Source organism: Heteronotia binoei, chromosome 3 (genome assembly GCF_032191835.1).
Source record: "Heteronotia binoei isolate CCM8104 ecotype False Entrance Well chromosome 3, APGP_CSIRO_Hbin_v1, whole genome shotgun sequence".
NCBI classification, from domain to species: Eukaryota; Metazoa; Chordata; class Lepidosauria; order Squamata; family Gekkonidae; genus Heteronotia; species Heteronotia binoei.
In genome coordinates, this window is record NC_083225.1 from 182,232,074 (window position 1) to 182,303,003 (window position 70,930).

The 70,930-nt window shown below is 46.2% G+C and overlaps 3 protein-coding genes across 10 annotated transcripts in view; 2 read left to right on the plus strand and 1 right to left on the minus strand.

Moving 5' to 3' along the window:
• Positions 1 to 4,300: 4,300 nt before the first annotated feature.
• On the plus strand, positions 4,301 to 8,467 carry CREBZF (CREB/ATF bZIP transcription factor). Its single transcript, XM_060235332.1, has 2 exons — positions 4,301 to 5,847; positions 7,112 to 8,467. Exon 1 carries the CDS (start codon positions 4,301 to 4,303, stop codon positions 5,114 to 5,116), a length of 816 nt encoding a protein of 271 aa, XP_060091315.1. The 3' UTR covers positions 5,117 to 5,847; positions 7,112 to 8,467.
• A 10,941-nt stretch (positions 8,468 to 19,408) lies between these two features.
• LOC132568820 (transmembrane protein 126A-like) lies at positions 19,409 to 31,182 on the minus strand. The gene is made up of 5 exons (XM_060234999.1): positions 30,984 to 31,182; positions 24,414 to 24,535; positions 21,759 to 21,952; positions 20,591 to 20,705; positions 19,409 to 19,633 (listed from the first exon to the last, which is right to left on the minus strand). Exons 2-5 carry the CDS (start codon positions 24,518 to 24,520, stop codon positions 19,429 to 19,431), a joined length of 621 nt encoding a protein of 206 aa, XP_060090982.1. The 5' UTR covers positions 24,521 to 24,535; positions 30,984 to 31,182; the 3' UTR covers positions 19,409 to 19,428.
• An 11,518-nt stretch (positions 31,183 to 42,700) lies between these two features.
• Positions 42,701 to 70,930, plus strand: part of DLG2 (discs large MAGUK scaffold protein 2) — a 1,647,444-nt gene continuing 1,619,214 nt past the window's right edge. For 4 of the 8 annotated variants that reach the window (XM_060234983.1, XM_060234984.1, XM_060234985.1 and 1 more), the window contains exons 1-2: positions 42,703 to 42,829; positions 62,145 to 62,276. In XM_060234983.1, the coding sequence (XP_060090966.1) occupies positions 42,811 to 42,829; positions 62,145 to 62,276 (151 nt within the window). In that variant the 5' untranslated portion in view covers positions 42,703 to 42,810. Of the gene's footprint in view, positions 42,830 to 62,144; positions 62,277 to 70,930 lie in introns of all 8 variants that reach the window. The other 4 variants (XM_060234987.1, XM_060234988.1, XM_060234989.1 and 1 more) reach the window with 2 other exon arrangements.

Genomic DNA, 70,930 nt, shown 5'->3' on the forward strand with positions numbered 1-70,930 from the left:
AACATAAACTTCTGTGATATCGAATTGCCCAGTGGAGGGAGCAAAACATGAACAGGCGCCTCAAGAAACAGGAACTTCAGGTAAGGAAAATGATAATGTGGAAAAGCCCTAAGTTAGGGAATACTTCTCCACTATGAAATCTCATCCCCAACCGCTGGGGAGAGAAGTCCATAAGTTATGAGTACTAGTGATGCCAAGGCTGTAAGCTCCAAGTTGGGAAATTTGTGGGGATTTTGGGGTGGAGCCTAGAGAGTGTGGGGTTGGGGACAAAACAGTAGACAAGTGCACCTTTAAGACCAACTAAGTTTTATGTAAGCCTGCTCTAGCATTTTACAAACCTCTATTGTAGAGCCACAAAAATTTGTAAATGTTAGACTAGAGCATCTGAAGACGAAGCTTCTGGTTTTTAACAGAACTAGGGTTGCCAAGTCCAATTCAAGAAATATCTAGGGACTTTGGGGGTGGAGCCAGGAGACGTTGGGGGTGGAGCCAAGATCAAGGCTGTGACAAGCATAATTGAACTCCAAAGGGAGTTCTGGCCATCACATTTAAAGGGACAGCACACCTTTTCAATCCCTTCCTTCCATAGGAAATAATGGATAGGAGCACCTTCTTTGGGGGCTCATAGAAATGGACCCCCTGGTCCAATCTTTTTGAAACTTGGGGGGTATTTTGGGGAGAGGCACTAGATGCTATACTGAAAATTTGGTGCATCTACACCAAAAAACAGCCCCCCCCCCAGAGCCCCAGATACCCGCGGATCAATTCTCCATGATTTTCTATGGGAATAAATCTCCACAGGGAATAACAGAGTTCCCAGCAGACATTTCCCTCCCCTCTCCCCCCACTCTTTCTGATTACCCTGAAGCGGGGGGAGGGCCTCCAAACCGGGGGATCCCCTGCCCCCACCTGGGGATTGGCAACCCTAAACAGAACTGATGTCAAGGGCCTGCCACCAAATTCCTCCTGGGGGTTGCCAGCTGTAGTATGTCTCTAACCCATTATGTTTTACTACCCAGAGAATAATCTTTAAGTGCTCTTCCATGAACCCCCCTGAGATCCTAAAGAAAATTTATCTCACCACAGAAGGAGATATTCATGTGCAATATAAATATACTGCAGCGGTACCTTAGCTGTAGAAACAATTTAATTGTAGATTGTTTCCTGTGAAATTAATGAAAGTTAATGATTGCTGTCTAATGGCTTAAGTCCCAAAGACATCGTTTTTGTTGTTTGGAATGTGTTTTTAAAACAATAAAAAACCCCAAACTATAGCTTTGTAAAAGAACCATACTGGTGTGAGTTATTCAATGTGCAACAGTGCAGTGGAGAATCTAGTAAAAGAAACAAGTTCCCCTCACCTCTGGATTTTTTAGTACTGTGACATAACCTCCCACTCAGTAAAACTAATAGGGCTCCCAGATGTTCTCTTTGAAGAAGACAAGGCCTCTTTTTTATCCTCTTTTGGGCTCATTAAAAAAAAAAAAACCTGATTAAAATGTCCTCTTTTGAGGTTAGGAATATTCCTAGTTAGTAGCAATGGCCACAGCTTAAACAGTAGGTCTCTTTCAAAGGAGATTTGTCATAATGATCACTTGCTTGAAGCAGTTGGGAAATGTGCCCTCTATTTTGCTTTTCAAAAATAAATGGTATAACCCTATAATGATGATTCAGGTTGGCAGCTGTCTTGGCCTTAAACTTTGTCCTATAACAATTAGACATTTTTACCACTAGGTCGGGGTGGGGAACCTCCATCCCGAGGGCCGTATGCGGCCCTCGAGGTCTCTTGGTGTGGGCCCTTGGGGATTGCTGGGCTGAACTGAGCCATGTGGCAGCCTCCCTGGGGCCTGGCTGGCCAGCAAGGATCGTGGGGCCCAGCTGCGCTGTGCAGCAGCCTCCCCAGGGCCAGGCAGGGATCACAGGGCCCAAATGTACTGTGCGGCAGCCTCCCTGGGGCCTGGCTGGCCGGTCAGAATTGCTGCGGGGCCTGGAAAAGTTACTGTCACAGTTCAGTTTGCACTTGATTATCCCAGATGGAGTGGCCTAATATGCTAATATTAGGGGATGTGGTCTAATATGCTACTGAGTCCTGCTGGGCTTTTTCTACAAAAAAGCCCTGGACCTAGGCATTTGCCTACGCAGCGGGCTGGGTGTGTATGTGTATATATATATGTGTGTGTGCGTGTGTGTATACACACACACACATATTGGCCACTGTGTGACACAGAGTGTTGGACTGGATGGGCCACTGGCCTGATCTAACATGGCTTCTCTTATGTTCTTATGTGACACAGAGTGTTGGACTGGATGGGCCACTGGCCTGATCCAACATGGCTTCTCTTATGTTATGTGACACAGAGTGTTGGACTGGATGGGCTATTGGCCTGATCCAACATGGCTTCTCTTATGTTCTTATGTGACACAGAGTGTTGGACCGGATGGGCCACTGGCCTGATCCAACATGGCTTCTCTTATGTTCTTATGTGACACAGAGTGTTGGACTGGATGGGCCATTGGCCTGATCCAACATGGCTTCTCTTATGTTCTTATGTGACACAGAGTGTCGGACCGGATGGGCCACTGGCCTGATCCAACATGGCTTCTCTTATGTTCTTATGTGACACAGAGTGTGGGACTGGATGGGCTATTGGCCTGATCCAACATGGCTTCTCTTATGTTCTTATGTGACACAGAGTGTCGGACCGGATGGGCCACTGGCCTGATCCAACATGGCTTCTCTTATGTTCTTATGTGACACAGAGTGTTGGACTGGATGGGCCATTGGCCTGATCCAACATGGCTTCTCTTATGTTCTTATGTGACACAGAGTGTTGGACTGGATGGGCCATTGGCCTGATCCAACATGGCTTCTCTTATGTTCTTACGTGTGCCAGATTAGGCTTTCCCCGCATGACTTCAAACAGAAAAACAATTATTTGCATTAATTTTGCTGGCGTGAATCGTTCTCTCTCGGCGGAGCGCTGTTTTTAGAGCTGATAATTTTTTCATGGCCCGGGGAATGATGTTATAACTATCCATATGGCCCTTGGCAGAAAAAAGGTTCCCTACCCCTGCACTAGCTAAATATTTGAAAAAATACTTAATAAGTAAGAGGTGTAGGTTTCCCCCAAGCTGGTTGCAGGGGGACAACATGCCCTTAAATTAGGCTTCCCAACCCTCCTGCTCTGGCGGGAGTCTCCTGGGTTTGCAGCCTCATCTCCCGGTCTTCAAGAAGTGGGAAGCGGGGTGGGGTGGGGGGAGGGGGGGGAGAACATACCTGTAGGCTTCATTATAGAGCTCCTGAGCCGTTTGTAAAATGTCTGCTCCTTTAAGGCTGGGCAGGGAGCAGGAAGGGCTTGGGAGAACAGCCCCGCCCTTTCTTTTGCTTTCGCTTTCACAAGAGTTCTCCGGAAGAAGATCTGGTAAGTGTGTGTGTGTGTGTGTGTGAGAGAGAGGGGGCAGGGGATTCCCTGGTTTGGAGGCCCTCCCCCCTTTTAGAAAGCGTGGGGGGGGGAGGGAAATGTCTACTGGGCATTCTATTATTCTCTATGGAGAACGATTCCCATAGGGAATAATAGGGAATTCATCCGTTGGTATTGGGGGCTCTGGGGGGGCTATTTTTTGAGGTAGAGGCACAAAATTTTTAGTATAACATCTAGTGCCTCTCCCCAAAATACCCCCCCAAGTTTCAAAACGATTGGACCAGAGGGTCCAATTCTATGAGCCCCAAAAGATGGTGCCCCTATACTTCATTATTTCCTATGGAAGAAAGGAATTTTAAAAGGTGTGCTGTCCCTTTAAATGTGATGGCCAGAACTCCCTTGGAGTTCAATTATGCTTGTCACATCCTTGTTCTTGGCTCCACCCCCAATGTCTCCTGGCTCTACCCCCAAAGTCTCCTGGCTCCGCCCCCAAAGTCCCCAGATTTTTCTTTAATTGGACTTGGCAACCCTACCTTAAATCCTTTATTTTGGTTCTACTCCCCCCCCCCCCCCTTTGAGGTAAAGCGCGCCAAACTTTGGCGCCATCTCTCCTGAGGGGAGCCACCAGCGTTCTTTCCCGCCCGCCTCCATTCCGTTCCCTCAGGGCGGCCCCAGTCCGAACGCGCAGGCGCAGTAGGCCAGGCTGGGCGCGTCCGCCATTAACCGCTCGGGGGCCTGGCCGCGCCGGCATCTCCCCCGCCATCTTCTTCTCCTTCTCCTTCAGGCGGAGGGGACGGGCCTGCCGGCAACCGGACGGCGGCTCTGTCCGCCCTTGCGGGACGCTGGCCCGGGCTAGGCCCAGCCGCCCCTCGGCCGCCATGCGCCACAGCCTCACCCAGCTGCTGGCGGCCTCGCCGGGCCCAGGTTGCTCCCGGGAGCCGGCCGCGGCCTTCTCCCTCCCCCGCGAGGGAAGCGGCGGCAGCTCGGCGGAGACGGGCGACGAGGCGGAGCGGCTGCCGATGGACGACGAGGCCGAGCTGCTCTTCCCGGGCTTGGAGCTGGACGCGTGGCTGGAGGAGGCGTGGGCCGAGCCGCGGAGCCCGGAGGTGGCCGAGCCGCCTTCGGGCCGAGCGGGGAGCAGCGGCAGCCGCCTGAAAGCGGCCGAGGCGGCGCGCCTGAACCGCCAGCGGAAGAAGCAGTACGTGCAAGGCCTGGAGAGCCGCCTGCAAGGCCTGGCCGCCGAGAACCGCCAGCTGCGCGACCGCAACCGGGGCCTGTGCCGCCGCCTGCGCCACCTCGAGCGGGAGACCGGCTACCTGCGCGCCGTGCTGGCCAACCAGAGCGCCCTGGGACGCCTCTTGAGCCGCCTGGCCGGCCACGGCAGGGTCGGCCTGAGGGTCGCCAGCGGCCTCTGGGGGGAAGACGAGGCGGAAGACGCCGATCTGCAGTGGGGCCAGCCCTGCGGGGAAAGCGGCGGCGGCGACCACGACTACGCCCTGCCGGTGCCGCGGGAAGAAGGAGAAGACGACGCCCGCCCGCCCCGCCGCGATGGGGCGGCCTCCTCCCCCAGCCCCGCGGGCCTCTGCCTCCACGTGGACCGCGACCAGGTGTCGGTGGAGTTCTGCTCCGTTTGCTCCAGGAGGGCGGCCGCCGCTGCCCCTGCCCCTTCCCCTTCCTTCGCCGCCAAAATGTAGGGTCAAGTATTCCGCCTTTCCTTCCTAGCCTGCGGAGAACGGATTCTGTGGGGTGCCGGCCAGAGGATCGTCCCAGGGGGGTGTGCTTTAGTGGAGGAGGCAGTCAGAGGATGAAGAGAGAAAGAAAGAAAAAAGAGACAGAAACGGGGGGAAAAAAAAAAGAGGGGCAGGGTGTGGGGGAGAGAAGAGCAGAGGAAACTGGCATGTCTCCTAGCCAAAGAGGGAATGAATGAAATCAGCAGACCCTTTGTGTGTTGCATGCGATCAGACGTCCATCCTCTGGGTGCCATTGGGGATTTTGGCATAGGGTGTACAAAACGTGGTGTAACCGAGGACCTGCGATCTGGCAGGCATCAGAGCATCTCCCGTGTTGACATGAAGATTGACCTATTTGGAGACTGCTAGGGTTTCTTTAAAATGTGGTCTGACTGGTTTTATAATGTCGGTTGCCAGTTTAAAAAAAAGAAAGAAAAAGGTCTAGCAGATAATACCGTAGGCTTATTTCGTGGGAAGTTTGAGAATGTATAATCGTCGACTACTTCGCTGGACAGACATTAATAGTCGTACCACTCAATGCAGTTAAGGAAAAAAAAAGTGCATGTGAAAATTGTAACGCATCTGTTATACATTACTATTAAACCTCTCTTGACAGTTTCTTTTTTAGGTGCTTGCCCTGCCAGGCCCCGTTGTGTAGGGGTTAAAAGAACAGTCGTTTTCCACCTCGCAACCTGGTAAGGATCTGAATATTCCCATAATGTGGTATCAGACAGCTTTGCCGTGATGGGTTTATCAGTTAGTGCAGACAAGCCCCTCAGAAGTTTGCAGAAGCTCAGACATGTGTAGAATCCACGTGTCAGTTCATCCTGACAGGGCAGGTTGCAAGTAATGGTTAGTCTATCATGGCCTTTCCCTGTCGTTTTAAAAATTCCTGCCATGTATTTAGTCGTTAGTGACTGAAAGCTTGAGATCTGAAGCATTACTTCTACCTGATGGGAGAAGTTGAAAAACATCTGTTGCTCTGTGTATACCTATTAGTAGTGGATAAATATGAACAAAAGGGGATCAGAATAAATGTGAGAAGATGAGATGTATTTAGAAGCCCTTTCCCATCCAAAAACATTTAAAACTTGGATTTTCCAGTGGTATAAAATTATTGTATTTCTGGTTTTAATTAACACACACACCCCGGTCCAGCCCCATGTTAGGACTTGAGGAAGGACATATTCCAGACTCGTATGCCAAGTTCTTGGCCTCAAGTTAGGTTCTTCCTGTTTTAATAAAGAGTGTTAAGTCTCCATCTATATTGATCAATAAGTCTCCATCTCTATTGATGACGCAACTGTGGAATAAAGCAACACTCACTGCATAGCTGTGTAGTAGTGTATGCAAATGATTAATCTTAGTTCCTTGCTTTTAAAAAAAAAGTCTAGTTATATAGCTCCATGAAATCTGTTTTCACAGATGTCTCATGTTAGACATCTCTTTAAGTACAGACATTTGCTTCAGTAAGCTATAGTAAGAGGAAATCAAAATGTCAGTCTTCTTGCTTCCTACTTTAATGAAAATAATTGTAGGTGAACCAGTGTTCATCATAATAATCATGCAACATCTGTGATTGATGTTGAGGAAACGTTTCTGTTAGAACTCTTGGGGTTTTGACCAGCACAGTGTTTGCCCCACCCCTCAAAGCGTTTTCTGTTGTATTATAAACTTTTATAATTTAAATGTCTGTAAATTGGGGGAAATAAGGGTTGTGAAAATAAATGTAAAGTGAGGTTTCACAAAGACCGATCTGGGAAAAATGGTTTTTCTCCCTAAAGGTGCTGCCTTTAGGAACTCTTTATATTGAATTAGAGGCAAATAAGGAGTTTTCCTCTTCCAAAGATAATCCACTCGCAGAACTGATTGGCATTCCCATGCAACAGTCCTTGTGAAACCTCACTGCTTAACAAAGTATATGTGTATTTAGCATCCTTGTTTTTCTTTATGCTGAAGTGGATACAGCTGTCTTGGGGGCAGAAGAAACGGGACCAGCTGCTGGCCACACTTCCTGCTTTATTTTAAAAGGTAGTATGAGAGAGAGAAAAAGGGAAAGGTAAAACAGGGCATTTGCTATCTTTCACTTAAAGAAAACAGACTAATGTGAATGTTTTGAGTAACTTAAATCGCACTTACCCACAGAAAGTTGATAACAGTATTCATGCGAAAAGTGGTAGTGTAAAAATGCACAGGAGTATTCATGATATCTAATTGGCTAAATCGCTTGACTCATTCATTGTGAAGACACAACAGCACTATACCTGCTCTTGAGTACAGTCACACTGGTTTCAGTGTGGCTTACCTCTCAAGTATATATCTTTAGAACTACAGCTGGAAGGAGATCTTAAATCTGTCCGTCTCCTCCGTGACATGGGCCTTCCTTGACATTTGTGTCTGTTGTGGAATTGTGCTAATTTTCTGTCTCAAAACTCACTGTCCTTTGTAAAGGGCACCTAGTATTCTTTTTCTGGTTGAAGAGTTTGCAACACTACATACAGGAATTTGCTGGTTCGTGTTTGTCTAGCGCAAACTCTGCTTGCTGTCGGCGATCTTTTTAGAAGTCCTGTAGGTGGTCATACTCCTGCTTGGAGAATCTGAATGGAGTGAAAATAAATACCAAGGAAGTCTTAATTTTTGCTTTACTTGGTATTCAGTTAAATGTGGTTGCACGGTGCAATAAACTGCAGTTGACAATATGCAGTCCCTCTTGGCAATGCTCCTGCGTCTTCGCATAGTTTTATTTGTTAGCCGACGGCTATAAGCCCTGGCTCGTGCATGCCATAATTTGCTACACCCATGCTGTACCGAACAGGGCTTCAGAAGATGATGCATTTTTACAGTCACTTTTCGCATGGATGTTTGCCTAGTGTAATATTACTGTGAAAGTGGAAATCCACTTCTCTCTCCTTTTGTATGACTAAAAGTGTATTGCTGAGCAAAAATATTCTGGGACTTAATACTGTCCTCCACTTAGCATGTGTGTCATTGCCCCTTGAAAAATACATGTTTGCATCCGAATACTTGCTGATTCTGCAGCATGGCAAGTGACACATTTACCTAAGAGGAAAACGCCCAGAAGTATGACTGCAGGGATTTTTAGTGCCTCTTGAAGCATGTTTGAACCAGACAAACTGCAGAAATTTTTTTTTCCCCTCCCAGCCCTTGCTTACTGGTTGGTGTAATGTTGTTAAAACATTTGTTCAACAAGTGAACCATATTTGGAAAAAAATGTGTGAATGTTGCTTTGTAAATAGTTCTGCCACACTAATGAGAACACAGCGTCCTAATAAAACAAGGTGTGTTTATCTTCTGGTTACAGGCTCGAAAGATTTTCTTCCTTTTTTATCTCAGTGGTCACTAATTTTGATAGAATTATATTATTGGAAGTTGTCGACTGGGGTGGCTTATTTGGAAAACTGCATCCTTGCAATACTGTGGTTGGAATTGCATCATACATGGGAGAAAGATGATGGAGGTACTAATGCCATGCTTGAAAGGAATTTTGTGCAACTGGGGATTGTTCGGTCTATGCTGGGGTTTATTGATTGGAGGGTCATTATCCAGAATTTCCAAGTGGCATCAGTTTAGGTGATTACTTGCCATGAGTTCCAGTCACATCCTCTTGCTCAGGATGGCTTATTATGGGCATTGAGTGCTTTACTAGGTGAGATAGTGACTGTAATGCAGTATCTCCAGAGCAGCCGTGCCTGTTCAGCTGAGTGGTCCATCTAGTCCAGCATCCCAGTTCCAGCAATTGTCAATTATATGCCACAGTGAAGCACACAGTCATAGGCAGCAGCCCTTGGGTGATAAATGCTCTCCAGCATCCAACAGTTTGAGGGATTCTTCCTCTAATCTTGGAGGTGGCACTCGGCTACCATGACTTAATAGTCAACAATAAAGAATATTCTCTATGAATTTTACCTTACACCCCTCCCTTCCTGGGTTGGCAATGAATTACATGATCTTTGAATATTCTGCCAATTAGATTAACCCTAGTACTACTGTAGCTTAGCCACAAGGCTGTTCTGCTAGAGGCGTTATTGTTCAGCTCATTTCAGTCTTAAATACATAACATAAATGACAAAGATAAAATTGCAGCAGCAGAGGAAAGAGTTAATAGTTTTAATTGTAAGCTGCCTTGAGGAGGCCTCTGAAGAGGCAGCAATAGAAATATCTTAATAAGAAAAGTAACAAAAACAGCTGGTTCTCTTCAACTAGTTATTGTTTAGGCATTTGATATTGCTGTGATCTTCACAATGAGAACATCTGACGTTGACAAAATTTATCTTACTCCATAGCTGTGCTTGGAGGAGAAACACAGTCTTTACAACTGCCGGGCCTTTCAGAATGTAGGATTTCAAGCGCCTTGGTATGCTTTATATTGGTGGACAAACACTTGTCAGATACTTTAGGCTGATCTTGCATTGAGCAGGAGGTTGGGCTAGATGGCCTGTATGGTCCCTTCCATGATTCCATTACATGTTTTCACAGTTCATGATTGCTTAAGTGATGGTACAATTATAATTCTTGCAAGCACAAGAATGAATAACTTGCCTCCTAAAAGGAATAATTATATAAAAACCCCTTTGCCAAGCATAACTGGAAGCTGTGCTTTTTGCTGAAAAGTCAATACTGTCATGTACTATACTAGTACAAACTTCATTTAGATACCTGTCTCTGCAGGACAAAAGTTACACATTTCTTAATAAGGAAATGCCTTGCTTTGGCTAGTACTAAGTAACAGAAAGTGTACATCAGTCTACAGTGCTAGGGGTCAGTACACTGTAATATTGCTAAGATTTCAGAGACATAAACTTCTTGTCCCGTGATTATTTTTTTTTTGTGACTGCCTAAGCCTTCATTATGGTACCAAGTCAAGAAGAGAGGACTTTGCTCATTAAAAAATGTGTAAATTTGTGTGCATCTTCTAATACTGCAAATTAACTTGCTTTTTTTTCTTCTTTTAAACAGCTTAGTAGTATCGAGGTGGGGGAATCACTTTTTCTATGTTCTGTTACTCCTTGGAGAGAAGTCAACAAAGTAGTTGTGGCCAGCCATGTCTCAAACTGGCGCCCAACAAAATGGATTTTGTTCTGAGTTACATTTAGTCTGTTGCTATTTAGCCAGCATTAGAAATCTTACAGTTGACAGGGTTTTCTTGGACTGGTTTTGAAGTACAGCATAAAAAGGTCAAATCATATTTTTGTACTTAAAGAGCCAAGTGACATGGAAATTCAGAACAAGAGAGCAACTGAGGGCCGCTATAAGCCTATTTGCATAACTCAGAATATAAAACTTTACATGACTAACAATTGTTATGTTGCTTAATTATCTGTAAAAATTTCTGCAGCCCACCCCCTTGTTGTAAGTTTTTTGTTAGGAAGCGGCACACGCAAGATCTCGCAATAAGTAATAAATACACACAGAAGCATGGTGTACATGGTTTGCACTTGGATTACTGGCAGGTGTTCAATTCTGTCATTGCTCCAACTGTAAAGAATCTGCAAGAAGTCCTTTAGTCATATAAAATATTTGCCAGCCATTCATTTATTACACTGGTTGTTCTGGCATCCTGTCTGTCTCCCATGTGCCTTATTAAAGATTCATTTTCTGGTCATATTTGATTCTGTACCATGCCGTAGATTGCAGACCTTGCTCTATGTAAGACATGTCTGATTCTCAGAATTTAACGAAGCTCTGCTGCTTTTGTTTTCCTGCATTCCTAAAAGGGCTCTACTTATGCTTATGTAAATACTTTCTGTTCAGAAACCCACCTTAAGCTAATGAAAAGAGACGGTACTGACAGCTGATCATTATGAAAAAAAGGAATAGGCAATAAGAAGGGACTCCTCAGGTGTATTCCTTTTGATATGATTAAGCAGGGCCATAAGTTTTTTTGTTGTTGTAGAAGTGAAATATCCCCCTCTGCTAGTGGGTGCTTCCTCATCACTGCTCAGCTGGCCAACGAGGGGGAGGGTGGAATGGCAGGAAACTGGTTGGGGGGGGGGGCAGATCAACAGCTTTCTGATATGCTGCCATCACTCCCTTGCGTGCTTGGAAGTGCCGCTTCCACTATTGATGCATCATCAGGGACACTCTTGTATTTGAACAGTACTCTATGGTTAAACCATAGAGTTTTGATCGAATGCCAGAGTGCCTGTGGCAACATGCTGACGTCACTTCTGAACTCACGGCTGACATCGTTACATTGCTGGCAAGGCCCCACCCCCAACAAGGAAAGTCTCCCATTGGTTGCTGGTGGAGGGGCACCTGCCAACCCTGGTTCAGATGCTGCAGTTAGGTGGCTGAAATACTCAGGGGAAAACATAATCAAGGGAAGACTTAACTGAGAGGTGTGCAAACTGTTGTAGAGCATCTGTTGAGCTGAAGTCAACAGGTGAAATTCTCAGTAGCTTCCATGCTAAAGCTTTCCCTGTGTTCTGATTGGCTGTTGCATTCTCTATGTGAATTACAAATTGCACAAATTTTTACAAGCTGGATTCAGACTGCTTATGTCTACGAAGTTTGTGGAAGTAACGACAGTTGAGAAGGGCAGATGCGTTTGTTAAATCTGAGCCAAGATCTGCTCCGTTAGATGTGAACTGTTCAGGCAGCTTTTATAAGTAATTATCATTGTAGAATGTTTATTATTTTGTGGATGTGTTGTGCGTTAAAGTGAAAGCAAACAAGGAAGTATTCCTTGGTTTGACTTAACTGATTTGCAAAACTGAGCATGCTTTTATAAATGAAAATCTTTTTTGAGTTTTCAAATCAAATCTTTATACGTATTTCTGAACCACTGTAATTTTCAGAAAGGCAGGTTATAAATGTGTGTAAAATTAGAACAGATTTGTTGAGAGGGTACTATTTTGAACCATAGGAGTTTTCCTTTTCCCAAGAGGCAATTGGTCCACTGAGATACTCTGACCTGAAGCAGCACTGTGGGTGCTATGACAGCACAAGTCCTTTTCCAGCACCTGCTGCTTTGACCTGGCCCCTTCCATGAGTAGGCAGTGTTATTTTTTTTTATTCTGAAAATATTCTCCGTCCAAGAACAGAGAAGGGTTGTTTCAGTCCTTGCACCTATCTTCTGTGAAGCTCACGTGATAGGCTGAATATCCCACCCCCCTCCCCTGCAGGGAGTTGAGGAAGAGTGTAGGATTTAACTCTTGTTGGTCTGGATCAAAATGTTTCTGTATAGTCTGTCCCCATCTAGCAGGTTTACTGCCTCTTGATTTGGAGGTTCCCTTCAGTCATAATAATGGTCACTGCTGAATTTCTCATCCCTGAATCTGTCAGATGCATAACAAAGTGGGTCTGATTTTGTTAATATAATCCACTGAACAGAGTTCAGTTTATTGGGGGGGGGGGTTGTTTGCTTTTTTTTAAATTAAGAAAATGGGTTTTTGTCAGCTACTTTTAGACATTGGTCTCAGTGACCCAACTAGTGGGAATTTTGCTTCAATTTTGTTTTAGCTCTGTCTCCACAGGTGCTCTTGGTAAATACATGCCTTCTCTCCTTCCCATTCATTTCTTGCAGCCTCCTGTCTGCTTTAAGACAGATCATATCGCTGCAACCCTTGGACAGGGAAAGCTGGAAGATAATTCTAGATTTAGACTATTCATAAAAATGGTACAAGAACCAACATTTTTACATTGTTTACTGTAGGTGTCTCTTCAGTGCGACTAAAAATGTGTGTGTGAAGCATCATTTATAGTGCTGAGTTTATATTTAGTTAGAGATAATATAGCAAGCTAGCATAATTGATTTCTTGCTATGTAGCCTTATTACTGTAAGTTTTGTTATTGCTGGTTTGTATCCTTAAAAGTGAGTAAGGTGACACTAATTTATTTCTCGAAGATTTATTATAAGGTTTCCATTTTATAATCAAAGAGTTATTTTATTTTCTTACTGTGTTGAGACTTAAATCCACTGGTTTATGGTCTACAGCCATGGCCAAACTGTGACTCAGGAGCCACATGTGGGTCTTTCATGTATGATTACCTTGGCAGCAGTAAGCAGCATGAAGGGACGGTGGCTCAGTGGTAGAGCATCTGCTTGGGAAGCAGAAGGTCCCAGGTTCCATCCCTGGCATCTCCAAAAAAGGGTCCAGGCAAATAGGTGTGAAAAACCTCAGCTTGAGACCCTGGAGAGCCGCTGCCAGTCTGAGAAGACAATACTGACTTTGATGGACCAAGGGTCTGATTCAGTATAAGGCAGCTTCATATGTTCATATGTTCAACTCATTAGTACATTGAGTTCCTGCTGGCCTTCCTTAAATAATGTATGAGGTTAGCAGATCGGTTAGAACAGGGGTGTTGAACTCATTTGTTATGAGGGCTGGATTTGACATAAATGAGACCTTGTCAGGCTGGGCCATGTGTGTCATAAAATAATCCCAGGTAGCAGAGAGATAAACTTTATAAAGGGCAGAGACAAACACAATTTTTTTTTACTTAAAACATGCTTAAAATATTAGCACACTTGCAGTATTTTAAGTCTCTGAATTATTGCATCAAAAACTGGAGACAATGTCTGTGCTGTAGCAATCTTGAGTATGCTGTCCATAGTGTTGTTCAGGTGTGCCTCTGTAAGTTGCAAACCTACTTTTGATTTATTGACATTTGTTACAGAAATCTCATGGGCAATGTTTTGAGCCTGAGACCCAGAGGAAAACATGAAATGGCTGGGCATTGTGAGCTTTTGTACATAAATTGCTTCATGTACCGGTCAAAGAACATGTGAAAGCACCATGGCACAGACAGAGGGCTATGTGTTTGTCTACAAAACTATATTATCCACCAGAAAAATAACTACAACTCCTATGTGACAGTACAAGAATACAGTACAGCCATGTATAGTGGTCAGTATCAGCCTACTATCAGGGAATTCTTAACTTCAAATCCCCAAAGGAAAATGTGAAAGAAAAATCAGAGGAAATGTGCTGGGTGAACTTGGTCTGGACAATCTCTCAGCCTTATCCTGGTTGTTGATCTTCTGGATCATGAAGGCATGAATACAGTTGCACCCAGGAGAGGCCCTGACATAATGAGCCAACAAAACATACTGTGGATGTAGCAAGGCAAGAATCTCGTACCTTGAATAAAACGTTCTAGGTCTTAAAAGTGCTTTCGTGTATCTCCCATGCGATTGATGGGAGGTAACTGGATAAAGGAAACTCTCCCTCCCCCCCCCGATAGGAGGAGGGGGAGGAGCCTCAGCCTTCAGAAGGAAGAGAGGCTTGTCTCAGTAGCTCTGCAGTATGATTGAAAGAGCCTGGCACCCTAAGCTATCAATCACATGGCAGAGCTACAGAGCCAAGCTCCTTCATTGGTTTATCCCCCTCCTTGGAAAGAACAAAAGAGTGCTTTGCTCGGCTGCCTCATCACAGGAGAAAAAGGTAGCCAAAGGAAGCAGGTGATGGCCAGTTGCTGGTGGGCCTGATTAGAGCCGTCTGGGAGCTAAATTAGGCCTGCGGGTTGGACGTTTGACACTCCTGGGTTAGAACATAGCTGTTTTCATTGTTTCCAGAATCCTTTTCTTGGAAATTTTAATTAAAAGAGTAATAATGCCCAACAGGTGTTGGTGAAAGGGCTTATACATGTTGCCTCTAGCAGATAGGTTCTAAGAGTGTGTATTTAACTCTTTAAAAGCCATCAGTGAACCTGGTAAACCTGCAAGAACTCTACCTTTAAACACAGAATCTGCTGTGTGCAGAAGTTCCTTGATAAATGAAGCGGTGAGTTTCCTATTAGTAGAAATGACAGTGGTGGGACAATCAGCTGTAAAGGCTGTGCATTTGCAAAACTAAGATTTTAATCACTGACTACAGCCCCTGTTCATTTATTTATAATACCTACTTAAATTGTTTCAATCAAGTATAGTGTTGTCTACATGCTGATCGATGCCTAGGACTGAAGTTTCTCACATTCCTTACCCACAGTCATTCCACCTGCCCCATAATTGACATAGGACTCTTGTGGAGAAACAGCTGTGTGAGCAGGAGACATGCTAGAGGGAGATAGAAAGGAAAGTCATCTTGCTCGCTATTCAGCAGGTACAGCTGTTCTGAAGGAGGGGGACAGTTTCCTCCCTCTTCTCCCCCAGTTCCATGTCCTTACCTACGGGGCAACACCCCTCCCCCCAAAAAAACCCAACCCCAAACAAACCCCAAACTGAATAGTAGTAAAGAGCTTTACAGCCCCCTAAAATTTTTACTTACTGTTTCCTGCTACTTTCACAGGAGACAGGGCTGAAGAGTAGGACAGACAGTGAACTGGAACTTACTTGGGATTTGAAATCTAGCCACCTAGTTATGCATGTAGCACCTTCAACCAACTGTAGTGTTGGTCCTTAACTCATGGCTCCAGTTTTGATCTTAAAATATCTCAGAGTGCTCAAGCTTATGGATGTTTATTTACCGTTCAGAAACGTGTTCATATTATAGGACAGTGTGTGTCAGTCAAGGTGAGGGAGTGTATGGTCTTAAGTGGCTGTTTCTCAGTGGTTTCTTAGTACCCCGAGTCCTAAAACCAAGACTGTCCAGTTTTTGATGGGTGCAGTGGATCACTCTACTTAGAGTCAAAGGTCGGCAAGGACAGTGTGCACAGCTTGAGTCTAAAGGAATTGGGAAGAATCAGCATCTAAATTGCTATATTCCCTTTAAGCAGCATTTCTGAGATTAAAAACTTCTTACCCATCCTCTAAAACTAGGTCACATTGCCCTTATAAGGTATCCTGCCAGGCCCCATGCAGGTTACAGCTTTAATTGTGGTCTCCTGGGTCTCTTATTCAACAGTACCCTTTTAATTTTCCATCGAAACTAGCAAATCCCTGCAACAGTTTGGAGGAAAACTGACTGAATTTTGTTGGAGCAGCCTCTCTTGTCCGGGTGACAGCTCCGCTTTACATTTCCACTGTGCTTGGTACAACATCAGGGCAGGGCTGGATTCCAAAACAGGACTTGAGTGTGGGGGGGTGGTACTTCTACAGAAAACGCTGTGGGGCCCCACTGTCTGTCTTGCAGACACCCCTTACATCTGATGAGTCATATATCTTCAGATATATTAAACTGAGATAGTTGGAAGAAACAAAACTATGCCCAACGGCCCTTATATCTGCTCCCCAGCATCCTTAGGTCTCGAATGTTTTTTGTGGCAAAATGCCCCATTATCTATCACACAACTATTCCTAGTCATCGCAGGGCATTTAATATTTGCTAGACAAAATGCATTTCCCTCCAAAGTTTTGCAGGGGAGATACCATCGAGTCCCTTGATGCGATAGACTCTGTTCCTGTGGAGCAAATATTCCCGACTCAATTCAGCATATATTGCTTGATTGTTCTATATATCATAATCTCCGTAAAGATCTATTTTGCAAACTTTCCTTCTCCCCAGATCTGTCTATTCTGCCACCCTGTCATTTACTGAATGGGAGGTTAGGGAGGCTGTGGCAAAATGTTTGGCTGACATTCAGTCAGTCAGTTTATTTACGGTCACAGACCAAGTAAAACATAAGAATTTAAAAGCTTCAACGCAGAAGAGAAAATCTGTGCTATAATAAGTAGTTAGAAAAGACAATTTCTTAATATGTTCAATATAAAAGTTACGTCAAAGTGCAAGTTAAAACAACATCTCACAGCTAAGAAGCAGTAAGATGAGTCAGATACTATAGCAGGCAGCACAGAACTTCTTAACAGCTTCGGAAATGAGCTGGTTTTCATCTGAAAGCATGAGATTTAGACATTCTGATTCCAGCAACCCAGAATTTGCCCTTAATATAGGCTCTATATCGTGGGTGTCAAACTCGTATATTATGAGGGCCGGATCTGACAAATGAGACCTTGAGGGGCCAGGCCATCTGTGTACCTACTTAAGATTTGGTAGCAGAGATATAAATTTTATAAAGAACACAAACACAAATATATATATTTTTAAAACTTAAAACATGCTTAAAACGGTAGCACTCATTGGACTTAAGGGTGCTTTCTTTGTATTTCTTACACGGGATCCAGGGAACTGGGCAAAGGCAGCTCTGGTTCTTTCCTTCCTTCCCCAGAAACTGGGCTGGGTGGGAAGCCTCAGCCAATAGAAGGAAGAGGTTTGTCTCAGTAACTCTGCTGTGCTATTGAGCAAGCCTGGCAAAACAAGCTGTTATGTGGAAGGAAGCAAGAGAGAGGGAGGAAGCAGATCGGGGGCCTGATAGCTCTCCAGGGGCCTGATTCGGCCCGCAAACTGCATGTTTCACACCCCTGTTCTATGTTTCGCATGAACCTCTTTATACCAGGAACACCTAAGAATTATATGCATAGTGGATTCAACTTCCCCTAAACCACAGTGGCAAAGCCTTTGTGCAAAAGGGATCCCCTTGTACCTGGTCTCAAGAACTCCTGAGGGAAGCGCTGAGCAACTGGCCAGAGTAAAAAGCTTTTCTGAATTTATGGACATCTAGGTGGAGATAGTTTAGGTAACCAACCTGATATCTAATCTGCTCTGGTGATCTAAAGGCTTGGGCATTTGGCAAGGCTGACATTCTTAAATTTAAATCTGATCCTGTATGAAGGCATTTGTAATCTTGGTTTCTTTTTGATTTTATCTCCCAATGTTTAACGTTTTTATATTTGGTGCATTTTCATTCGCAACTGTTATGCCAATAAAGGTTTGGTGTGAGGAGAAAATGCTGTAGGGCCCCGCTGCCTGTTTTAAGAACATAAGAGAAGCCATGTTAGATCAGGCCAATGGCCCATCCAGTCCAACACTCTGTGTCACATAAGAGAAGCCATGTTGGATCAGGCCAGTGGCCCCTCCAGTCCAACACTCGGTGTCACACAGTGGCCAGAACATATATACACACTGTGGCTAATAGCCACTGATGGACCTCTTTTTATCTAACCCCCTCTTGAAGGTGGCTATGCTTGTGGCCGCCACCACCTCCTGTGGCAGTGAGTTCCATATGTTAATCATCCTTTGGGTGAAGAAGTACTTCCTTTTATCCGTTTTAACCTGTCTGCTCAGCAATTTCATCAAATGCCCACGAGTTCTTGTATTGTGAGAAAGGGAGAAAAGGACTTATTTCTCTACCTTCTCCATCCCATGCATTGTCTTGTAAACCTCTATCATGTCACCCCGCAGTCGACGTTTCTCCAAGCTAAAGAGCCCCAAACGTTTCAACCTTTCTTCATAGGGAAAGTGTTCTAGCCCTTTAATCATTCTAGTTGCCCTTTTCTGGACTTTCTCCAATGCTATAATATTCTTTTTGAGGTGCAGCGACCAGAACTGCACAGTCCTCCAAATGAGACCGCACCATCGATTTATACAGGGGCATTATGATACTGGCTGATTTGTTTTCAATTCCCTTCCTAATAATTCCCAGCATGGTGTTGGCCTTTTTATTGCAAACGCACACTGTCTTGACATTTTCAGTGAGTTATCTACCGTGACCCCAAGATCTCTCTCTTGGTCAGTCTCTGCCAGTTCACACCTCATCAACTTGTATTTGTAGCTGGGATTCTTGGCCCCAATGTGCATTACTTTACACTTGGCCACATTGAACTGCATCTGCCACGTTGACGCCCACTCACCCAGCCTCAACAGATCCCTTTGGAGTGCCTCACAATCCTCTCTGGTTCTCACCACCCTGAACAATTTAGTGTCATCCACAAACTTGGCCACTTCACTGCTCACTCCCAACTCTAAATCATTTATGAACAAGTTAAAGAGCATGGGACCCAGTACCGAGCCCTGCGGCACCCCACTGCTTACCGTCCTCCACTGCGAAGACTGCCCATTTATACTCACTCTCTGCTTCCTATTACGCAGCCAGTTTTTGATCCACAAGAGGACCTGTCCTTTTACTCCATGACTCTCAAGCTTTCTAAGGAGCCTTTGATGAGGAACTTTATCAAAAGCTTTCTGGAAGTCAAGGTAAACAATTTCTATCGGGTCTCCTTTGTTCACCCCCTCAAAGAAATGTAACAGGATAGTGAGGCAAGATCTTCCCTTACAGAACCCATGCTGAGTCTTCCTCAATAACCCGTGTTCATCAGTGTGCCTACTCATTCTGTCCTTGATAATGGTTTTGCGGACACCCCTCCCCCAAAGTACCTTTGTGGATCTGGCGCAAGAAATGCTGAGCTTGTGGCATTTACAGGAGGGTTGATATTGCCAGGTCCAGCACTTGTTTTTAAAGACAGTCTTTTAATGCAGATGTTATATTCACGAAGAGGGGGGGAAAGATCAAGCACATCAGTAGCTGTAAAAATTCTCATTTTAATCACTGAGTTCTTCAGAATCCCTCCCAGCTTCAGGCAACTGAAGCATTTTGATATATATATCATAATACTTTGAGCCCAAGTAGGTTCCCAGCGCAGCTTGCAAGATTGCCGCAAATCTCAGTTTTCTGTAAGCCGGATTGCAGACTCTCATCCAGTACCGGAACGTGTTCTCATTACCTGGCAAAGGAGCTGTGGAATACCTAGAAAAACAGAACATTTTCCTTCAGTGACGACGAAACCAAATATTCTAGCATCAAAAGTGGGGGGGGGGGTGCAACTGTGGTAAAGCTGTTGCATAAAAAGCAGCTTATTCTACTTTAAAATAAAAATAGATGCCAAGCCCAACTACAGTTTTTCAGGATATAGAATACCTGCTGAAAAGAGGGAGTTACGGGTTACATGAAAGCGTATTATGGTTCATGTACCCCCCCCCCCCAAGTGGATACTATTAAACCCAACTAGCTGTCTGAGAGAATAAACAAGTTGCTAGTGTCATTGCATTGGAGGATGTGTTAATGCCAATATAACTATGAAGAATGAAGGGACTAATTTGAACAGTGACTGGGAGAGAAGCATGTGTCGAAACAGTATGCCCTTCAGCTCAAACACCTGCAGTAGAGGAATTCTACATCAGACAGATGCTCAAAAATACCACAGGTTATTTGTTATATTAGTGCCACAGTCCAAGGAAAGAAACAGACACTGTTTTTGCAGGAGCACAGCTGAGACAGGCCAGTGTTGCATAATGAAGCTGGTAGCTGTGTCAGGCTGCAGCGGAAGAGCGGGGTCTGAGTAGTCACTCCTTAAAAGGCCAACAAGATTTCTGGATATGCTTTCAAGAGTCTGATGAAGGAGATTTGACTCTTCCAAAGCTTATACCCTGGCATTCTTTAAGGTGGTCTTTAAAGTGCAGTTTCTCTCCCTCGAACGATCAACATTGACAGCATTTATTTGCGCCTTCATTCAAGTGGTTATCCTAGAAAACTGACATGGGACAGTTTTTGAAACAAGTTATCCCAGCGTAGGACGTTACCGCAGTTTTGAACGTTTGCTTGGTTGTCAAGGATTGCAGTACATCTCCCAACTGTGACAATGCTCTTGGATGGCGGGCTAGTCCCATTTTGCAGGTGTGGTTTCGATGCAAATTACAAATATACCTAGTCGCGAGACCTCCATTGAGCGGAATAGCCATGAGTGCAGGATACAGACAGCCCATAAAGGCTCCAATTAATCCTCCTCTGACTGAGGCACAAGCTGCACAATTCAGATCACCTGGAAGGGAGGGAAAATAAAGCCACAAACTGGATGAAACCGTTCACATGTACCCCTTTAAAAATTACATCAGGTATGTACAGCATTACGGGCATCCCTTGATGTATGGACAACTCTCCTTTTTCAGTCTTCTAAAAAACCCGTATTTCCTAATTAGCGAGATGCTGCCAGACAGTAAGAAGCCGCTCAGAAATTACAGTAAATCGGAAAAGCTTTATTACTGCCCATCCTTTACTACAGCTGTGTAAACGTCTTGTCGTGGAAATTAAAACGACAGCATCAGACACATACATCTTGCTTTTGCCCTTTGGAGAGAGGAAGCACCCTGCACCCTCCCTTCCCACTGGTATAAGGCAGTGTCCATCGCCCAGGCAGGGGAAAAGGCAACACAGTAAGCCCATAACCTCTGCCACTGATGTGCACACATTACCAGGGTCTACAGTGGGTCCCCACTGCCTGAGGGCGCCTCGGTGTCCAGTAAGTGTTTTTAGAAAGTGGGTGGAGCTGGGTTGTCCCCCCCCCCCCTGCCCAAGCAAGGGTTCTGATTGGCTGATGTAGATATGATTGGTTGTGTAGATTTTTCAAAACATTGCTTTGGCAGCTGCTGCCACAACACGAGCATCTTTGCTGTGTGACTGAAAGTAAGCAGCGGCAGCCATCTTGTGCTGTGTCCACCACACAGTCTCAGAATTCCCAACGTGCCTAGAGGCTCAAAAAGCTTGGCGACCCTGGCCTAGAAAGCATAGCCCGGGGAAAGGGAAATGGGGCAGCCCTGTAAGCTCCTGGAGGATTGGCTACATCAGGGGTGTGTGGCCTAATATGCAAAGGAGCTCCTACAAAAAAAGCCCTGGGAACCCCTGTGCTATATAAGAAAAGGTGTGTGTGGAGGGGGGGGGTGAGCTTGGCCTGTCTTTTGCCTTGTCAGGTAGTTCTCATGCCCCTTGCTAGCAAAGCCACCCAACAGCATGTCTTGCAAATTTCCCCACTGTCTGCACAATGCGAGATGCCACGGTACATTTGAAAGGTTTAATTTTGGAAGTTTGAGCATTGTACCTTGCATTAAAGGTTGGGAAATGGCAGCTTCATAAACAGCCACAGTAGAGACAAATGGCAGGAACGCCATGGGCAGGGCGGATGCAACCCGAGCTTGGGTTATGTTCAGGGCTCTCCTCAGATAGTTGTTTGCTATTAAGCCGCACAAGCTTGAGTTTAACCCAAGGACGACGGATCCTGTTCGAAATAAACTCCTGTGGAAGAGCCAGGAGGGGGAAAAGGTATGTTAGAACTGCTGTGCAGAGCTATTAAACAATAATTACCTATGAATATGGTGTATTGTCTAGACCTTCCCTCTCATTCGTAACACAAACAACCCTATTTCTAGAACCTTATGGATATGGTATGTGCACCCAGTAAGCTGGGTGCTCATTTTACCGACCTCGGAAGGATGGAAGGCTGAGTCAACCTCGCGCTGACTACCTGAAAACCCAGCTTCCACTGGGGATTGAACTCAGGTCGTGAGCAGAGCTTAGGACTGCAGTACTGCAGCTTTAACACTGCTTGAGAACTCCTTAAATATCATCAGCAATGCTTGATCATGTGACATTAAAGCAGAACAACCATAATTGTTAAAAGCAGGGGTAAGAACTCGTTAGCTATGAGGGCCCTCACAACAGGTACCTGTGAGGTAGGTGAGACTGAGAGAGCTCTCCCATGAAGCTGCCCTTTCAAGGACAACCTCTGCAATAGCTATGGCTGACCCAAGGCCATTCCAGCAGCTGCAAGTGGAGGAGTGGGGAATCAAACCTGGTTCTCCCAGATAAGAGTCTGTGCACTTAACCACTACACCAAACTGGCTCTAGATACCTCATGAGAGGACAGGCCTAGATTCTGGTTGGATATCTGACAAGCTTAGGAAATTGTGTGGCAAACTGCTAGATCCTGGGGGAGGGGGATTACACAAGAATAAAGATTTCTCCTTCAATCCAACTGGCTGGCAGCACTGGGTTCCAACCTCCAGGTGGGACCTGGAGACCTCCCAGGATTATAACATCTCCAGGCAACAGAGATGAGTTCCCTGGAGAAAACGGCCACTTAGGAAGGTGGACTCTGCGGCCTCGTATCCCAATGAAGTCCCTCCCAGCACCAAACCCTACCTTTTTGGGCCCCACCCCCCAAAATCTCCAGATATTTTCCAACCCAGAGCTGGCAAACTGTTCCAGCTGACCAAACCTTATGTACCTCCATGAAGTTAAGGTGCAGAGGAGTGGAGCTGCCACAGCCTGGCCACAGGTCCACATTTCTTTATGATCCACCTTACTCAATGGGACTTTTAAGTCAGGTTACACAGAGTGAATGAATACAATCAAAAGGACGGGATCAGTAAACAGTGCAATAGGATTTTGGTTGTAGAACCAACCAGAAATATAAAAACAGGGCTGAAGCAAGGCAAATTGTAGGGATGCCAGGTCCAGTTCAAGAAATACCTGGGGACTTGGAGGCAAAGCAAGGGCGTTCTGGTCATCACATTCAAAGGGACCGCACACTTTTTAAATGCCTTCCCTCCATTTTCTTTTGAGGCTCACAAAATTGGACCCCCTGGTCCAATCTTTTTTAAACTTGGAGGTTGATTTGAGGAGAGGTACCAGATGCTATGCTACAAATTTGGTTCCTCTACCTAAAAAACAGCCCCCCCCCCCCCGAGCCCCAGATACCCGTGGATCAATTTTCCATTGTACCCTATGAAAACTGGTCTCCATAGGGAATGGAGTGCCCAGCAGACCCCCCCCCCCTCCCCACTTTCTGATGACCCGGAAGGGGGGTCATCCAAACTGGAGGATCCCCTGCCCCCACCTGGGGATTGACAACCCTAGCAAATTGTCAGCATCACAACATTAAACAAAGCAAAATTACACAGCAGGATCCAACTTCTAGCAAACTATCCACAATACTACAGATCAGTCCCTAATAATTCATCCAAGTAATTAGGAATCATTGTGTGCAGTGCTACCCTATTATCTGTGTAGAAAACCCCTCTCGAATCATTCAATTTTTCAGTTTGTGGGAAGGCAGGAGAATGGTTACGTTCATGCTGGCGATAGCCAAGGAAGTTCTCAGACAGATGGACAACAGCAATTCTCCACAGTCCGTGTGACCCCAGCATGCACTATTCCTCTGTCACTAAAGTTTATGCTATGCCCACAGTTCAGCGCTATAATAGTCAACACACGCATCCCAACTCCATCTTAATCTTTTCAGCAAGGTCATGAATCCTTGCATGTTCAAAAATGAGGGACAAAGGAAAGCAGAGATTGAGACCTAGGACCAAGTTCAATAGTTTCCACTGAAGAAAACAACGACTGCAGATTTATACCCCGCCCTTCTCTGAATCGGACTCAGAGTGGCTTGCAATCTCCTTTATCTCCTTCCCCCACAACATACAACCTGTGAGGTGGGTGGGGCTGAGAGGGCTCTCCCAGCAGCTGCCCTTTCAAGGACAACCCTTGCCAGAGCTCTGGCTGACCCAAGGCCATTCCAGCAGCTGTAAGTGGAGGAGTGGGGAATCAAACCCGGTTCTCTCAGATAAGAGTCCGCACAGTGGCCCACCATGGTGTTGTATATTTTGCCAAGCAAACCAAGACCGTTTACTTGGGGTCAGCGTAACCATTAGTGGTGTAAGACAGTTCAAAAGGCCTAGGGGCTGTCACTCACTGGTCGTTTGCTGGAAGCCGCTCAAACCGTTCTCGCAGAATCTCCGACCGGTCTTGTGCCAGGAGTCTCTGTGTTCTCGAGAAAGGATCGAGAGCCTCACTCGCCATCTTCGTTGCAGCAAGCTGGGGGAAACAAATCCAACCCGCGTCACGGCTCGTTCCCAGAGAAAGAACACCAGCAAACGAAATGGAAATGCAGCATCTCCAACTGAGTTCTGCGAAGCTGTTCTCAAAAGCCAGCTGCCCGGCTTCTATGCGACTGGTTATATCGGGGGTCTCCAACTTTGTTGAGCCTGCAGGCAAGGCAGGCGCAGCAATAAAATGGCTGCTGCGGGAGGTACAGCGAGCCACAAAGTTATCACTGCAGCTTAATTTCAGGAACACGGTGTGCCCGGGGATGTAGAATTCATTTGTTATAAGGGCCGGATCTGACATAAATGAGACTTTGTTGGGCCAGGCCATGTGTGTATCTGTTTAAGATTAGGTAGCAGAGATATAAACATCATAAAGGGACACACACAAACACAATTTTTTGATTCGTTCAAAAATAACTGAGAAGCTATGGCGTAAAATGGATGAAGATATGTTAAAATGGAATAAACTTAATTTGTCATTGCTGGGTAGAATAGCTGCAATTAAAACGAATATCCTACCAAGAATAATGTATTTGTTTCAAACTATTCCTATTGTGAACGATTTGCTAAATGGCGAAGAAAAATTTCAGAATTTGTGTGGGCTGGGAAGAAACCAAGGATCAAAATGAAAATTTTGACAGATGCAAAAGAGAGAGGTGGATTTCAATTACCGAATTTAAAATTATATCAAGAAGCAGTTTGTTTAGTGTGGATAAAGGAATGGATACTGTTGTTAAATAAAAAAACTCTTAGTGTTGGAAGGTCATGGAAATAAATTTGGCTGGCACGCGTATTTGTATTATGGAAAAAAGAAGATGGACGGTTTTTTCTCTCACCATTATATAAGAAATAATTTGTTAAATACATGGATGAAATATAAGAAATATGGAGATGAGAGAAGACCGCTATAGATAGTGCCAGCTGTAGTAATAAAAATAACGGCTGAGATAGGTGAAGAAAAGTGGTTGTCATATAATCAGTTATTAAAAATACAAAATGGCAAAACAGAATTGAAAACTGCTGAAGAGCTGAATAATAAATATGATTGGTTTCAAATGCAACAAATAAAAAGTTTGGTGGATAATGATATCAAAACTGAAGGAATAAGAAAAGAACAAACAGAAATGGAAAAAGTTCTGCTTGGAGACAATGAAAAATTAATTTCAAAAATATATAAATTACTTTTAAAATGGTCTACGGAGGATGAAGTAGTGAAATCTCAAATGATTAAATGGGCAATTAATGTAAATAAAGAAATACAGATGGAAACTTGGGAATACTTGTGGAAGAACTCTATGAAGCTTTTGACGTGTCATAGTATTAAAGAGAACTGTTTTAAAATGATGTATAGATGGTATATGACTCCTAAAAAATTGGCAAAGATGAACAACAAGATGCCAGATAGATGTTGGAAATGTAAAAAACATGAAGTTTCTTTCTACCATATGTGGTGGACTTGTGAAAGAGCAAAAAAGTATTGGCAGATGATTCAACAAGAAATTTCTAAGATCTTGGGATATGAATTTAAGAAAGTTGCAGAGACTTTTCTGTTGGGATTTCAAATGGAAAAATTTCCAAAAGAAGATAGAACTATAATTTGGTACTTGCTTTCAGCTGCTAGGACATTATATGCGCAGTTGTGGAAGCAAGAAAAAACAGCAGAGAAATGGGATTGGATTGTAAAAGTTATGATGTGGAGTGAAATGGACAAATTAACAAGAATTTTAAGATACTATGATTTAGAAGTTTTTAAGATGGAGTGGAAAAAGTTCAGAAGATATGTAGAAAAAAGAGTGGAAAGTAAAAGGACACTGGACAATTTTTGATAACAATTAAGTCTTCGAAAAAAGGAGAATATCAATTTTGGTTTTTATTAGTTAAGGGTACCTTTACATATTAAATAACACCGGCGGGGGTCAAGTAACGGGGGGAGGGGTGGGTAGAAAGTAATATATGGGATAGATAAAAGAAGTTATTAATGATGCAAGAAATATAATTTGTTACCATATGTTACCAAATAAAATTGTTTTAAAGGAAACAAACACAATTTAAAAAACAAACAAACTTAAAAACATTAGCACGTCTCAGTTTTGCCCTTCCTGGAAACACCCTCCTCACCCTCTACCTGCATGTAATGGTTGGTGACTTCTGTATCAGTGTACCTGAAGAAGTGTGCTTGCACACAAATGCTTATACCTAGAATTAACTTTGTTGGTCTTAAAGGTGCCACTGGACTCAAAACTTTGTACTGCTTCTTCAGTCCAACACAGAAGGTGTGAGAATGTTCACGTGCAGAAAGCCAGCTGCATCATCCTGCAACGTTACTATGAGCAAACAAGCAAAAGAAACCTGCCGAACCCCCATGAACAAGCTGACAAACGACCAATCCCACTGATGAAAAATTAGATCTCTCTTCGCAACTGGTGAACAAGACATGAACCGAACCAGCAGGTCTTCAAGCATCCCTGACTACGGTTAACATGATACTAAACCTGATACATGAGGCTTCAGTTGCTGCGGTTTTGTAGAAAACGACTGGTGCTTGCACAGGGGACTACTTTTACCTTTACCTTTTTTAGTCCCCTGTGCAAGCAGCAGTCATTTCTGACTCTAGGGTGATGTCGCATCACGACGTTTTCATGGCAGACTTTACAGGTGGTTTGCCACTGCCTTCCCCAGTCATCTACACTTTCTCTCCAGCAAGCTGGGTACTCATTTTACTGACCTTGGAAGGATGGAAGGCTGGGTCAACCTTGAGCCGGCTATCTGAACCCAGCTTCCGCTGGGATCGAACACAGGTCGTGAGCAGAGAGCTTGGAGTGCAGTACTGCAGCTTTACCACTCTGTGTCACAGGGCTCTTTGTTCCACTAGCATGTAGCAAATTATAACCCATTTACTTTATTCTATAAAACATAATGGGAGCAACTGAGACAGCCCCTACTGAGACGTGCCCTACTCCAGGGCATTCCACAAGCATTTGGCCCTTCATAATAACTGACATTTTGCTAGCAATAGGGAGAATAATAAAAACACTCAGAGGTAAATGCATGGCTGATGGCTTTTCCATCAGGAGAGATCCCAGATTTTCTTAACCACAGGTCCCGGTGATTCGAAAGGTCACAGAGTTCCTGTTTTAAAAGCCATTATCTGCTAAGAGACTGATCTCTGCCTCACATCCCACAAGATCAAAACTTCACATAACGTAACTTGATTTCACCCAACACTATTTGCTTATAGCATCTCTTATTTTCAGGATGCCAAAACTAGCCTCAGTGGAAAACTTAGGCCAAACTTTAACATCCTTCTGAAATGAAATGCAACTTACAGTCACTTAGGGTTTTTTTGTTGAACCTGAAACAAAACACAAATGCATATAAAGAACGGACATTACCAGGTGAACATGCAAGCTTCATTTTTTTTTTTAAAATGTAACAGTGGAATGCTGTAGCCACCAAGAATCATAAGCACAAAGCCAGTAAGTGGGAGAGTTTTAACATGTACTGAGCTTGACCACTCTTTATATTACTATCTTTATAGGCCACTTTTTCCCTATGGGGACCCAAAGTAGCATACAACGTTCTCCTTTTCATTGTATCTTCACAACCCAGTAAGGTAGGTTAGGCTGACTGTGCGACTGGCCACCTAGCAAGCTTGCATGGCACAGTGGGGATTAAAACCCAGGTTTCCCGCATCCTAGTCCAACACTAACCCAGGGGTGCCAAACTCGAGGGCTGAATCTGACATAAATGAGACCTTGTCGGGCCGGGCCATGTTGGGTTGGAGTGGGCCACGTGTGTACCTAACTATGATTAGGTAGCAGAGATATAAGCTTTATAAAGGAAGCAGATAAGCACAAAGATTTTTTTAAAAACCTTAAAACATCCTTAAAATATTAGCACATGGTCTTAAAGGCGCTTTCTTTGTATTTCTCCCATGGGGTCCAGGGAACCAGCCAAAGGAAGCTCTGGCTCTTTCCTTCCTCAGGGGACCAGGAGGGGGAGGAGCCTCAGCCAATAGAAGGAAGAGAGGCTTCGCTCCGAAGCTCTGCTGTATGATTGAGACAGCCTGGCAAAGCAAGCTCTCCCTTCCCCGCCAAGAGAGGTGCCTTAACAAATGGAGAAAATACAGGTTTTGCTCTGAAGCTTCTGCGGTATTGAGCACACCTGGCAAAGCAAGCTGTGATTCAGAAGGAAGCAAGAGAGAGGGAGAAGGAAGCAGCTGACAGCCAGTTGCTCAGGGGCCTGATACCCCCGCTCTAACCATTACAGCATGCCAGCTTTTCTTTTTATGAGTTCTGCATTCAGCTCTCTTAAAGTGCTAGAAAGTCTGCATTTTTGAAGCTGAACTTTGCAATAGCAAACAGAGAAGCAGCCTAGAGAATAAATAGGTCAATGCATTTCCTTGTACTGCAGCTACAGTTGCCAACCCTTCAACTGGCCACTGTAGTTACCATTTTAACAGCAGACTGGCACTATCAAGTGGAAAAGGTTTATATTGGGCAAAAACTTCAATTATTTATTTACATTGTTTATAATTTGCCTCTCTTGAAGGGACACAACTCAGATTACAAAGAGCGTCAACAAAATGGAAAATTCAATAAACAATGCATTGTAAAAATCAGGAAACAACCAAAAAGAACTGAAGTATAGCAAAGTCATTAACATGACACATTAAGTGGTGCAAACCCCTCACTACATAACAGGAACCTGCTTACAATAAACTACACACAGCAGCATAGAGCACAGTCCTTAAACATTTTCCCAAGTAAGTTTGAGAACTATTTTGTACAGTGCAACCCTATTTCATGTGCAAAAAAAAGCCCTCTTGAATAATTCAATTTTGCATAGTTTGTAGAAAGCCAGGACTGCTGGAGCCTTCCTAACATCAGGCAGGCAATTCTGTCAAATGGGATCCACAATGGAGAAAGCACATGTATGGCAAGTTGTTGATTTTGCCCATTCAAAGGCTAGCACCCAACTGACATGAGTGAGGCTGTGGTGGCAGCACACACGGAAGATACAGTTCCATGAATAAGAGGGATGGGCAAATTTTTGCACAAACTACTGTTAAAGGGAAAAATAACACGGTAGCTTTTCTTCCCACAGTTCCAATTGCAGAATGCCAGAGGACACAACAGCCATTCTCTGTAATAGTTACAGTTTTTCTTTCTAACTTAAAGGTCATCTTATACATCACTGTTGATTAAAAAACAGAGGCTGCCTCCGTGACAAACAAAGCTGTAATGTCCACGTTGCATCAATTAATATTCAAGATCAATTTGAATAATTTTGCTCCCACTATATTTCAACTCCACATGATTCCTCCTTTATGGGAGGCAGCTATAGGGTGAGAGTTAATACTTTCTACCCTGCTTTAACCTATTTATATTTTAAAGACTAACAACATTTGTGGCAAGGTGTGAGCTTTCATGAGTCACTTCTCACTTCTTCAGGTACAGGTAGAAAAAGAAGTAAGCAGTGACTCACGAAAGTTTGTACCCTGCCACAAATTTTGGTAGTCTTTACGGTGCTACTGGACTCTTGCTCTTTTTCTGCTGCCATAGACAAATGTGGCTACCCATCTTGAACTATTTGCATTTGATACTACTTTCTGTGGTTTTGCTGTTACCGAAAATGCCAAATACAAATATAATTGATAAAAAAAATCACTTCTATATTTTCAACTTTGCAGTTTACATTGCTTAATCACACATGAAGAGGAGCTTTAAGAGGGGATTGAATAAACATATGGAGCAGAGGTCCATCAGTGGCCATTCAGGAGAAGGGAACTTTGGCTCTCCAGATATTTTTTGCCTACAACTCCCATCAGCCCCAGCCATTGGCCATGCTGGCTGGGGCTGATGGGAGTTGTAGGCAAAAAACATCTGGAGAGCCAACGTTCCCTACCTCTGGTATAGATGGAACTCTCGGGCGGTGATGCTCTGTATTCTTTGTGCTTGGGAGAGGCAACAGTGGGAGGGCCTCCTGGCCCCACTGATGGACCTCCTCATGGCACCTGGGTTTTTTTGGCCTCTGTGTGACACAGAGTGCTGGACTGGATGGGCCATTGGCCTGATCCAACAGGGCTTCTCTTACGTTCTTATTACTTTATTGCCAAGGGCGGTAGAAGAGAGAATGACAAGGGTTCAGACATATACATGACACACCTACCTGAAAGCCAGCCCAATTGAAACAAACTGATTCTACTTCTAAATCAGCATGCGCAGGATTGCTGCCAGATCCCGGTTAGGGAAGGATACATAACACCACCCACGCCGTGTGCGCTGAAACCGGCCATGCCAAGCCGTTTGCCGCCCCACCCCCCACCCCCAAATCACAAAACCTCTCAGGCTGCAAGCACCACTACCGCCCCGTCACCAGGCTGAAATGACCTTGAGTTTGCCCAACCGAACCCAAGTCGCCGTCCTTCTACTCACCTAGCGCTCCCTTCCTCCTCCCCAAAAGCCGATCCCTACACGAATTCCTCAAAACGCCACTAAGAAAATTCGCCTCCGCCCCGATAAGCAGGCGCAAAGCAAACGCTCGTTTCACAGCGTGAGCACCATGCACGCCCTCCCCGCGGGGGCCGCCATCTTGGTGAGTCACATGACTCCCGCGCCGCTTCCCCTCGAATCCGGCTCGGATTGGCCAGTCACCCCGCTTCTTCAGCACGCCGGCTTCCGATTGGCTGAGGCGCCGCGGGCGGGGCGGTGGGCGTCCGCCCGTCAGTCAATCCATCAGGCCGGGGCTGGGCCGGGCCGCGTTGCTAAGGGAGGCGGCGACCGCTGTGCCATGGAGACGGCCCTGAGGCGCCCGCAGGCCGCTGCCGAGTGACTGGCTGGGACGGCCGGAGCTCCCCCTCCGCGGAGCGCTCGATGGGGGCGCAACAGCCCGCGAGGTGAGCCCGGGAGGGGAGGTGGAGGGGCGGACGGAGCTGGGAGCCTGGCCTCGCCCTCCCAACCCTCGTGTCCGTCAACCCGCCTTTTCACACGTGCAAGATGCGCGTTTCTTGAAATCACTTCGCCAAGCCGGCTGGCAGCTTGGAGAATGCATTTGAGGTTAAAGTTGCTTTCTTTCCACCTCTCCCTCCTCCTTCCCCACCTTCCTTCCTTCCTCTCTCGCTCCTTCCCTCCCTTCTTCTCTCCCGTCTTTCCTTCCTTCCTTTCTCAAAGCCGGGGTCTCCAGGGAGCGCCTCAGGAGGACCTTTCCAGGGCTGTCGTCGGGGGGCGGGGAGACAGACGCCCTCCCTGCAGTGCTGGTCTTGCACCCCCCCCCCCCCTTTTCCGTTCAGCTCGCCTATTCGTTAGCATCGTCTCACCTGCTTGCATTGACTCACCGATGTTCCCTCTAAGCTGCAGAGTCTTGTGAGCAAGAATTCTACTTTGTGAGCTACTGGCATTAAAGTTGTGAGCTGCTGCATCAATCAGTGTGCTCTGGGGTCATCCTTCCTGAGCTAAGACAAAAAATGTGTGAGCTGGAAGCTACAGATCTGTGAGCTAGCTCACGCTAACTCAGCCTAGAGGGAACACTGACTCTTACCTGTCTTTGTTATATTTGTCGATTTAATTATTTGCAGTGTCTGTCTGTATTGGTCGTAGGAGTTGGCCATGTTAATCTGTTGCTGCAAAATAGTAAAGAGACCTGGAGGACCTTTAAAACTGGGGGTGGCCAAACTGTGGCTCTTTCACACATATTGTGTGGCTCTCAAAGCCCCCACCAACCCATTGGCCAGGTTGGAGGCATTTCTCTCTTTAAATCACTTCTCCAAGCCAGCTGGCAGCTTGGAGAATGCATTTAAAGTTAAAGTTGCTTTCTTTCCACATCTCCCTCCTCCATCCCCCATCTTCCTTCCTCCATCTGTCTCCTTCCTTCCAGCTCTCAAACACCTGGCAATTATTCCCTGTGGCTCTTACGTTAAGCAAGTCTGGCCATCCCTGTTTTAAGACTAATTTTACTGTAGCATAAGCTTTCTAGAAACACAGCTCTCTTCTGCCTCTGACAGAGAGAGCTGTGTTTCCCAAAAGCTTAAGCTTCTTCTTTAAAGGTGCTGCTGGACTCTCACTATTTGGCTACATCTGGTGTGACTTACCTGTTTGCATGCATTGGTCTGGTCTGGTTGATCTAGGTCTGTTTGTGGTCTCTTGTTTCCAGCTGAGCCTTCCCTACATTGAACTCCAGGAGGCATGCATGGTTCTTCCATTTCCCCATTTTATCATCACAACAACCCTTTGAGGAAGACTATGGCCCATGGTCACCCATGGGGAATGGTCACCCATGGGGAGGGGGGAATTCGAACCTGCTTTTCTCCGAATCAAGCTCTCATCTTTCTGTCATGGTCTTGGCTCTTTGACCCGGATTTGCTGCTCCCTTTGGGATTTTTCTTTCCTTCCTGGACCTTTTTTCTGCCCTCGCTCTCCCTGACTCCAGTCTACCTGGTTCAGAGTCGCGTGCTAGCCCCGGCTCTTGCTTTCTGCCAGCCTTCATGGCCCCCCTCCATCCACCCACTGATGCTTACTGCCTTGCTGATCTTTCCTCAGCCCAAAGTACCTCTTCTGCCCACCATACACCCCTCTGTCTGTCAGCCTCCTGACCCTACACTGTTGCATTGTGAGCCTGCCCCTCCTCCTCAGTATAGAAGAAATGATAAGTATTTAAAGAAAAGATAGAGGTTTACAAGATTATGCATGGGATAGAGGGTAGAGAAAGAAGTACTTTCTCACAATACAAGAACTTTCTCACAATACAAGAACTTATGGACACTCAATGAAATTGCTGAGCAGTCAGGTTAGAACTGATAAAAGGAAGTACTCTCTTCACGCAAAGGGTGATTAACACATGGAATTCACTGCCACAACAGGTGGCGGCTGCAAGCATAGACAGCTTCAAGAGGGAATTGGATAAGCATATGGAGTAGAGGTCCATCAGTGGCTATTAGCCACAGCTTATTGTTGGACCTCTCTATCTGGGGCAGTGATGCTCTGTATTCTTGGTGCTTGTGTGGGGGCACAGTGGGAGGGCTTCTAGTGTCCTGGCCCCACTGGTGGACCTCCTGATGGCACTTGGGGGGGGGGGGGTTGGCCACTGTGTGACAGTGTTGGACTGGATGGGCCATTGGCCTGATCCAACATGGCTTCTCATGTTCTTATAACGGTACATTGAGTAAAATGATATTTTATTATATTCCACTCAAAGTTGCCTAAGCTGTTCATGCACTGCTTTGTCAGGAGATCTGACGGAATTTTTGGGGGGTTCCCAAAAAGGAGTTCAAAATGGAGACATTGGTCTTCAGCAGAAAAGAATTTAAGTAGTTCAAACTACAAAGAGAGATCCTATCCAGAAACTGGCAATAGGTTCTCCAAAATTCTAACAGACGCACGATGCATTGTATAGTATCATCTTTCATCTTGTTGCCCTGTGACCTATTCACTATGTTTTCATTAATGTTTACTAAGTTTACCAATTACCAGGGGTGGAATTCTAGCAGGAGCTCCTTTGCATATTAGGCCACACACCCCTGATGTAGCCAATCCTCCAAGAGCTTACAAGGCTCTTTTTTGTAAGCTCTTGGAGGATTGGCTACATCAGGGAGTGTGGCCTAATATGCAAAGGAGCTCCTGTTAGAATTGCACCCCTGCCAATTACGTTTTTTTAACATACATTCTAGCAGTTGGTTACTAAGACATCCTAGCCCTTCAGGTAACAGGCATTTACTCATGGCAGGTGACTATTTTTGGTTTATGTCTTCGTCTTCTAACTTCCATATCTTATCTGTGAGGCTAGGTTGAGAATAGCGTCACCAGGCACTTCTTTATTTTATTGAGTACAGAACGAGATCTGCTTGAAGCAGGCATGCAGATTTTTAACATAACATCTCCTAAATGATGTTAGTATCATTTAACAGGGGTGTCAAACTCATTTCTTACAAGGGCCAGATCTGACATAAATGAGACCTTGTTGGGCCAGGCCATGTGTGTACTTCTTTAAGATTAGATAGCAGAGATATAAACTTTTAAAAGGACACTGACAAACAGGGTTTTTTTTTTTAACTTTAAATAAAACATGCTTAAAACATTAGCCCTTGTTGGTCTTAAAGGTGCATTCTTTGTATTTCTCCCATGGGATCCAGGGAACTGGGCAAAGGAAGCTCTGGCTCTTTCCCTCCCTCCCCAGGGGACCAGGAGGGGGAGGAGCCTCAACCAATAGAGAAATTGAGGTTTTGCTCCGTAGCTCCTGTGCGATTGAGCAAGTCTTGAGATGCAGAAGGAAGCGAGAGAGAGAGAGAAGGAAGCAGTAGACAGCCAGTTGCTCAGGGGCCTGATAGGACTCCTCTGAGGGCCTGAATTGACCCCGGGCCACATGTTTGACACCACTGATGTCTCTTCTCTCTCTTACCTGGGCTTGGAGCTGTAGCAAGTTAACCTTTGGAAGTTAACCTGTTCACAAGAAGTTAAATGTACCTACATGAATATGTTATGTAAGATGCGCTTCTGCTTTAGCAAGTAACATTTATTTCTGTTGTTACCAGTGGAGTCAGACCATCTTTGTAATTTGTTTGAACAGGATTTTCTCTTAAATGAGAAATGTGGAAGATCGGGGATACTGTGAAAAGCAGGGGTGTCAAACTCAATCGCTATGAGGGCTGGATCTGATATAAACGAGACTTTGTCGGGCCAGCCCATGTGTGCCATAAAATGTAATGCCCGGTAGTGGAGATACACACTTTATAAAGGACACTGACAAACACAATTAAAGATTTTTTAAAGAAACTTAAAGCATGTTTAAGAGATTTAGCACTCTTGCAATATTTTGTTTATTTAACAGCCTCTGAGAACTGACACCTCTTGCTCTGAGGAGCCCCAGCCAACAGAAGGAAGAGAGGTGGCTCAGTAGCTCTGCTGTGTGATTGAAGGAGCCTGGCAAAGCAAGCTCTCTCTCTCCCCCCCCTTCCTCTCCAAGGGAGGAGCCTCAGCCAGTGGAGAAAATAAGAGGCTTTGCTCCATAGCTTCTGCGTGATTGAACAAGACTGGCAAAGCAAGCTGTGATGCAGAAAGAAGCGAGGGAGAAGGAAGCAGATGATAGCTAATTGCACGGGGGCCTGATAGGATCCCTCCAGGGGCCTGATTTGACCCTCGGGACACATGTTTGACATCCCTGATTTATGACGTTAGCAGAATTCAGGCAGAGGTCAGGAAGCTGCAACATGCAAAAGTTTTGTTTCAAGTTGCAACAAATGGAGTCGTTTTTGCTTCATTGCTCCATCAAACTTAAAACATTAAAATATTATTTTTAAAATAGCTAACGTAGATTTAAACACTGAAGACAAACAACTCAGGGTAAACTGAACATAGTAAAAGTATTTTTCAGGAGCTGCGTTACATTCTGTATTGCTTAGGCCAGGGGTGGCCAAACTTGCTTAACATAAGAGCCACACAGAATAAACATCAGATGTTTCAGAGCCACAAGACATGAATGTCAGATGTTTGAGAGCTGCAGGGAGGGAGGCAGGATGGCAGATAGATGTGGGGAGGAAGAGGTGGAAAGAAAGCAACTTTAAATGCATTCTCCAAGCTGCTGGCTCGGCTTGGGGAAGTGGTTTAAAGAAACAAATGCCTTCTCCGTGCTGGCCGATGGGGCAGTGGGGGCTTTGAGAGCCACACAATAGCTGTGAAAGAGCCACATGTGGTTCCCGAGCCACAGTTTGTCCACGCCTGGCTTAGGCACTGACCTTCCCTCGCCAACTTCTGTGTAAACTTCCTTCCTTGTCCCTGGTTCTCTATCCTGTGTAGTTACTTGGCTCATCTTCTCCCACTCCTATTCAGCCCTACTAATTTTACTCCAGCAGCAATTCATAGAATCATTGATTCATAGAGTTGGAGGGGACCTCCAGGGTCATCTAGTCCAACCCCCTGTACAATGCAGGAAACTCACAAAGACCTCCCCCTAAATCCACAGGATCTGCATTGCTGTCAGATGGCCGTCTAGCCTCTGTTTAAAAACCTCCAAGGAAGGAGAGCCCAACACCACCTCCCGTGGAAGCCTGTTCCACTGAGGAACTGCTCTAACGGTCAGGAAGTTCTTTCTAATGTTTGGCCGGAAACTCTTTTGATTTAATTTCAATCCATTGGTTCTGGTGCTACCTTCTGGGGCCACAGAAAACAATTCCACCCCAATCTCTATAGCCCTTCATGTACTTGAAGATGGTGGTCATATCACCTTTCAGTCACCTCCTCTCCAGGCTAAACATCCCCAGCTCCTTCAGCCTTTCTTCATAGGACTTGGTCTCCAGACCCCTCACCATCTTCGTTGCCCTCCTCTGGACCCATTCCAGCTTGTCTATATCCTTCTTAAAATGCGGTGCCCCAGACTGAACACAGGACTCCAGGTGAGGTCTTATCAGAGCAGAGTAAAGCGATACCATCACTTCACGTGATCTGGACACTATGCATCTGGTGTGTGTGTGGGATCTAACCCTGTTTCCCACCCACCCCCAGCTTGCCAGCAAGTCCTGTCTCCTCCGCATCTTTTTTGTACTCTTCTTTCCCCGCCCGATTGGCAGCCGAAGAGGGCAGATGGCTTCGTTCGGGGGGCGGGGGGGGGGCAGGGCATTGCCCAAGGGCCAGCAGCCGCAGACTCCTACCATCCACCTACTCTCTTTCCCTTTCAGACGCTCACAGCTGACTCCCGCTTCAAATAACTCCGGCTGCCTTCTGTGAACCTTCCCTGTCTCTGCCTCACCCTCCTCTCTGGCTCTGTTGCCGCATCTCCCTCCCACGCGCAGGTATCGCAGCTTGCTCCCTGTCCCCCGTTTTACAAACGCTAAATTCTGCCACACGGTCTCTTGTTGTCAGTCTGACTCAGGCGTGATGTCTCTGTCAATGCTCCCTCCCCCCCCCCACCCGCCCTCCCTGTTGCCATGTCCCTGCCATCAGGTCACCCCTTGCTTTCGTGTAACGGTCTGATTCGTGACCCAGCCTCCCTCTCTGACCCGTTCACATTCCCATTTTGCAGATGCACATTTTTGCTTTAAGTAGCCCCCTGACTGGTCCCGTTTTTGCCATCTGGCCCTCCCTGAACTTCAGCGTTTTCTGCTTTCGCAGCCCTTTGTATGTGTACGTCGGGGCCTCCTTCCTTTTCACAGATCTCCAGCTTGGGCCTCCATCTGGGCCTCTTTCTTCCTTTTCACGGATCTCCAGGCAGTTTGGTGTAGTGGTTAAGTGCGTGGACTTGTATCTGGGAGAACCGGGTTTGATCCCCCACTCCTCCACTTGCAGCTGCTGGAATGGCCTTGGGTCAGCCATAGCTCTCGTAGGAGTTGTCCTTGAAAGGGCAGCTGCTGTGAGAGCTCTCTCAGCTCCACCCACCTCACAGGGTGTCTGTTGTGGGGGAAGGAGATAAAGGAGATTGTAAGCTGTTCCGAGACTCTGATTCAGACAGAAGAGTGGGGTATAAATCTGCAGTCTCCTCCCTCTCTTCCTCCCTCCCTCCCTCCTCTGCTCCCTCTCCATTCTTTCTAGTTATTCTCAGATTGTTTACCATTCTCAGTTCCTTATATTCTCTTAAATGTGCCTTTAAATCCCAGAACATCAGTCCCCTCTTCCTCTTGCGCAGAATCCTCACCTTTGAAAGCATGCCGCCTATCCCTAAAGATGATAATACATAACAATAACAGCAACACTTTCCCCATGAAGGTTTGGAACACTTTCCCTATGAAGAAAGGTTAAAACGCTTGGGGCTCTTTAGCTTGGAGAAACGTCGACTGCGGGGTGACACGATAGAGGTTGACAAGATTATGCATGGGATGGAGAAGGTAGAGAAAGAAGTACTTTTCTCCCTTTCTCACAATACAAGAACTCGTGGGCATTCAATGAAATTGCTGAGCAGTTGGGTTAGAATGGATAAAAGGAGGTACTTCTTCACCCAAAGGGTGATTAACATGTGGAATTCACTGCCACAGGAGGTGGTGGTGGCTACAAGCATAGCCAGCTTCAAGAGGGGGTTAGATAAAAATATGGAGCAGAGGTCCATCAGTGGCTATTAGCCACAGTGTGTGTGTGTGTGTGTATATATATATGTATATATATATATATATATATATATATATATATATATATATATCAATTTTTGGCCACTGTGTGATACAGAGTGTTGGACTGGATGGGCCATTGGCCTGATCCAACATGGCTTCTCTTATGTTCTTAACAATAATAATTAATAATAATAATTGCTATCAAGTCACCACTGATTTATGGTGACTCCCATGAAGTCACTGTAAGTTCCACCTCATGGGGGGGTTTTAAGGCAAGGAATGAGTAGAGGGGGTTATCACTGTTGCCTGGAGGTCAATCATAATTCCAGGAGATCTCAAGGCCCCACCTGGAGGATGGCAACCCTAAACCTGATGTCACTGGCAGTGAGGCAGATGTCCTTTGAAGGCTGCCCTCGACCCAGTGAAGGTCTAGTGAAGAAGAAGAATTGCAGATTTATACCCCACCCTTCTCCCTGAATCAGAGACTCAGAGCGGCTTACAATCTCCTATGTCTTTTCCCCCCACAACAGACACCCTGTGAGGTGGGTGGGGCTGAGAGGGCTCTCACAGCAGCTGCCCTTTCAAGGACAACCTCTGCCAGAGCTATGGCTGACCCAAGGCCATGCTAGCAGGTGCAAGTGGAGGAGTGGGGAATCAAACCGGGTTCTCCCAGATAAGAGTCCGCACACTTAACCACTACACCAAACTGGCTCTAGCAGCCCCGTCTCCTGCCCACGTACCGATGAGGGATGACCCTGCTGAGCTTCCATGCTCTGGTAAGCTCAAACTAGTCTAGACTGTACAAGCCACTGTCCATCCTAGATATTCCCTCTCACCAGGGGAGGAATTCTAGTAGGAGCTCCTTTGCATATTAGGCCACACACCCCTGATATAGCAGTCCTTCAAGAGCTTACAAAAAAGAGCCTTGTAAGCTCTTGGAGGATTGGTTACAATCTTCCAAGTCTATGATTCTATGGAAGTTTAATCTTCAGGCTATCTCTGCCCGGCATACCATATTACCTGGGTTGGTGTGGGGGGGAACCAAGGTTCTTTAATATGAAGGGAGAAAAAAAGGAGAGCAGCAAGCCCTCCCCCCACCCCCATAAAAGATTGCCATTGCAACGTAGAATTATGTATAACCAGGGGTGGAATTCTACCAGGAGTTACTCTGCATATTAGGCCACACCCCCTGATGTAGCCAATCCTCCAAGAGCTTACAAAAAAGAGCCTTGTAAGCTCTTGGAGGATTGGCTACATCAGGGGGTGTGGCCTAATATGCAAAGGAGCTGCTGCTACAATTCCACCCCTGTGCATAACTGTGTTTTAATTGCACCTTTAATACCAACAAAGTATAATTCTGGGTTTGAGCTTTTGGGTTTATGCACGCTTAAAGGTGCAACTGGACTCAAACTTTGTTCTGTCGCTTCAGAGCAGGGGTGGCCAAACTTGCTTAACGTAAGTGCCACCTAGAATAAACATGAGATGTTGGAGAGTCGCAAGGCAAGAGCATCGGATTTTTGAGAGCCACAAGACATGAACGTCAGATGTTTGACAGCTGGGAGGAAGGCAAATAGATGGGGGGAGGGAGAGGTGGTAAGAAAGCAGCTTTACCTTTAAATGCATTTCCCACGCTGTTGGCTGGCTTGTCTTAAAGAAGCGATTCAAAGAGAAATGCCTTCTGCAAGCCAGCCGAAGGGCAGTGGGGACTTTGAGAGCCACACGATAGGTGTGAAAGATAGAGTTGCCAATCCACAGGTGGGGGCAGGGGATCCCCCGGTTTGGAGGCCCTCCCCCCACTTCAGGGTGATCAGAAAGCGGGTGTGTGTATGTGTGTGTGTGTGTAGGAAAATGTCTGCAGGGCACTCCATTATTCCCTATGGAGACCAGTTTCCATAGGTTATAATGGTGAATTGAACTGCAGGGATCTAGGGCTCTGGGGGGCTGTTTTTTTTAAGGTAGAGGTATCATATTTTCAGCATAGCATCTGGTGCCGCTCTTCAAAACACTCTCCAAGTTTCAAAAAGATTGGACCAGGGGGTCCGATTCTATGAGTCCCCAAAGAAGGTACTCCTATCCTTCATTATTTCCAATGGAGGGAAGGCATTTAAAAGGAGTGTTGTCGCTTTAAATGTAATAGCCAGAACGCCCTTTGGAGTTCAATGATGCTTGTTACAAGCTTGCTCCTGGCTCCACCCCCAATGTCTCTTGGCTCCACCCCCAAAGTCCCCAGATAGTTCTTGAATTGGATTTGGCAACCCTGGTGGAAGAGCCAAATGTGGCTCCCGAACCACAGTTTGGCCACCCCTGCTTCAGACCAACGCGTCTACCTGCCTCAATCTGCCTTTTAATGTCTTCCCTTCCTTGCTGACCCTAGTGAGCACAGAGAAGCGGGATATAAATTTTGTAAAATAGGAATCAATAAGTAACTTGTACCTTGACTTCACGTGCGGCAGCTAAAAAGGCAAATGCAATTTTGGGCTGTATCAACAGAAGTATACCATCACTTGATGTGATGGTATTGCTTTACTCTGCTCTGGTAAGACCTCACCTGGAGTCTTGTGTTCAGTTTTGGGCACCACATTTTAAGAAGGATATAGGCAAGCTGGAATGGGTCCAGAGGAGGGGCAACGAAGATAGTGAGAGGTCTGGATACAAAGTCCTATGAGGAAAGGTTGAAAGAGCTGGGCATGTTTAGCCTGGAGAGGAGGCGGCTGAGAGGTGATAGGATCACCAGCTTCAAGTACTTGAAGGGCTGTCATCTAGAGGATGGTGTGGAATTGTTTTCTGTGGCCCCAGAAGGTAGTACCACAACCAATGGGTTGAAATTAAATCAAAGGAGTTTCCGGCTGAACATTAGGAAGAACTTCCTGACTGCTAGAGCGATTCCTCAGTGGAACAGGCTTCCTCGGGAGGTGGTGGGCTCTCCTTCCTTGGAGGTTTTTAAACAGAGCCCAGATGGCCATCCGACAGCAATGCAGATCCTGTGAATTTAGGGGGACGTCTTTGTGAGTTTCCTGCATTGTTCAAGGGGTTGGACTAGATGACCCTGGAGGTCCCTTCCAGCTCTATGATTCTAGGAGAGAAGACTGAAAGGTGCTCTGATCTCTTGTTTTCAGCATTATAGATGAGAAAGATCTGTCTCTCTCCCCCTCCCCTTCCCTCTCCCTGCAGAAAAAAAGGGGGACCATGTGAGGTTACAGTGAGGCCGCCCAGCCGCCCTGGCAAGCGGGGGGAACTCTGGACTGACTTCGTGGCTCGCTCAATGCTCCTTTCATATCCCAGCTTCTCTGCAGACTAACGTTTGGGGGAAGCTCTCTCCGGAACAGACTCCGCTCTTCTTTCACGAGGCAGCTGCTGCTCGGCAGAACGGAGCACGAGGGAGCAAGAAGGCGGGTGACTTCAACCAACGAACAACGACGGCCTGCCTCGCCAGCCTGCACCGTCCCTTTAATAATTCTCTGTCAAGGGAATTGCTTTCAATCCTCTTGGGCTTAATACAACTGAGGATCAGAGAGACATTAAAGGCCATAAGGCTGGGTGGATGGAATAAAAATGAAAGTGACGGCTGTTTGGGTGACCACGTGAGCCTTGGAAACTGTCTCCCCCCCACCCCCCTTTTCTCTAGTTCACAGAAGACCTTCGCGTGTGTCCGGGCTGTATCGAACTGGCAAAAGTCACCTGCAGTCGTAGCAAGGAAGTCCCCCGCGGAACGTTTTTTTTTTTGTCTTGCTCCGAAATTTTCTTGGATTGGTTGGGAACCGGTTTTCAGGTCAGACGCTGTCGGTATGCATAGAAGCGGATTATTAGAACTGCCAAGAGTTGGACTGTGCCTTACTTGTATTTCCTAAAGTCACTTCACTTCTCAAAAATAAAGCCCTTTGCTGCCGCGAGAGGGATTCTTATACAAATTTGTAGGCTGTTGAATGTTTTCTCTTGTATATTTTTATAGATCGGGAAATATTTTACAGATCTTTTGACAACCGCTCCTGCAAAAATTCTAAAATTTTCTTCTCCTCCTCTTCTTAATGTTCCACGAGTGTTGTTGGAAAGTTGTTTTTTTTTCACTGGGCAAGACGGGGAAAATGAAGACACAGAGAGCTCTCTTTCTAAGCTGAACTGTGGAAGGGTGTTGAGTCGGATGACAGATTTCCTGACCTCGCAAAGCAGTCCCAGCGGGGGGTTGTGTTGATACCCGGTCAATAAGCGCTTTGCGTCCTACGCCTGAAACAACAGCAGGAATGCCGGTCAAGAAGAAAGGTGGGCTACAACGCTTCCTCTTCTGTTGTTGTTTCGGTTCTGTCTTTCTCATTAAACTGGATTTCCATACATGCAATTTTATATTAAAAGCGTTTCAAATGAGAGAATGATATTGTCGGCTTGTTTTTCGTGGAGAGAAGAGAGAAAAAAGCTGAACGTGTTGCCAGTTTGCTTGTGAAAAGAAACGTGCCTTTCAGTTGACATTGCCTGAGCATGTGGCGGTTCACACGTTTTGTCTCAAATGTTGGGTTCTCCGGAAGTTGTCTCTTGAGATAAAAATGGAGGCTGGGGGGTGGAGAGGAGAGTTGTGGTTTTCTTTATACCTACAATAATTCTGACGTTAAAAAAAAAAAAGAAAAAAGTTCAGTCTTCGCAGTATTCCAGTGTTGGCATCTTGAAAGTAAGACTCAGTTCTTTTTTTTAAAAAAATATTTAAAATCAGCATTCAGTTGTCAAAGTCAATAGGTTACAACAAACGTCTTAAGAAATAAAGCTTTTCAGAGTTGTTAATTCGCTGTTCTCTTAGGTACGTTTCTTTAAAAAGTGTGCTATTCTGTCCTCAGATAGTGGTCTTTTGGCTACCTAAATAAATGGAAACTGTGTTTCAAGGGTTCCCCCCCCCTCCAACACCCTGCTTAATAAAACTGCTTACAAAAGCAATGCAGATCTAAATAACCTCTTTTCATTTCCTCTGGAGTTGGGGAATCTTATCTAGGAGAAATTTATTTTTTTTTAAAAAATCAGTTTTCTCCTCTGTGTTAATGTAGAGGGGGAATGTGTATGTTAGCGAAATGCTACTTGATCAGATGGGAGGGTGTCACTGAGAAAAGACTCGCGATGTTGCAGTGGACCAGAGTGGGGGTTTGGAAAAACATCTGTCCCCAGGTAGATTGTAGCCCCTCCCCTGAATCCCTGGTATAAAAGACCAGGGCACCCCTCAAAGCATAGGTCAGGTTTTTGCTGTCCGCACGATAGCATCCCCAGTGCATTACTTTTTTTTCCTTGCAGAAACGAACAGCAGCCGCTCACTTGCGTGGGAGCCGTTGAAGGGTGTCCCAGGAACAACGCTGGGATTGGGTTTGCGTGTAGATCTGTATCTCCCTCCTCTTCCCCGTGACCGCCCCCCCGTCATTGAAAATCAATCCTGATCTTAGTGGCCTTGCTCCGAGTTCTTTTTATTGGTCGTACTGCAGTGACATCTTTGTGTGTGTTTGGTTAACTTCTTTTGGGGTTCTGCTTTCAGGAAAGGTAGCTAGCGTTCGTTAAGGAGCAACACTGTGGAGGAAGCAGGGGCACTGATGCTATTGCTTACCAGTAGCTGTGATCAATGTTCCCTCTAAGCCAGGGGTGTCGAACTCATTTTGTTATGAGGGCCGAATCGGAGATAAAAAAGACCTTGTTGGGCCAGGCCATGTCGGGCTGGGCCGCGTGTGTTCCTATTTAAAATTAGGTAGCAGAGACAGAACTTTATAAAAGACACAGACAAACACAATTAAAGATTTTTGAAAAACAAACTTAAAACTTGTTTACAACATTAGCACTCATTGGTCTTAAAGGTGTTTTTTTTGTATTTCTCCCATGGGATCCAGGGAACTGGGCAAAGGAGGCTTTCCTTCCTTTCCCAGGGGACCAGCAGAGAGAGGAGCCTCAGCCGATAGAAGGAAGAGAAGCTTGGCTCAGTTCTGCTGTGCGACTGAGACAGCCTGGCAAAGCAAGCTATCCCTCCCCCCTTCCTCCCCAAGGGAGGAGCCTCATCCAATGGAAAAAATGGAGGTTTTGCTCTGTGCAATTGAGCAAGCCTTGAAAAGGCTTGAGCTCCTGTGCAATGGAGCAAGCCTTGAAAAGCAAGCTGTGATGCGGAAGGAAGCAAAAGAGAGGGAGAAGGAAGCAGATGACAGTCAGTTGCTCGGGGGCCTGATAGGAGCCCCCCCGGGGGGCCTGATTTGGCCCCCAGGCTGCATGTTTGACACCTCTGCTCTAAGCTAATAAGTTTAAAATGTTTTTTTATTGTATTTTATTGTTTTATCGTATGCTGTACTCCGCCCTGAGCTCTACAGGGAATGGGCGGAACAGAAATATACTAAAAGAAAATAAAATAAGCTGCAGAATCTTGTGAGCAAAAATTCTACTTTGTGAGCTACTGGCATTAAAGTTGTGAGCTGCTGCATCAATTACATAAAATCAGGACCGCCTTTCCCCACACGAGCCCCCGGAGAGCACTACGATCAAGCGCGTTAAATCTGATAAAGATCCCCGAGCTAAAGGAAGCCCGTTTGACCACCACAAGGGCGAGAGCCTTTTCCGTGGCTGCCCCTGCCCTCTAAAATGCCCTCCCCGAGGAGACCGGGCCCTGCGGGATTTATCACAATTCCACAGGGCCTGTAAGACATATGTGTTCAGGCAGGCTTTTAATAACTAGATGGAGGTGCTTTAACACCTACGGGGGTGTGTTCTATCTACCCCACAGGATCATCACAAATTAATCCAAAACAGACAACGCCATCTGAACTGTATTCAAACTTTTAATATTTTAATGTCTTAATAGTGTTTTATTGTTATAATGTGAATCTGTCATCGAATTGTGACTGTTGTTAGCCGCCCTGAGCCCGTCTGGAGAGGACAGGACATAAGTGCAATAAGTAAAATAAATAAATAAATACCGTGCTCTGAGAGCCAGTTTGGTGTACTGGTTAAGTGTGCGGATGCTTACCTGAGAGAACCGGGTTTGATTCCCCACTCCTCCACTTGCACCCGCTAGCATGGCCTTGGGTCAGCCATAGCTCTGGCAGAGGTTGTCCTTGAAAGGACAGCTTCTGTGAGAGCTCTCTCAGCTCCACCCACCTCACAGGGTGTCTGTTGTGGGGGAGGAAGATAAAGGAGATTGTGAGCCGCTCTGAGACTCTTCAGAGTGGAGGGCGGGATATAAATCCAATATCTTCTTCATCTTCTCTGGGATCATCCTTCCTGAGCTAAGACAAAAATGTGTGAGCTGGAGGCTAAAAATCTGTGAGCTAGCTCATGCTAACTCAGCTTAGAGGGAACACTGGCTGTGATGAAATATCAATTGCCATCATACACACACCACTTTCACTAACGGTATTTATCTTTCCAGAAGAGTGAATTCAAAATCAGGTGAATTAGAAGCACTAGGCTAAGTTGCAGGGAGGACCGTAGCTCAACAGTAGACTGCAGATTGTATGAAAAGGGTCCCGAGTTTAACCTCTGACACCAGGGTAAGCTGCAGTACTGCAGTCCAAGCTCTGTTCACTACCTGAGTTCAATCTCGGCGGAAGCTGGGTTCAGGTAGCCGGCTCAAGGTTGACTCCGCCTTCCATCCTTCCGAGGTCGGTAAAATGAGTTCCCAGCTTGCTGGGGGTCAAGTGTAGAGGACTGGGGAAAGCAATGGCAAACTACCCCACGACGTCAACCCAGAGTCAGAAACGAATGGTGCTTGCACAGAGGGGGGACTACCTTTACCTTTCTAACTCCCAATAGTTATACAAGTTTAAAACTCCCTAAGTTTCCCAAGGCATTTATTGCATATGCCTGCCTGCATTAGGACATTTTGTGCCTGCCTGCATTAGGACTGGTTCATATTAATCACCTTTACAGACTTATTCAAGGGTATGGGGATTACCTCTATTTCAGACTAGGTTTTTAGAATTAGGACATCCAGTACAGTGCAATTGCATGTTTTATTTTTATTTTATTCATTTAATTTATTTTGTTTATATCCCGCCCTCCCCGACGAAGCAAGCTCAGGGCGGCTCGCAACAACAAAATAAAGCGATCCATTTAAAAATAACATGGCATTAATAGGACAATTTGAAAATCAATCATTCAAACGATCCTTAAAACAATCTGGTGCTGATATCATATGTCGTCGTTTCACTTCTGATGGCTTCAGTATTCTTACATTTACTCCCACAATACGATAACTCTAGATCAGTTAAAGGCTAGCCGGAAGAGTGTGGTTTTACAGGCCTTCCGGAACCGGGAGAGGTCCCGCAAGGCCCTCACATCCTCCAGTACCGTAGTTGATTTCACCTGTACGGGGCTGCTAAGTTATGTGCCACTAGGTGGCGAGTATTAACCTTATTTATGTCCCGCCTTTGGGGACCCAAAGCATCTTAGATCATTCTCCTCACCTCCGCGTTATCCTCACAACAACCCTGAGAGGCAGGTTAGGCAGAGTATGTGTGACTGGCCCAAGGTCACCCAGCAAGCATCCATGGCACAAGCGGGGATTTGAACCTGAGTCTTCCAGGGCTGTCTGAGATTTCAGGGGGCTGCTGGTGACGGAACGGGCTTTCGAGTCATAGCCGACTTACAGCAGCTCGTAGGGCTTTCGAGGCAGGAGAGGTTCAGAGGTGGTTTGCCCTTGCCTGCCTCTGCTTAGCGATCTTGGGCTTCCCTGCAGAAGAACGAATCAAGGCTGTCACTGCTTAGCGTCTGGGATGTGACAAGACGGGGCTCGCCTCAGCCATCCAGGTTGCAGCAAGGGAGTCACTAGCAGTCAGTATAAAGCAGAGGTGGCCAAACTTGCTTAATGTAAGAGCCGCATAGAACAAACATCAGAGAACCGCAAGACGTGGATGTCGGATGTTTGAGAGCTGGAAGGAAGGTGTATAGATGGGGCAGAGATGGGGAGATGGAAAGAAAGCAACTTTAAATGCATTCTCCAAGCTGCTGGCTGGTTTGGAGAAATGATTTAAAGAGAGCCACAGTTTGGCCACCCCTGGTATAAAGAGTGGGACTGATAGGTCTAGTGGGACTGATAATCTGACTCTATATGTGAGGTAGGTTCATTCATTCATTTATACATTTCTATCCTGCCCTAGCTCGCGGTTTGAGGCAGCGTAAAACAGCAGTGGAAGACATTTCCATTTAAAACCAGGATAAAATAGCCAATTCCAAATCTCTCCCTCTCTGCTCCCCTTAAAGATGCCTGTCAAATCTCCTCGAAAGCTCCGGCAGTACCTACGGAAAAGAAGAACATCAGAGAAACATTAGGGGAGGGACGGTGGCTCAGTGGTAGAGCATCTGCTTGGTAAGCAGAAGGTCCCAGGTTCAATCCCCAGCATCTCCAACTAAAAAGGGTCCAGGAAAATAGGTGTGAAAAACCTCAGCTTGAGATCCTGGAGAGCCGCTGCCAGTCTGGGTAGACAAGACTGACTGTGATGGTCCGAGAGTCTGATTCAGTAGAAGGCAGCTTCATATGTTCATAAACCATGTTCGGGGAGGCCAATGGCCCACCCAGTCCAACACTCTGTGTCACATGGTGGCCAAGCCCCAGGTGCCAGCAGGAGATCCACCAGAGGGGCCAGAACTCCAGAAGCCCTCCCACTGTGGCCTCCCCAAGCACCAAGAAGACAGAGCATCACTGCCGCAGACATAGAGTTCCAACTTGTGATCAATAGCCACTGATGGACCTCTGCTCCATATGCATATCCAGTCCCCTCTTGAAGCTGTCTATGCCTGTAGCTGCCCCCAGTCCCTACTAAAGATCTCCAAGGAGTGGAACCCACCCTCACATCTTCACCCTGACCTCTTCCGAGAACCCATTCTGCAGAGCCACAGCCGTGACGGAAAAGACCCAGGCTCTGGTTGATGCCACACTGGCCACTCTCAGTGGCAGAATAGCCAACAGATGACTGGCTGACTACTATAGTTGTAGAGATCATAACCAGCATGCTTTAGAGATCATAACCAGGGCTTTAGAGATCATAACCAGCACGCGTTCCTTCTTGCTTGTAAAATGGAGGGTTAGCGATGATAGATATGTGCCTTCGACCTATAACGCCCAGAGCTGGGGTAACAGCAGCATTAAAAAAACACCTTTTAAAGGAATATTTCAGTGAACGTTGCGGTTTCTCTCCGTTGGTGGTATGAACACCAGTCATTTTTCACAGTCCTTACAACTTTGCATTGTTGTGATGGTGTCTGGTCCATTACATTCCTGGTGGAACGCAGAAACAGTAGTGCTGAGTCGCCGTAATTGCTGTCCGGCGTTGTGGACCTGGACTTGAAACCACAGGAAAAGAATTCTTAGGCTAGCATTTCTCATGCTGGTGCGGAGGTCAGGGCCTTTTGCTGGAATGCTGCTGTCTTTTAAATAGTGATAGTTTATCACTGCATGTAAGCGTGGGGAAAACACTATCGCCATTTGCTTACCCCCAAAATGTCTCCTGCAGAGGGGACGTGGAGAGCATTTGTGTTCTGCTGAAGAGCTCACGAGGCCTCATGAGATATTCACCATCACCATCATCTTATTATCATTATTGACTTTACTTCTATCCCCAATGGGGACCCAAAGGTGCTTAAATAATTCTCCTTCATTTTATCCTCACAACAACCCTGTGAAGTAGGTTAGGCTGAGAGCGTGTGACTGGCCCAAGCTGCCATGGTAGAGTGGGGATTTGAACCTGGGTTTCTCAGATCCTAGCCCAAGGGTGGCCAAACTGTGGCTCAGGAGCCATATCTGACTCTTTCACACATATTGTGAGGCTCTCAAAGCCCCTACTGCCTCATTGGCAAGCTTGGAGAAGGCATTCTCCCTTTAAATCACTTCTCCAAGCCAAGCTAGCCAGCAGCTTGGAGAATGCATTTAAAATTAAAGTTGCTTTCTTTCCACCTCTCCCTCCATCCCCCCTCACCCATCTCCCTCCCTCCCTCCTTCTTTCCTTCCTTGTCGTGCAGCTCTCAAACATCAGATGCTCATGTCTTGTGGCTCCCAAACATCTAACATTTACTCTATGTGGCTCTTGCATTAAGCAAGTTTGGCCACCCCTGTCCAACACTTTAACCACCACACCACCAGTTGTGGCAACTGCACACAGTCTTTTGTGTGTCTTTGTTTCCCGCTGAGACTTTTGTGGTTTGTCGTTCTGACCTGTAATTGAATAGGAGCAGGCAACTGTCTACTGTTAATGTATACAATCTGACTCAAAGGAGATTTTTGGATATGGAACAGTATTTCAGGTTCGATATGCTGTCTGAATTCACCAACCGCAGTTTGTTGTGAAGCACTGCCCCTCTTCAGGGATGGTGTCCGTCTTCCTGGGAAGCAGGAGAGAGACAAGAAGCAGGCAAACTGGAGTTTGTGCATACCCTGGAATGTATTCCTTGCATCTGGAGACTGGACAAAGTGGGGCACGGGGAGGAGAAAGACGTCGGCAGCAGTGTTCCTTTTAAGCTGAGTTAGTGTGAGCAAACTCACAGTTTTTTAACCTCTGGCTCACCCATTTTTGTCTTAGCTCAGAAAAAAATGGCCCCAGACCAAACTAATTTATGCAGTCGCTCACCACTTTAATGCCAGTAGCTCACAAAGTAGAATTTTTGCTCACAAGACTCAACAGTTTAGTGGGAGTATTGGTCGGCAGGGCATAATGCCGTAGAGTCCACCCTCCAAAGCAGCCGTTTTCTCCAGGGGCCGATCAACAATAATTCACACACTAAATGTGTGTACATGCGTTCTTATTTTAGTGCAGTATAAGACGAAATAATACAAAAGGAACACAAGGAAATATTCCCTCCCCCAATCCGATCACTTAAACGTTTCATCAAAGGTAACGGCCTTTGCATAGTATGCAACTTTGTGGTACTGGGTGGAGTCCTTTGTAGTTCCACTCATGATTTTGTAATGGAGAGAACAAGGAACTGTATAGAAAGGTGCCCTCATGGTTTCATTTGTGCGGTTCTTCCTCAGCCTCTTTTCCCAGGGTTTCACAGAGCCACAGTAACTTTGTTTCAAACACGGATCAACACATGCTCTAACTTTCTGCTGCCGGCTCAATGTTCCCTATAAGCTGCAGAGTCTTGCAAGCAAAAAGTCTACTTTGAACATATGAACATATGAAGCTGCCTTATACTGAATCAGACCCTTGGTCCATCAAAGTCAGTATTGTCTTCTCAGACTGGCAGCGGCTCTCCAGGGTCTCAAGCTGAGGTTTTTCACACCTATTTGCCTGGACCCTTTTTACTTGGAGATGCCAGGGATCGAACCTGGGACCTTCTGCTTCCCAAGCAGATGCTCTACCACTGAGCCACCGTCCCTCCCCTACAGTAGACAGTAGACACTTTGTGAGCTACCGGCATTCAAGTTGTGTGCGACTGCACCAATTATTGTGCTCCGTGGGCCGTCCTTCCTGAGCTAAGACACAAATGTGTGAGCTGAAGGCTAAAAATCTGTGAGCTAGCTCACGCTGACTCGGCTGAGAGGGAACACTGGTTGTAAGAGGGGGAGACCTCCAGATGCTATCTGGAGGTTGGCAACCCTAGATCTCCTGACTACAACTTGCAAGTACAAGAAAAAAAAAATTCTCTCAATGCCAGTAGGGGAACAGTATTTGTGTAAATGGATTGTTTTGCTTTCCTTTTAAAGCAACAAATAGAAGATGCTTTTGCGGAACATCGGTTTGGATTACAGTTCCTTTAAGTTAATGTATTTTGAAGCCGATGTTGCGTTACAATTAATCAAACGTCGGCCAAATCTGTCAACTTTTTTTTTTTCAAAAATAACTTTTTGGTCTGACAAGGCAGATATGTACCAGGCTGCCAGATGGGAAACATCAGGGGGTCCAAAACAGTTTTGAAAGAGAATGAGTTTTGGCTTCATAACATGCATTTTCCTCTCTAACGCACCCTGTTTGTTCTCTGTAATAATCCTTTCTCTGATAATGGCTTTTGGGTCATTTTACAGATTGAATGTGGCTGATGGTGCATATTGCCGATCGTATCTTAATTTTATGTGCAGTCACATGAAAGTTTCAGAGCTTGCGCCCACTACCATGTCGTTCACATTTGGAAAGGATTATGAATAACTGCACTGAAAACCAGGGTTTATTGTTTGGTCTGCAGAATAATCGGATAAGTTAAAAAAGCACTTCGCTTCAATGATGCCTTTTGTTGTGCTGGGAAAAATGTGATCCCCCTTAGATGATGTTGAGCAAGTTCGACAGGAAGTGACATCATCGTTGCTGTGTTGTAGAGCCGCTCCATTTGCCACAAAGGAGAGGTGAGAGAAATTTGGGATAGGTAGAAGGAACTGCATGACACCCAGGGGTGGAATTCTAACAGGAGCTCCTTTGCATATTAGGCCACACACCCCAGATGTAACCAGTCCTCCAAGAGCTTAAAAAGGTAGTCCCCTATGCAAGCACCAGTCGTTTCTAACTCTGGGGTGACGTCGCATCACAACTTTTTCACAGCAGACTTTTTACGGGGTGGTTTGCCATTGCCTTCCCCAGTCATCTACACTCCCCCCCTCCCCCGCGAGCTGGGTACTCAGTTTATCGACCTCGGAAGGATGGAAGGCTGAGTTAACCTCGAGCCAGCTACCTGAACCCAGCTTCCGTTGGGATCAAACCCAGCTTCCATTGGGATCAAACTCAGGTCGTGAGCAGAGAGCTTGAGACTGCAGCACTGCAGCTTTACCACTCTGTGCCATGGGGCACTTACAAAAGGCTCCTTTTTGTAAGCTCTTGGAGGATTGGCTACATCAGGGGTGTGTGGCCTAATATGCAAAGGAACTCCTGCTAGAATTCCACCCCTGCTTGCAATCCCCGCTCCTGTATGTGGAGTGCCATTGTGGGGCTGTGGTGGGAAGTGCCGTCACAGCTGACTAATGGTGACCCTGTAGGGTTTTCAAGGCAACAGACAAACAGAGGTGGTTTGCCATTGCCTGCCTCCGCATTGCTACCCTGGACTTCCTTGGTGGCCTCCCATCCAAGTATCAATCAGGGCTGACACTGCTTAGCCTCTGAGATCTGATGAGATCGGTCTAGCCTGGGCTACCCAGGTCACAGGCAGCAAGCAGATGGGGAAATTGGTGAAATCACCCTCAACCTTCAAGAATGGCGTTTTTGAGGGAGTGGAGTCTGTAGAAGTAGGTGGCAAAGATCTGGTCCTTGAACTTTGCTCCAGTTGTAGTTGCTGTGTGTGTGAACACATGAAGGCATCTTTTTCCAAGTCAGATTGTCGCTTTATCAAGGTCAGCACTGGTTGCTTTAACAGGGTCTCACTCCAGAGAGAGATACTGGGGGATTGAACCCAGGATCTTCTGCAGGCAAAGCAGGTATTCTACCACTAAGCCATAATCTGTCCCCTATAATTCTGTGAAATGGGCTAGTGTTCTCTAACAGAGAATCACAGCAGCACCCTCTTCCAATACTCTCTCTAATACAGGTGTCAAATATGTGGCCTGGGGGCCAAATCATGCCCCTGGAGGGCCCCTATCAGGCTCCCGAGCAACTAGCTCTTGTCTGCTTCCTTCTCCCTCTTTCCTGCTTCCTTCTACATCTCAACTTGCTGTGCCAGACTTGCTCCATCACACAGGAGCTACAGAGCAAAACCTAAATTTTCTCCATTGGTTGAGGCTCCTCCCCCTCCTGGTCCCTGGGGAAGTTTATATCTCTTCTACCTAATCTTAAATAGGTACACATATGACCTGGCCCGACACAGCCCAGCCCGGCCCGACAAGGTCTCATTTATGTCCAATCCAGCCCTCATAATAAATGAGTTCAACATCCCTGCTCTAAGATGTGAAGTCTTGTGAGCAATAATTCTACTTTGTGAGCTACTGCTCACACTTTTAGCTACTATACCACACTGGCTCTCAGCTTTCCCTCCTTCCCTCCCATTGGCAGCCTCTCCCAGGGAAAAGTCTGACAAAGAACGTATGAGAAGCCATGTTGGATCAGGCCAGTAGCCCATCCAGTCCAACACTCTGTGTCACACAGTGGCAAAAAAAAAAAAAAAAATAGTTTGCTCTGGGGCCATTTTTCCTGAGCTAAGTCAAAAAATTATGAACTAGCTCACACTAACTTGGCTTAGAGGGAGCACTGTCCTCTTCATGCTGCAATTCCAAAGTTACTTGGAGGGAAGCTGCAAAAAAAGTGCTGTAAGCATGTCATGGTTTGATAGTATCATCTAAAGTTAACAAATATTGTTATATAAAAGTAGGGATCCAGCAAGGGCTTGTAGGTGGCACCTCATTTTCTGTATCTCTTCCCATACACTATTTCCACCTTCTCTTCTCCTGGGAACCCCTGTATCCTTTCCCCATTCCCTGCTTCCTTCCGTCCCTTTCACTTCCCAACCAAACTTCCTTCTCTCTGCCCTTCCAGACTTCAGCTTTGCTTATTTACTTTATTTTTCTTCCCAATGGGGACCCAAAACAATTTACATAATGTTCTCCATTTAATCCGCCCTGAGCCTGCCTCGGCAGCGAGGGCGGGGTTTAAATTTAATAAACTAAACTAAGCATCCTCACAACAACCCTGAAGGATAGATTAGGATGAAAGGGAATGACTGGCCCAAGGTCACCTAGCAAGCTTCCATGGCAGGTTGGGGATTTGAACTTGCATCTCCCAGACCCTAGTCTGACACACTTTTAGCTAGTATACCACACTGGCTCTCAGCTTTCCCTCCTGTTTCTCAGTTGTTGCTTTGTGTGAGATTGAATTTGATGCTGTTGATCCACTTTGCAGTAAGAGAGCATGAATCCACGTTCCATGTATAAGAAATGTCAATAATTGTGGAATGGAAATGATGTAAAACCCAACGGAATGATACAATCGTAATGCATCACAACTGTTTGCACTTAAGGTGGATTGTGGCTTAGCCAGTCTCGAGCCCAGATAGCAGGAGCTCTTTTGCATATTAGGCCACACGTTCCTGATGTAGCCAATCCTCCAAGAGCTTACAAGGCTCTTTTTTGTAAGCTCTTGGAGGATTGGCTACATCAGGGGTGTGTGGCCTAATATGCAAAGGAGCTCCTGCTAGAATTCCACCCCTGCCCTTGAGGTTCCTTCAAGCTCTTTGTTTCTAAGCTGGCATGTTTAAAGCTTGTCGTGCCCCCACCCTGAATAAAATAGCGGCTTCCTGGGATGTGACATTTGGAGAATCTGATGAAACTGGGAACGATACAAGAGACGCCCACCTCGCCTCAACTAGGGCCAGGGCTCTTTCAGTCCTGGCCCCGACCTGGTGGAATCAGCTCCCTATTGAGATCCGGGCCCTTCCTGGCTTATTAGCCTTCCGTAGGGCCTGTAAAGTGGAGCTGTTCCGCCAGGTTTTTAGCTGAGGCTGCGGGTGTCTATTCTTGATCAGGATGGCCTCCCTGGCCAGCACTGTCACCTGTGCTAGGAAATGGAATAAAAACTGCTGTCTCTATGAGATATCATGATGTGAGACATAAGAACATAAGAGAAGCCATGTTGGATCAGGCCAATGGCCCATCCAGTCCAACACTCTGTGTCACACAGTGGCAAAAAAATTTATATATACACACACACTGTGGCTAATAGCCACTGATGGACCTCTGCTCCATATTTTTATCTAAACCCCTCTTGAAGGTGGCTATACTCCACATGTTAATCACCTTTTGGGTGAAGAAGTACTTCCTTTTATCCGTTTTAACCTGGCTGCTCAGCAATTTCATCGAATGCCCACGAGTTCTTGTATTGTGAGAAAGGGAGAAAAATACTTCTTTCTCTACTTTCTCCATCCCATGCATTATCTTGTAAACCTCTATCATGTCACCCCGCAGACGGTTAGGTTGGGCAATATGTGATGACATGGTAATCTGAGTGCTGTTGAGTTGTCTGTTTATAGAATGTTTTTATTGTATTTTATTGTTTTATCATAAGTTGTACTCCGCCCTGAGCCCTACGGGGAATGGGCGGAATAGAAATATGCTAAAATAAAAAAAAATGAAATGAAATGCAGAGTTGTGTTCACTGTGGGGCTCGAGAGGCACTGAGGCATCTTTTATTCATTTGCCTTCTTTAGTCCTCCAGAGTTTCAGGACTTGAAACGTAATGCAATGATGTGGTTTTTAAAGACCCGACTGGCTTCCATCCAAGCCTCGGAGTTAACAGAGCTCTTCTGCTCGGGAAAAAGAGGAAGGAAGCGGGTGCGCGGGGAGAGCAAGCCTGCGAGCTCAGAGAGTTGATTACAAATGCAAATATTTTGGAAAGCTTAAGAACAGCTGCATTGGTAACCAGCTGTGCCCTATAAATAGCTGAGGAAGCACTACTTGTTCCTGCTCCCCGATGAAGATGCCCTTGAAAAGTCAGAGGCCGGTAAATAAATGGGAGGGGGATGCTATGAAAGGCCAGAGAGGGACAACAGGTTGATTCCATGCTCATGAGGGGCCGTGGCTCAGTGGAACATGGAAAAAGACTCTGCTTCCCATACGTAGGGTCCCAGGTTCAGTCCCGGCATCTCATAAATACATGAAGCTGCCTTAAACTCAGGGGTGGAATTCTAGCAGGAGCTCCTTTGCAGATTAGGCCACACACCCCTGATGTAGCCAATCCTCCGAGAGCTTTTAAAAAAGAGCCCTGTAAACTCTTTGAGGATTGGCTACATCGGGGGGGGGTGGCTTAATATGCAAAGGAGATCCTGCTAGAATTCCACCCCTGCTTACACTGAATCGGACCATCAGTCCATCAAGGTCAGTATTGTCTACTCAGACTGGCAGCAGCTCTCCAGGGTCTCAGGCAGAAGTCTTCCATGTCACCTGCTTACTACCTGGTCTTTCCCCTGCCCCTCCAACTGGAGATGCCAGGGATTGAAACTGGGACCTTCTGTGTGCCAAGCAGAGACTCTTCCACTGAGCCACAGCCCCTTAATCTCCACTTAAAAGAGCTGGGCAGTAGTGATGTGAAAGACCTCTGCCTGAGACCCTGGAGATCTGCTGTCTCTCTGAGCAGACAGTACTGATCTTGATAGACCAGATTCAGTATAAGGCAGCTGCTGGAGTGTGATTTAGCCTGCCCAGACATTGGAGGGTGCTACATTACTCTCAAGTGTGTATAGGTGTTATTTCCTTGAATGGGATGCCTCTCTTTGTCTTGACCTGGGAGCTGCCCTCTACCCTCCTCTCCGTCACTTTGTCCTCTCTCCCTCTTCATATGGCCTTCCATGGAGACACAAGTTTCTGTAGGGCTTACCTGTGGAGACAGTGCACTCATACATGATTCTGGACAAGCTGGCTATTTGTGAATGGGATGCCTCTCTTTGTCTTGACCTGGGAGCTGCCCTCTACCCTCCTCTCCATCACTTTGTCCTCTCCCCCTCTTCATATGGCCTTCCATAGAGACACAAGTTTCTGCAGGGCTTGCCTGTAGAGACAGTGCACTCATACATGATGCTGGACAAGCTGGCTATTTGTGATAGGGAAAGTACTCTTTAGGTTAGGCTTCTGTCTCTTCTTTCAAATAAATATAAGTTTACTTTTTTTGCAATATGTTTCTTGGGAGATTTATTGACTGCACTCAGTATCATGCTTCTGTGACGGGGCAAAACTCGACGATATTAACTGAATATCCCAATAGCAGCTTCATGTGCCCGAATGCTGCAGACTCAGTTTAAGAACATAAGAGAAGCCATGTTGGATCAGGCCAATGGCCCATCCAGTCCAACATTCTGTGTCACACAGTGGCCAAATAAACCAGGCACCATCAGGAGGTTCATCAGTGGAGCCAGGACACTAGAAGCCCCCCCACTGTGCCCCCCCAAGCACCAAGAATACAGAGCATCACTGCCCCAGGCATAAGAACATAAGAGAAGCCATGTTGGACCAAGCCAATGGCCCCTCCAGTCCAGCACTCCATGTCACACAGTGGCCAAAAAAACAACAACAACACAGGCACCATCCGGAGGTCCATCAGTGGGACCAGGACACTAGAAGCCCTCCCACTGCGCCCCTCCCCAAGCACCAAGAATACAGAGCATCACTTGCCCCAGACAGAGAGTTCCAACAATACACTGTGGCTAATAGCCACTGATGGCCCTCTGCTCCATATGTTTATCCAATCCCCTCTTGAAGCTGCCTATGCTGGGATTTTTGGAGAATTTCCCCAGCCCCTCCTGTGCCACTCCCAAAGTTGCTCTGGAGGTTACCCTGAAGGACCCAGCGAGCTACTGTGTGCAGGGCTGGCCCTAGGGCCCTAGGGCCTTGCTGCGTATCGCCCCCTGCTGCTCCCCCCCACCCCTTCACATATAGGGGAAGGAGGCAGGGAGAAGCGGCAGCAAAGGGGAAGACTAGCAGTTCGGGGAGGGTGGGGAAGGATTTTGTTGAAACAAAATGTTGGGGGCACCTAATTTGGCACCCCTCCAGGGCTGGCGCTCTAGGCAAATGCCTAGAGCCGGCCCTGACTGCGTGGAATGGGCAGGAAGCAGGGGGAATCGGCTGGCATCTTCCCTCCCCACTCGTATTACTGAAACAAAAGCACATTCATCGGAATCTACTGCCCATATCTCTTTGAAAATAAGAATTAAAGTGTATAGCGGGGGAGGCTTTTGCGGTACCACAACGGAGCAACACAAGTTCAGGCAGTGTCCTGGAGGGCGGCACGAGATTTCCCTTGAAACATAACAGTGGAATTGTTGTTTCAGATCAGATCATCCTTTGGGGGAGGTGGCATCCATTTTCAGACGTCACCTCCAGATGGCAAAACAATCTCCCCGAACAGCTGGAGCAAAAGGGGGGGGGGAGAGAGAGAAGAGAGGAAAAGAAATGCAGCTTTCAGCCTTTTGGTTGTTTACTCGGGAAAACGGCAACTGAAATCTCTGTCACTCTCGTGCATGGATGGATGGGAATTGAAAACAGATCAGCCAGTATCATAATGCCCCTGTATAAATCGATGGTGCGGTCTCATTTGGAATAATGTGTACAATTCTGGTCACCGCACCTCAAAAAGGATATTATAGCATTGGAATAAGTCCAAAAAAGGGCAACTAGAATGATTAAAGGTTTGGAACACTTTCCCTATGAAGAAAGGTTAAAACGCTTGGGGCTCTTTAGCTTGGAGAAACGTCGACTGCGGGGTGACATGATAGATGTTTACAAGATTATGCATGGGATGGAGAAAGTAGAGAAAGAAGTCCTTTTCTCCCTTTCTCACAATACAAGAACTCTTGGGCATTCACTGAAATTGCTGAGCAGTCGGGTTAAAATGGATAAAAGGAAGTACTTCTTCACACAAAGGGTGATTAACATATGGAATTCACTGCCACAGGAAGTGGTGGCGGCTACAAGCATAGCCAGCTTCAAGAGGGGATTGGATAAAAATATGGAGCAGAGGTCCATCAGTATATATATATTTTGGCCACTGTGTGACACAGAGTGTTGGACTGGATGGGCCATTGGCCTGATCCAACATGGCTTCTCTTCTTATGTTCTTATATTCTACATAATAGCTTGTGTTGCAAGGCTTGCTCAATTGCACAGGAGCTACAGAACAAAACCTCCATTTTATCCATTGATTGAGGCTCCTTCCTCAGGGAGGAAGGGGGGAAGACAGAACTTGCTTTGCCAGGCTCTCTTAATCCCACAGCAGAGCTACTGAGCCAAGCCTCTTTTCCTTTGATTGGCTGAGGCTCCTCCCTCTCCTGGTCCCCTGGGGAAGGAAGGAAGGAAAGACCCAGAGCTTCTTTTGCCCAGTTCCCTGGATCCCATGGGAGAAATACAAAGAAAACACCTTTAGGACCAATGAGTGCTAGTGCTTTATTTTAAGTTTTAAAAAAATTAATTGTGTTTGTCTGTGTCCTTTATAAAGTTTATGTCTCTGCTAAAAAAGTAAAGGTAGTCCCCTGTGCAAGCACCAGTCATTTCTGACTCTGGGGTGACTTTGCTTTCACATTGTTTTCATGGCAGACTTACCTAATTATAAATAGGAACACACATAGCCCGGCCCAACAAGGTCTCATTTGTGTCAGTACGGCCCCCATAGCAAATGAATTTGACACCCCTGTTTTAAATCATTTATAGAGGATGGTGTTGCAGGGGTTTAGTAAATATGAGAAACAAAGCCCAGCTCATCTCTCCAAATTATAATGTCTAAGGCCCATTTAAGGGCAGGGATTGCATGTGGTTTCAGCCCATAAGAATTTTGGTCATTGTTATACTGTGCTTGATACCTTTAAGAAATAACTATCTAACACACAGCTGCATGGAATTACCCGGAACAGGTTTCTTTAAGTAGAGTCAATGTTCCAGTCTTTGGTAGAGAGCATTTGCCAGCATACTTCAGAAGGCTTTGCGTCTGGTTAGGGAAGAGGTACGGGACTGGCTTGCTCAAAAATGATACGCTTAAGCGGTATTGAGAGCATTTTGCCATCCATCAGGAATGGCTTGCTCCAAATAAAAACTGCAGAGAGCATTTAGCCGGAAAAATCCAGAAAGCTTCTGCAATCTGGTAAGAGAAGAGGCTCAGACTGCCTTACTCTTATATTAATATATGAATTGAGAGCATTTTGCCATCCAAAGGAATGGCTTGCTCCTAATATAACATTGTAGAGAGCGTTTTGCCAGCAAAATCCAGAAGGCTTTTGCATTTGGTTAGAGAAGAAGTTCAAGACTGGCTTAATCTCCTAATATAAATCCATACACAAGTGGTACTGAGAGGTAAGTTCTTTACAACAATTAACAATATCTTAAAAATTAGTCATTTAAAAATTTAAGAATGACTCACTTCCATTCAGCCTTGTGTTGTACCTGGTTGTAATTACCATGGTTTATTCCAGGATGAGAGCTCTTGAAGAAAATAAAGATGTTGCAGAGAGCATTAACATTGAATGCTAAACAGGAGGCTGATAACTATGGGGAGGGACGGTGGCTCAGTGGTAGAGCATCTGCTTGGTAAGCAGAAGGTCCCAGGTTCAATCCCTGGCATCTCCAAAAAAGGGTCCAGGCAAATAGGTGTGAAAAACCTCAGCTTGAGACCCTGGAGAGCCGCTGCCAGTCTGAGCAGACAATACCGACTTTGATGGACCAACAGTCTGATTCAGTAGAAGGCGGCTTCATATGTCCATAAGTTGCCAAGTCCAATTCAAGAAATATCTGAGGACTTTGGGGGTGGAGCCAGGAGCAAGGTCGTGACAAGCATAATTGAACTCCAAAGGGAGCCTATATCCGGGTGCTCATTATTCTGGCACCCTAGGCAAGGCTAACTTTGTGGGTCCCCCCCCGACTAACATCACTGAGACGCATTGGGGGGGGCACCCAATTCGGTGACTCCAGAAGGCCATTGCTCTAGTTTGCCTAGTGGCAGGCCTAGCTCTGCTGCCTCTTAGGGTTGTTGGGAAGCATACAATGGAGGAGTGGAGAAACACCTACACGGCTTGCATTCCTCAGAGAAAGGCGAGGTAAAATACGACAGTCTCCTCTTGTATGTTTACCAGTTAAAATCTTCTTCCGAGGTCTCGTTCGGGATGCCGCCATGGTTTGAAGCAAAACAAGTAAGCAGGACATTAGATGGGGCCTGAATATTGTACTTTATAGGCTGGCTGTGTTGCCAACTCCAGTTTAGGCAATTCTTGGAGGTCTGGGGGTGGCACCTGAGGAGTATGGGATTGGGGGGGAGGCGAGGGACTGGAGTGGGGTTTAATGCTGTAGAGTCCAGCCTCCAACCAATCCTTTTTCTCCAGGGTAATTGATCTCTGTAGCTTGGGGGTCAATTTAGGCTTGCCAGTCCCCAGGCCCCAGTGGGGGATTCTCAAGTTTTGCAAGCTCCTCCCCACTGCTAGGCAGCAGGGGGGAAACCCTGCCCCAACAAGCCACCATGTGCCTTTATATCTCGGCAGGCTTAGAAGAAGCCTGCAAACAGACTGTGTGCATGTACCTTTAAATCCTGTGGATAGTTACTTGGATGGCAGATCAAGAGGAAAACTGAAGGGGCAGTGTGAGTAGGTGGAGCCACCTGGGCCTGGTGAGTGTGTGAAAGGAAGAGAAGCAAGCAGAGCCCTTCTGTTTGTTTGGAGGAAAGCTCCATCCCCTGGGCTGCTCTTCTTTTGTTTGCCTGTTAGTACGATGAAGTTGGTTGAAATATAGCAGATGGTTACATTCAGCAGCTCCAGAGAGTAAATTGCCCCAGTGAGATCATGAAAGTGTGTGCTTGCAAACTGCATTTATTTAGGCTGCTTTGTGAGTAAGCGTGGGGTGTGTTCAGTTTCATTTAGCAGAAGTGCAGCCAGCTGCTGGGGAATGAGGAAATGAAGACTGTTTTCAGGGGAACTGCACTGCTGTATTTTTATTTCTTTCTTTTAGGGAATGAGAAAGTCTCCTGGCTCCACCCCCAAAGTCCCCAGATATTTTCTGAGTTGGACCTGGCAACCCTAGGGTCAACTGTAATTCTGGGAGGTCTCCGGGCCCTCCCTGAAGATTGGCACCCTTAGTGGCCATCCTAGTGTGCATAATAAGAGTATTGCCCTCTGGGTTTACCGTTCCGGGACTCTGTCTGTTTTAAGTATATTGTTTTTACGTTCTGCTGGCTAACCATTTTGTAATTCTTTTTCTATGTTGTAGATACCGAACGAGCTTTAGCGCTGTTGGAAGATTACTGCAAGAAACTAAGAAAGCCAGAGGAGAAGCAATTGAAAAGGGCCATCAAGAAAGTGATCGGCATCTTTAAAAGCAGTTTATTCCAGGCATTGCTAGGTACGTAACAGCTTTTTTCCCCTCCCAGTTTTGCAATGATTCACACATGTGGATGCTCAAAAGTGATTCATGTAAGTTGCTTCTGCCATTTCGGTTGATATGTTGGCTTGGTAAAGGCGTCAGGTGATGAGGAGCTAGAAGCTACTTGTGGAAACATTATACATTTGGTTTGGCTTATTAATTGGAATTGCTATAAGCAGTAGAAATGTCTACATGTGGATTCCAGGAATGACACACTTGATCAGGGGTGCCCAACCTCTTTGAGCCTGAGGGCGCCTTTGGAATTCAAACATAGCGTGCTGGGTACAGTCATAAAATGGCTGCTGCTGCTGTAGGAGGCGGAGCCAGTCACAAAATGGCTGCCACAGCTTCCCTGGAGTGCACACGGTGCAGAGCCAGTTTGGTGTAGTGGTTAAGTGTTCAGACTCTTATCTGTGAGAACCGGGTTTGATTCCCCACTCCTCCACTTGCAGCTGTTGGAATGGCCTTGGGCCAGCCATAGCTCTGGCAGAGGTTGTCCTTGAAAGGGCAGCTGCTGTGAGAGCCTACCTCACAGGGTGTTTGCTGTGGGGGGGGGGGAAAGCCAGGGGGGCATCCTTTCCCATTCACTGCAGAGCTTGCTGCTGCTCAGTTGCTTTCTGAGGTAGGGGCAAAAGCTGGAGACTCTGAAAGTAACCGAGTTGAGGCAGTCAGCCCTAAAACTTGGGAGTCAAGAAGGGATTGCGACTTGTGTGCAAGCAGAGGGGGGTTTCCTTCCAGCTCCCTCTTCCCCACACACTTTGTAGCCAGTAGCTCCATCTTTCTCCCCCCGTCCCCGGCCTCTTCCACGTGGTGTCCTATGCCTCCTACTCCTCCACCTCTGCCCTCTTTGCCTACTGCTTTTGCTGCTTCCGTGCGCTGTGTCCTGCTCAGCTCTCCCAGTTCTGGCTACCACTGATGGTTCTTTGGTGGTTCAGCCATGACAAAAAAAGGGAGAAGCAGGCTGCCCACAGAGGGTAGTCAGGGGGCCCTGTCTGGAAGTCAGGGGGCAGTGCCCCCACAGGCCCCCTGTAGCTACAGGCCTGGCTATGGCTGACCTAAAGCCATTCCAGCTGGTGCAAGTGGAGGAGAGGGGAATCAAACCCGGTTCTCCCAGGTAAGAGTCCGCACACTGAACTACTACCCAGTTTTTTAAAGTGATATCCAGCAACAAAAAGGCAGTATCCTAGTACTAGAGAAATGTTCTTTCCATTGAAATGAATCTGGGACCTTGAAGCTGGGTCTTATTTCCACCCACCCAGTGATTTCTAAACCTGGAATTTCTTCTTATTTATTTTTGTGGAAGAGAACTATTGAGATATTTGCTAGGTTAATACAGGTAGCAAATAGTCCTGGTCTCGGAGACAAAGATTGTTAATCTATATTCTATTGTGCAGTTCAGTTTATTATTACAGACCAGAACATTTTAGTCATCCAGGACAACCTTAAAAGTACCTTATAAAAAGTCGCACAAAGAACGTGCATGTTAAGATTTGAGGACTTGAGGGTTATAACAGTTTAAAAGAATTTAAAAGATTATTTAATCCTTTAAACCATTTTAAAAAGTCACTTTAAAATTTGTTGTGTATAATTTTGATGCCAAGAGTCAATGGTTGCTTTGTGTTTGAATGATGGCAACGTATCTCATGATTTCTAACGCTGATATTTGGGGGTTTTCTATGTACTGTGTTAGACTGTTCTTTAATAGGAAGTGTTAGAAGAAATTGTGTGTGTATATATCTATGTCAGTCTGTATTCTATCTGTCTGTCTGTCCATCTTCTATCCATCCATCTTCTATCCATCCATCCATCCATCATCCATCTATCTATCTTCTATCTATTGGTGGAATACAGAGCAGGAGCTCCTTTGCATATCAGGCCACACCTTCAAGAGCTTACAAAAAAAGAGCCTTGTAAGCTCTTGTAGGATTGGCTTCATCATGGTGGAGTATGTGGTCTGATATGCAAAGGAGCTCCTGCTCTGAATCCTCTAAGAGCTTACAAGGCTCTTTTTTGTAAGCTCTTGGAGGATTGGCTGCATCAGGGGTGTGTGGCCTAATATGCAAAGGAGCTCCTGCTCGAATTTCATCCCCTCTCTCTCATCATCATGTCTCTCTCTCTCTCTCAAATGTAATTTCATAAATGCGAGTGCATTATTTTTTTACTTTAGATGACCTTCTTCATTCCCACGGTGCTTTTTCATTTGATTAAGGAGATTTGGGGCCTGGTAAAAGATGCGTAATCTCTCATTACAAAATTGTTTTGCCTCTCTGATGGCCTAGAACAGCTGATAACTGAAAGTGCTTGTCCAGCCGTATTCTAAGGTTGGCAGGTTACATCGTTAGGTAATCAGGTTTTATTATGTAACCAGCGTGTTTTAGAATGAAAATTACATTTTGGATGTGCGTTTCAGCCTCTTTTGGTAGACTGTCTCCTTAGGTCACACATCAGATTCGTTGGTTTTCTCAGGTTTGTTACTACCTTTTCAAATTTCGTCATACAATTTGTGTGTGTGTGTGTTTCCTCAGCACGCCTTGGATGGGTGACAAAACGAAAAAAAAAAATTAAAAAGCTTAAACAACAAACTTCACATTAGCCAAATTTTGAGTCCAGTAGCACCTTTAAGACCAACAAAAGTTTATTCAACATATGAGTTTTTGTGTGCTTTGAGTCCAGTGACACCTTTAAAAGCAGCTAAAGTTTTATCAAGGACTCAAAGCATATGAAAGCCCAAACCTTAAATACACTTTTGTTGGTCTTAAAGGTGTCACTGGACACAAAATTGGTTTTACTGCTTCAGAACAACAACACCGCTGCCCAACTGGCTTAATATTAGCCAATAAGATATCTATGGTCTCTTAGAGGTGGCTCTACTTGCCAAAAGCCCATATTAAAACATCATTCATTAAAAAAAGTTGAGAGAGTAGGGTTACTAGGCCGTGGAACCTAGTTGCCTGGCAACTAGCGGAAGCTTTGGGGCCAGGGACATGTAGTCTGCATCATCATCTGTGCTATGATGTCACTTCTGGGAAAACCTGGAAGTGATAGCTCTAGGAATCAGGGTTTTCCCAGAAGTGATGTTGGGCAGAGAGTGTCAAAATTTTTCTCTCTCTCTCACCACAACTCCAAGCTAGGGTTGCTGGTGGAAGGCTTCTCACCACAGTGGAAGGCCTAGCAGCCTAGTTTAGAGAGATACCAATCTTCAAGGCCCTAAACAGTTTGGGACCATAATACCTGAAGAGCTGCCTGCTTCTATACTGCCCATCTCACCAGTTAAGATTCTGTTCTTAAGACCAGCTGTCTGCAGAGGTGAGATGGGTGATGGCTGAGATGGGGCCTTTTCTGTGGTGGCACCTTGCCTTTGAAATAGGGTTGCCAATCTCCAGGTGGGGCCCGGAGATCTCCCAGTATTACACTGGATTGCCAGACTACAAGGATCAGTTTTCTGGGAGAAAATGGCTGCTTTGGAAGGTAGACGCGATGCCATTGTATCCTGCTGAGGTCTATTCCCTCCACAAACTCCACCTTTCCTAACCTCAACCTCCCAGTTCTCCAGATATTTTCCAACCCAAAGCCAGCAACCCTACTGTGGAATGGCCACCACTTTGAGGCTCACCTGCCTATTGTCTTTGTGCCACACCAAAGCAGTTTCTGTTTTGATTCAGACTGTTATAGCCTGAAGACCGCTTTGGAGGTATTATTTTTATGCTGTTTTAATGGCTTGTTTTTTTAAATTGTAAGGGGAAAAAAACAAGGGGAATGTTGAGGATGGTTTTTGTGCATAAGGTTGCCATTTACCCAAGTGCCCTCCTGCCTTTTCGTCTCACTTGCTGGCCCAAGGGTTGTCCTCCTTTATCTTTGAAGACCTCTCATGTTCCTCCATGTAGAGCTCTGAGCTTGTTACTGTGTTGCTGAAGGAGTGATAAATATGAATGAGGCCTTGATTATAAAAGGTGATGAATAATTAAAAGACCAACTGAAAGTCGTACAGCACTGGGATTGCAGGCAGCTTGGAGAGACCCTGTGTTTTCAGTAGAAGCCCAAATCCACTCAGCAACTTGGTCAGATAACGTCCCCCCCCCCCCCAAGCATATGCATAATTAAGACTAGGTTAGGGATGCCATCCTCCAGATGGGACCTGGGGATCCCCCAGAATTACGGCTCATCTCCAGACCACAGAGATCAGTTCCCCTGGAGAAAATGGATGCTTAGAGGGAGAACTCTGTGGCACTGTGCCCTACTGAAGTCCTTGTCCTCCCCAGGCTCCATCCCCAAATTTCCACCTAGAGTTGGCAATGCTCCTCCACCCCCTGCCAGTGGCCAGGAGGGACCTGGGAATTCCAGATTGGGTGATAGGGTTGCCAAGTCCCTCTGCCGCTGCAGTGGCGTCACACTGGAAACACTCTAGGATTCACGGTAAAACTCTGTGGTACCATAGAGTTTTAATGCGAGTAGAGTGTCCCTGGTGCAACGTTCCTGGCACAATGATGTCACTTCCAAGCATCACTGCCCCAGACAGTGATCTGTACCCTGTGGCTAATAGCCATTGATGAACCTTTGCTCCAGATGTTGATCCAGTCCCCTCTTGACGTCATCTATGCTTGCAGCCGCCACCTCCTCCTGTGGCAGTGAATTCCATGTGTCAATCACACTTTGCGTGAAGAAGGACTATCTGTTCTAACCCGACTGCTCAGCAATTTCATTGAGTGTCCACAAGTTCTTGTATTGTGAGAAAGGGAGAAAAGTCCTTCTTTCTCTACCTTCTCCATCCCATGCATAATCTTGTAAACCTCAATCATGTCACTCCTCAGTCGTCGTTCCTCCAAACTAAAGACCCCCAAACACTAACCTTTATTTAAACTAGACCAAAGTCAAGTATTGTCTACTCAGAAGAAGAAGATACTGGATTTATATCCTGCCCTCCACTCCGAAGAGTCCCAGAGCGGCTTACAATCTCCTTTACCTTCCTCCCCCACAACAGACACCTTGTGAGGTGGGTGGGACTGGAGAGGGCTCTCACAGCAGCTGCCCTTTCAAGGACAACCTCTGCCAGAGCTATGGTTGACCCAAGGCCGTTCCAGCAGGTGCAAGTGGAGGAGTGGGGAATCAAACCCGGTTCTCCCAGATAAGAGTCCGCACACTTAACCACTACACCAAACTGACTCACCAGACTGACAGCAGCTCTCCAGGGTCTCAGACTGAGGTCTTTCACATTGCTAGGCTTTTTTGGGTTTTTTTGGAGCAGGAATGCACAGGAACGCAGTTCCGGCTGGCTTAGCTTTAGGGTGTGTGGTCTAATATGCAAAAAAACAAAAGCCCTGCAACCAGACCCTTATTGGAGATGCTGGAGATTGAACCTGGGCCCTTCTGCATGCCAAGCAGATGCTCTACCATTAAGCCTTGGTCCTCCCTGATCTTATTCTGTATAAGGCAGCTTTATATCATATTTATCAGAGTCAGGAGGCAACATCAGGAGAAGACTTTGGCATTTCTGCCATTGCTGGCCCTCCAGAGGAACTGGTTGGCCGCTGTGTGAGACGGGATGCTGGACTAGGTGGACTTTTGGCCTGATCTAGCAGGGCTCTTCTGATGTTCTTATCAGGGGAAGGCCATGAAGAAGAAGAAGACCATAGATTTATACCCCAACCTTCTCTCTGAATCAGAGTCTCAGAGCGGCTTACAATCTCCTTTATATTCCTCCCCCACAGCAGACACCCTGTGAGGTAGGTGGGGCTGAGAGAGCTCTCCCAGAAGCTGCCCTTTCAAGGACAGCTCTTCTGAGAGCTATGGCTGACCCAAGGCCATTCCAGCAGGTGCAAGTGGAGGAGAGGGGAATGAAGCCTGGTTCTCGCACACTTAACCACTACACCAAACTTGGCCTCTATGCCCCTGTTGTTGGCCCTCCAGAGGAAATGGTTGGCCACTGTGATGCTGGACTAAATGGACCACTGGTCTCATCCAGCAGGGCTCTTTGCATGTGCTTATCAGGGAAAGGCCTCGGCCTCTATGCCCTGTTGTTGGCCCTCCAGAGGAACTGGTGGGCACTGTGTGAGATTGTGGGATGCTGGACTAGATGGGCCACTGTTCTGATCCAGCAGGGCTCTTCTAATGTCCTCCTTTCCCAATTGCGTGAACCTTTTGTTATAAGACGCTTTTAATTAGCCTATTCACGATACACAGCATTGAAGGCACGGGGGGGAAAACGGTGAGTTTGCAGAGTCTTCCTGTCTTTTCTGCCCTTTTGCCGCCTACATTTATCATTAAGAAAAGTGCATGCTCGGGCAGCATTAGGCAGCTCAGAAGACTTCAGAAAGAGGCTTATGCAAGGGAGAGTTTTGGGTGCGCGTGCGCCTGCGCGCAAGATCAAGCGCACAGAATCATCTCTAGAAAACATCATTTTGGTCCGAGCAAGCTTTAATGCCCCACAAATAGCTGTAATCATCTCATGCGGTATTAGGTAAAATCTAATCTGTGTAGGTTCCACCCAGCCCCCCCTGCCCTGAAACTCAGATAAACCCTGCTTCTAAAGAATGGCACATCTCCCAGACCTATTTGAAATGGATGCCAGCTTTGTGTTTGTCTATCCAGGCTTTGGATTCAACAGGAGCTCACAGGGGCGCAGCTCCTGAACCTTTCTGTGGGTTCCCCCTCCTTTATCCCACCTACCTTGTCCATGGAATAGAAGGTGCAGCTGCATAACAATCCCTGGATTAGGAGAGCGGGCAGCCAGCCAGCCACTGGGGGCTTTGCCACGCCCCCAGTAGCCCTCATTAACCCCTGAAGAAGCCCACACCATCCTTTCTCCACTTCTTATGTGATTTTGGTCTGTGGGTGGCTTGCTGGCCTTTTGACTGGGAGGGGCGGCCAAGGAAAGCCCCAAGTGAGCAAGGCCTGCTTGGAGCGGCTGGATTTCTAGCCAGCCCAAGCAGGCCTCGCTCACCCAGGGCTCTCCTTTCTTGTGTTGTGTTGCTTTGCTAATGAGTTATGCTAATGAGCTCCACCACCTATTTTTCTACAAAACGACCCCTGTGTCTATCCATTCCTGCATTTTCGATTGGGGGAACCAGAGCTCTGTCCCAAGCAGGAAATCTACAGCTTTAGACCTGGTAGCCAAGAACAGCAAAACGTCTACTGTCCTTTAAAAAAAAAAATCGTCCCTGTAAACTGATGAAATAAAGTATTTTTATCAGGGCTTTTTTTTTTTTTTGTAGCAGGAACTCCATTGCATATTAGGCCACACCTCCCTGATGTAGCCAATCCTCCAAGAGCTTCCAGGGCTCTTAGTGCAGGGCCTACTGTAAGCTCCAGGAGGATGGGCTACATCAGGGGGGTGCGGCCTAATATGCGAAGGAGTCCTTGCTACAAAAAAAGCCCTGGTTTTTACGAATGGCTGGGAATGTAGTTTGCCCCCAGCTGGTTTGCAGCCATGCCTGTGAAAAATTCTCACTTCTCATGCAGCTTGATGGGTTACAGCTGAATGAGATGTTAGGGTAACTGCTCTCAAAATGAGATTGGGGAATTAGATTGAGAGACAGCTGGCCCAATAGGAATCTTTGTTATCTGTGTATACCAGGCTCAACCATTCAGATAGTCAATGCTCAATAAACTGGACTCTAATTTAATAAAATCAATTGTAATTTATTTGAAACAATAGTTCTTTCACACAAGATACAAAAACAATCACACATTCACACAGGTCTAAAGAAATATAGAGAGATCGATAGGGGTACATAAGAGGATGGACATACAGGGTGATACTACCTCTCGCAGACTCCAAGGAAGACTCCGATGGCGACGAATGAGGGAATGGGGGATGGACCCGAAACTGATCAGGAATCGGGGATGGATCTATACAGCGGGATAAGGGGGTTGCTGAATAGAGAGCACACCTGTGGGTAGCTAGTCCACAGGTTATATAGAGTCACCTCAGTCCTGAGGGGATGGGAGGTGACTGGGAGTGGTAATGGGAGGTCCTGCTGATGACCAAGAAGGCTGGACCTCGGCTGGACCAATGGCGAGTCCATGGCGACACCTGATTGGGTGTATGCTTCAACCAATAAACATCACCTTTATCCTGGGCATCCTGGAAACTTCCAAGTTGCGACAGGGCCTGGGGCGGCTCCAACGATATCAGTATGGAAATGGTTGGGTGATTGGGATGAGATGGGATTATCTGGGAAGGTGACAATAGGGAATCAGATATGGACCTAGGTATTCCGGTGTAGACAAAAGAGCTTGGAGGTAGCAGGAGAGATCCTTCCTCTTTCTCATCATCTCCTGGGTGAGGACTGCTGTTCAGGATATTACTTAGCAATCAGGAGCAACAGTTGAGCCATTAATCCATTCATAAACTAGATAGGTTGCTTGCGGGCTAGGAATGACTCAAAGTGTGTACGTGAGGTTCCCACTAAGAAGGAATGAAGCCCAACCAGGCAGGAAGATGGCTACATGTGGTGTTAGCGAAACACAGTGGCTTCCATGCTTAGCGCTTCCACTCCGTTCGCCTGGACAGCTCCTTGGCGGCGTAGCCTCCTCCTCGCCATGGCGGACTCCACGCGATAGCGGGGAAACGTCCGTGTGCGTCTGCAGACACTCTGTGCCTGTCTCAAGCACTTGTATACTTGGTAGTTGGTACA

Bases quoted from the DNA above. Each gene is read 5' to 3' on its own strand.
- LOC132568820 (XM_060234999.1), bottom strand. From the start codon at position 24,520: ATGGCGAGTGAGGCTCTCGATCCTTTCTCGAGAACACAGAGACTCCTG. The intron at 21,953-24,413 runs GTGAGTGACAGC...GCTCTTCCACAG, and splicing joins CGGCTTCCAGCAAACGACCA to GAGTTTATTTCGAACAGGAT. The intron at 20,706-21,758 runs GTACAATGCTCA...CCTCCCTTCCAG, and splicing joins TTCCCAACCTTTAATGCAAG to GTGATCTGAATTGTGCAGCT.
- CREBZF (XM_060235332.1), top strand. From the start codon at position 4,301: ATGCGCCACAGCCTCACCCAGCTGCTGGCGGCCTCGCCGGGCCCAGGT.